At 41.9% G+C, this 72,089-nt stretch overlaps 2 protein-coding genes and 1 long non-coding RNA gene across 6 annotated transcripts in view; all 3 read left to right on the top strand.

Moving 5' to 3' along the window:
- The first annotated feature begins 6,770 nt into the window (after positions 1-6,770).
- LOC111976452 (voltage-gated potassium channel regulatory subunit KCNG1-like) lies at positions 6,771-24,264 on the top strand. Its single transcript, XM_024005286.2, has 3 exons — positions 6,771-6,901; positions 19,046-19,939; positions 21,317-24,264. The coding sequence occupies exons 2-3, from the start codon at positions 19,127-19,129 to the stop codon at positions 22,088-22,090; spliced, it is 1,587 nt and encodes a 528-aa protein (XP_023861054.1). The 5' UTR covers positions 6,771-6,901; positions 19,046-19,126; the 3' UTR covers positions 22,091-24,264.
- Positions 24,265-35,142: 10,878 nt separating this feature from the next.
- On the top strand, positions 35,143-46,883 carry LOC111977029 (uncharacterized). Of its 2 annotated transcripts, none has more exons than XR_002878976.2 (6): positions 35,143-35,224; positions 35,916-35,995; positions 36,989-37,110; positions 37,210-37,299; positions 44,823-44,954; positions 45,064-46,883. It is a non-coding gene; the product is annotated as an uncharacterized lncRNA (long non-coding RNA). The 2 variants fall into 2 exon arrangements; XR_011481321.1 differs by having other exon boundaries at positions 35,148-35,209.
- Positions 46,884-53,855: 6,972 nt separating this feature from the next.
- LOC111976781 (proto-oncogene tyrosine-protein kinase Src-like) overlaps positions 53,856-72,089 on the top strand; it is a 42,168-nt gene continuing 23,934 nt past the window's right edge. The window contains exon 1 of one of the 3 annotated variants that reach the window (XM_024005897.2): positions 53,856-54,273. The gene's annotated coding sequence lies outside the window, so the exon portion shown is untranslated. The remainder of the gene's footprint in view (positions 54,274-72,089) is intronic. The other 2 variants (XM_024005900.2, XM_024005901.2) reach the window with 2 other exon arrangements.

The raw sequence follows: 72,089 nt of genomic DNA on the forward strand, positions 1-72,089 counted from the left end.
TCAAGTCACTATCAACAGATATGAGAACAATGCATAACATTCAGTATCACGTCTAGTGACCATCAACCAGTACACAAATGAGTGTCTCAAATAGAACACTGGAAATCATGTGTATTGCATAAATTGAAAACATATACATATGCTAAGCATTGTGTTAATTACTCTTAACTGAATATTAACTTTATTTATCTTATGTACTGTAGTCCAAATACCAAATGACAATTTGCTGTCGAAGGAAAACAAATTGAAAGATCTAATCATGTCTCTTGTTGATAACTACTAGTAGCCAGATTATTCAGTAGCTTAAATAAACAGTCTGTAATACCTAATACGTGAGAGACATTTCTAGCCACTTCCTCTTTGTGTGCAGTATTCAGTCATGATATATAAAGATATATAAACAAGATGATAAACAAATATTCTTAATAAATAGGCATTAAATGTATTCACTGGGTAACCAACCCCAAAAGTCACGTAGTGTGAGTTGATCAGAAACACAAGACAGAGACTCTGGCTCTCCAAGTGAAGTATAAACATTACCACTTTCAACATGTGTCGGTTGCCTGAGGGAGATGCAACTGTGGATTTTGGCTCCAGAATACCAATAGTATTTATCTACCAAGAGACAGCCCACTGGGCACACCACCTCATTTCAACGTGGAAATTTGGGTAATATTTAGTTGAGAGTTTGATCAATGAGACTTCAACCTTTTTTCACCCACTCAAAAAGATAGGCAGAATTTGAACATTGAATTCCCAAAGTGTTACCACTAAGCTTTCAACGATCTAAGCACAGCCCAATTCCAATGGAGAAACAATGTCTGATTTTTGGTTTATTTGTTATTTAAATGTATTTTCACTGCACTTTCAACCATTTAAAAACACAACAAAGATCAAATGGGAATGCAATGTCAGATATTTTGTATTTTACAACAACTTAATGTGTTATCACTGTGCTTCATCTAATAACACAACCAAATGACCTGGATTGCAGTTGAGATTACATTAAAAAGTACAAAGTGGAAGTGATCAATGCTGTTCGAGATTCTCCACAGATTACTACAGCAATTGTGAAGATATCCACAGACCTGCGACCTTTGCATGCTATCTTGAACATGCACACTTTCTATGCTTACAAAAGAAGACATTGATAGTTACAGTAAGCTAACCTCAACGTGGCCATGGATGTTACTCCTTTTAATTAAGGTTGAATTAACACATTTACATTAGTTTATAAGATCGCCTCAACTTTAGGCTATTTACTGTATTACAAAAGTAATATTGAATTGTGTTTGGTTGACAACTCAACCAAATATCAACATTTAAGGATATCTAAAGCTTAGATAGTTKCATCTGAGCCACTGGCTTAATCCTCTTCTTTAACTTTTTTATTTTAGCTTTAGTCAGAGATGTGAATCCAATCCAAGTAGATTCCACGTCACAATACGTTGACAAGTTAAGTTCAAACAAAGTTGATTCAACCAGTTTGTGCCCAGTGGGAGGTATGTKTTGCATCAAAATGAGTTGATCAGCTTTTTATCAATGGAGTCAGAGTAGAATACCATAAGTGCCTATCTCATAAGTACTGTATCCCCTTCGTATCTCAGAATGTTCAGTTGATGAACAGTTCAGTTGATGTGATATTCACTTCACACAATACAGTGTACTGGTGGTGTTAATTTATTTATTATTATCCCTTTGTGGAAAATGTATTTCCAGCACTACTGGGTACAGATGTAGGATCTTAATTTGAGCCAGTTTGTACACAGAAGGAAAATAATCCAGCAGCAATAGGAAATGTGAATTATTATGTGGATTACAATTAATGGACATTTTTGTAGGGGTTGATAGATTTCCGTAAGGAGAAATCAACTCTGACATTTCAAAATGGAAATTACAAACTTCAGAAGCCTTTTTAAACCTCAATCAAATAAATAAAATGTCCTGCATTGCAGGAAAGTTCTCCTGCAACAGGGTGATCAAATGAAGATATTACATTTGTATAAAATGCTCAAAAGCTTACAACACACACGATCTCCCTTTTTCTAAGTTGCATGCAACATCCAGTGACCTGTATTCATGGATGCCAAGGGAAGCCAGGCTTCCCCAAAAACGTACCGAGGAAAAAGGAAAACTTTTCTCATTTTTATTTAGTTCGCAAGAGGCTGAATGTATGTCCCCAGAGAAAGCATCCAAGCGAGCAAAACAGTACCCCTCTGTCTCTGTATGTGTAGCCTACAGTATCTACCTGATGCCGTCTGGTCAAAAAGAGTATGGCATTGTTTCTGCCCGTGGCATTGAATGCAGGGGAAGCCAGTGAGCATTTAGCCTCGCTTGATAATAAAAGTATAAAATAATAGCAAATTACCGTTGAGCTAAACTGAGTGTGCTGAACTGTGAATGGYCCTTGCGCCCTAAGGAAACATGTCAAGGGAAGCTAGTTTGGATTTGGCTTCGCACCAATCACATCAAATCAAAAGCAAAACGTCATTGACAGAAAAAACTTGAATGCATCTCGTTGTGTCGTTGTCCTCCGGTGGCTAGCTAAAATTGTCCCTTTCATAAATTAGCCATAGATGGAGATAGGGATTTGGACTTTTTAATTGTCTGTACTGGCCAATGATTATAAGGGTGATTCTGATCCAACCATAAATTCATACATCGTGCCACTGGCCTGTGAGGATGGGAGGTTAATATGTAGCTAGATGTAGTAGGCTAATGTTAACTAGCTGGCTCATCATTACCCATGAAAGGATGTTAGCCAGGTAGCCTAGGACAACAAAAACTAAAAGAGTGTACAGTATGAGTCATAGACCGTTTCATCAACATGAAAGAGAGGAGGATGACATTGGCATTTCTATGAGTAGGGTGAGTCATTATGTTTTTTCTACTTACATGAATGCACACATACACCCACACACACACACACATACGCACAAATCAGAACCATGGACAGCCACATCATATTTATCTTACGTTGATTGGACTAAATAGTTGTTGGTATCTTTTAGTTGTCGCTGCAAGCATAGGGGATTTGATGATGTTGAAATGGTCCTGGAATAGTGGAGGTAGGTCCTGTTTTCTTTGCGACTTGCGGTAACTCTCTGTGCTTCTAAATCAATAGCTGTTGAGTAGTCCAAAAATGTTGCAAACTTTTAACTTGCTTGACCGTGCTGTAGGTCATGTAACTGCTTGTTACATGCAATATGCTTTGTGGACTTCACCGGACAGAGGTTGCTCTCCGGTTTTGTCTTGGCCTTYGGCCTACATATCACAGTCGCAAGGCATATGAACTAACATGTTATAGAGCAAACAACGCAATTATCACAACACATAGCTTATAATATGGCTTTTTTCCCCGGGCTTCCCCAGTGAMGTTACCCACGCACCGCTATTGGCAACATCGCCACTTTCTCAGTTCTGTTTGGAATTATTCAATTAACCAAACACCAAAGCTTCTGCCAAGCAGAGCAGAGAAAATAAATTGGAATAGGCCCAAAAAAGTATAAACATTTGGAACTATGAGTTTTTATCTGCATTTTTGTCCAAATTGTGTTATTGACACAGTCTTGTTCTGTTCAATGTTCTCTACCTACATTACCAGTGAAAAGTTTGGACACACCTACTCATTCCAAGGTTTTTATTTATTTTGACTATTTTCCACATTGTAGAATAATAGTGAAGACATCAAAACTATGAAATAACGCATGTGAAATCATGTAGTAACCAAAAAAGTGTTAAACAAATCTAAATATATTTTCTATTTGATATTCTTCAAAGTAGCCACCATTTTCCTTCATGACAGCTTTGCACACTCTTGACATTCTCTCAACCAGCTTCATGAGGTAYTCACCTGYAATGCAWTTCAATTAACAGGTGTGGAATTTCTTTCCTTCTTAAWGRGTTTGAGCCAATCAGTTGTGTTGTGACAAGGTAGGGHTGGTATACAGAAGATAGCCCTATTTGGTAAAAGACCAAGTCCATATTATGACAGTCCATCATTACTTTAAGACATGACGGTCAGTCAACCCGGAACATTTCAAGAATTTTCAAAGTTTCTTCAAGTCGCAAAAACCATCAAGCGCAATGATGAAACTGGCTCTCATGAGGACCGCCACAGGAAAGGAAGACCCAGAGTTACCTCTGCTGCAGAGGATAAGTTCATTAGAGTTACCAGCCTAAGAAATTGCAGCCCAAATAAATGCTTCACAGAGTTCAAGTAACAGACACATSTCAACATCAACTGTTCAGAGGAGACTGCGTGAATCAGGCCTTCATGGTAGAATTGCTGCAAAGAAACCACTACTTAAGGACACCAATAATAAGAAGAGACTTGCTTGGGCCAAGAAACTTGAGCAATGGTCATTAGACTGGTGGAAATCTGTCCTTTGGTCTGATGAGTCCAAATTGGAGATTTCTGGTTCCAACCAGTGTCTTTGTGAGACGCATAGCAGGTGAACGGATAATATARGCATGTGTGGTTCCCACCATGAAGCATGGAGCAGGAGGTGTGATGGTGTGGGGGTGCTTTGCTGGTGACACTGTCTGTGATTTATTTAGAATTCAAGGCACACTTAACCAGCATGGCTACCAGAGCCTTCTGCAGCAATATGCATCTAGTTTGCGCTTAGTGGGATCTTTTGTTGTTCAACAGGACAATGACCCAACACACCTCCAGATTGTGTAAGGGCTATTTGACCAAGAAGGAGAGTGATCGAGTGCTGCAGCAGTAGACCTGGCCTCCACAATAACCTGACCTCATCCCAGTTGAGATAGTTTGGGATGAGTTGGACCGCAGAGTGAAGGAAAAGCATCCAACAAGTGCTCAACATATGTGCGAACTCATTCAAGACTGTTGGAAAAGCATTCCAGGTGAAGCTGGTTGAGAGAATGCCAATTGTGTGCAAAGCTGTCATCAAGGCAAAGGTGGCTACTTTGAAGATTCTAAAGTATAAAATATATTTTGATTTGTTTAACACTTTTTTGGTTACTACATGATTCCATATGTGCTATTTCATAATTTTGAGGTCTTCATTATTATTTTACAATGTAGAAAATAGTAAAAAAAACTAAAAAACATTGAATGAGTAGGTGTGTACAAACTTTTGACTGGTACTCTATATAATACTCTAAGTTCCAAATTCATGTTAAGTTCTAAATGGCCATTATTGTTTGAGCCCTTAATGCTGATTGGCTGAAAGCCGTGGTATATCAGACCTTATGCCAGGGGTATGACTAAACATTTATTTTTACCGTTCTAATTACGTTGGCTAACCAGTTTATAATAGAAATCTGGCACTTCAGGTGATTGTGGTGTATGGCCAGTATACCACGGCTAAGGGCTGTTCTTAGACATGTAAATTAGATATGTCTTTATTTAATTCTCAATACATTTCAAAAAACATGTTTTCACTTTGTCATTATGGGTATATTGTGTGTAGATGTGGWAGAAAAAAWATATATTCAATCCATTTTGAATTCAGGCTGTAACACTACAAAATGTGGAAAAAGTTATCTTAATCTGATCTGTTGTCGCAGAGAATTTTCCAGCACACCAGCGGCTTACAGTTAGTGCATTCATCTTAAAATAGTTAGGTGGGACAACTACATCACAGGCATAGTAGGTACACTTTTCCTCAATAAAGGAGCTATCGGCAAAGTCAGAGCTAGAGGGGGGTCCAAGTGCAATTGTGTTGGGGGCGGTCGGTTGAGGTGAGGAGGGGTATTATTTAAGATACTCTTTGAAGAGGTAGGGTTTCAGGTGCTTTTTGAAGATGGGCAGGGACTCTGCTGTCCTAGCTTCAGGGGGAAYATGGTTCCACCATTGGCAAGGACAGAGAAGAGCTTGGACTGGGCTGAGCAGGAGCTGGGTGGGAGGGCCAAGAGACCAGAGGCGCCAGAACGGAGTGCTCAGGTTGGGGTGTATGGTTTGAGCAATTAGGGTTTGAGCAATTTGAACAATTATAATCCACATAATAATTCACATTTCCTGTTGCTGCAGGATTATTTTCCTGCTGAGAAACTGYTCAAATTAAGATAGTAGGCTATATCTGTAACATTTTGAGTGAATATATTTATACATTTTGAAATGGACATAAAGAATAGGATGGAGGAAGAGGGTATCTGACAGTGAAAAAATAAKACTTTTTTAACACTGTTGATAATGGTAGACTGTACCTACACCAACCACTAATTCTGGACACAGTGATGGCTGTCGGAGTACACAAGAGAGATGAGGAACCACACTATGTGAACCTCAGGAGGGTAACTTCAGGGGACAAATATATATATATATATATTTAAATCTTTATATAACTAGGCAAGTCAGTTAAGAACAAATTCTTATTTTCAATGACAGCCTAGGAACAGTGGGTTAACTGCCTTATTCAGGGGCAGAACAAAAGATTTCTATCTTGTCAGCTCAGGGATTCAATCTTGCAACCTTGCGGTTGCTAGTCCAACGCTCTCACCACTAGGCTACCTGCCACCCCAAGCTGTATTAATATAAACCGTCCACATGAGTCTACGGTCAAATAAGAGGGATTATTCCTGTTTCAAAGGTGGAACCCTCCGCTATGCTCACCAGCTAGATGCTGGTTGCTGTGGATTTCTGTGAAAAGCTCTCAGAATAATGGCAGAATGGCACATCCCACCTGTGATGTCAGAGCTGCGAGACTAGCTGTTGATGTAGAGAGGAAGGGGGAGCCTATAGCCTGTTGCTCATGATCATCAAATAGCCTGCTAGTACTCTATAAGCCTTGTGCCTGTGCGCAGAGAGAGCAGAGTTGGTGTTCGATGCAGAAGCGACAGCAACAGTTAGGACTTCAGGTTTTCTTGCATTTCTGATCACTTTGTATAAACTGAAACTCACAGCTGTGGGAAGAAATGATACGCAACCACAGTGAGTATTTCATCATATTTGTTCTTATTTACCTCATCTCAGGGGATGTTAATACACATACTGTACAGTATATCAATCCCTTTTGACAGCTCATGTAACAGTAAATGCATGGCGGTATCAACTAAGTGCTATCAGTATCCACCAAGACGTGGTAAGTGTGTATCTGTTGATGCTGACCACCCTATCAACATTTTAGGGACTGTAATTTGTTGTAATTTTCAGTGTAACACATGATAAACCATTGCGTGATGTAATATTAGAATTGTTAATGTACTAATCACCCCCACAGTTGCCATGATTATGATCATGTTTATCTAACGAGCATGTTGTTATGTTCACCAACAGTTAGTTGGAAAAATGAGTCAACCATGCATCACATTAAGATGACAGAATTGTTACGTTTTTATAAGGATACTCTTGCACACATTGATATTTTCACATGTACAGTAGCTACGTATGTACTGCAAGTTTACATTTCCCCTCAGGTTTTGAATTAAATATGAATTATATACTATTCTTCCAGGGCCATAAACATTTGAGCTACTGTGCACTCTGATTGTATCCAATGGTTCCATCTGTTCATTTATTCTAATGTTATCACTCCATCTCCATGTCTCTGACAGATGACTATGATTAGCATACCGTAGATCACTACATGGTAACAGAGTGGCCAATATATTACATATGGTATATGGTAAGTCACTTAAAAAATATATATATTTGCCAGATTTTGTTGAAATTCCGTAGCTGTAGCATCCGAGCAACATACAGAAAATGCTATTCAAAATGGCCAAAAAGACAGAATTTAAGCTGAATTTATGCTTCACAAGACACAATGGTTCCAGCATGATTGGTACCTAGTAATTTCACAGTCTGACAGACGTATTACACATTAGAGAGTGAATACTATTGACTGACAGATAGGTTACTCAACATAATATACGTTTCTGGAGTCAAAAACTGCATAACAATGTTTTATCATACTCCTTGCCCACAGTTCCCCATATTTGGTTGTAAGTGTAGAGACCCGCTACACTAATCTATTCAGGGCTTGGAGACACAAGTTAGACAGACATTGATAGCTATATCAGTCTGACTACATGAATGTCGAGTCTATGCATAAGGAGCTAAGAGACTTTTGGCTGCTTTTGGCATTTTCACACTCTACATACAGTACCTAACATGTTTCTGCTCTACACTGTAAACCCCTACACAGATATTCTATATTTAGTTGCAACTGGCAACATGAAGGAAGCAATGCTCAAAACCTTGATTACATCTCTGAAAGCCACTACTGGAAATTGATTAATGGCAAATTATGAGCAATACCAGACATAAGAAGGGAAGCAATATGAGCTGTGTTGATTTACTAGCGCTACTGTTGTTAGATCACATATGTAAGAGGGTCATTAATCAATTGTGATACTACCAATAATCTGACCATGATTTTCCTCAAATGTAATCGTGCACAGAATGCAAGTTCTTTCTTTAGACCCCTTTATGATGTATGTTGTGTAATCTATAGATCTATTTCACCCACTCTGCAAGGTCATTCTGATTTTAATGAAATTAACTAAAGACTTTCTTGTATTTACATCTATAGCAGTCATGCTCCCCCATTCCACCCAGACTGGGCCAGTGCCAGAGTAAATATAATCTGCTTATTCCCAGATGCCTTTAAAAGTGGAGGACCTGAGCGACATGTCCTTACATGTCATTAGATCAGACTGCAGAGTCGCCATTTTAACGGCATTAAAAAACTTACATTCTCAATGCACCTGAGGAAAATAGTCTACAGAGCCCTTTCTGCTCTCTGGTCAGGGCTAACTGTCGACACAAGTTAGGCTGGGATAGGTGGTGTGTGATTGGAGAGCAAAACACTTCACTCTTCCCCCATTTTCACATAACTTGAGTTGAGTGCCTTAAAACGTTGGCTAGTTCCAGCATTAAATATTCAATAGCAATTGATGTACAGTACAAATCTCCCGTCTAGAATGATTTATATATTTTGGGTCTGAGTAATTTGGGCAAACCAACACTGGCTGAACAGTAAGCAGACAGAAGCTTACAATAAAAATGATGTGCATTTAAACAGCATTAGACATTTACTATCTCCTTTTCTACAATAACATGTTACAGTACAAATCCTTGCTGACAGCAGATTATAATTTACAGAGGAACCTACTGTCCATCTTTTTGAGTCACTAACCATTCTATCAAATCTATCCCATTGGCTACCAGTACCACTGGTGAAAGTACCAGTCTTCACTCAACTCCACACAAAACAACTTTGTCCCCTGTTGTAATTTCCTAGAGCCCAGATCTGTTAATCCATCCCATCAACTAAAGTAGTTTCTCCTCTCTGTTCAGGCTGACACAAATCTAATAATGGTTTCCAGAAAGACTGGATGTTGTTTTTTCTAATTTTTWGTGCAAAACGATCCATCTCTCATCCCTCCATCTCTCTTTTATCTGTCGTTCAATGTCCTCCCTGCCAGACCATCCAAATGAGGCCTGTAGTGGGGTCTGGTTTGGTCTAGTAGCCACTCAGAGCAATCCCTTCTAACACTCTGTCCCTGCAGTGACAGGACAGACATGACAGGCAGCTCTCTTCATGAACATCAGACATCAGACCTTCTGCCTGTGCACATCCCTACTGGGACTCTTGTATCAGCGAAGAGCAGGATTAGGGTCAATTGAACCTTAATTAAACGTGCATACCTTGCACCGTCCGAGACAGGTATGGACTGTACTATAACAGGATACTAATGTGTGGTAATGTAATGCACACAGTCTCACAGCTGAGATTTTGCATAATCATTACGCAATCTAAAGTTGTGTTCTGTTCCATCTGTGAGTTTWCTTTCCAACTCAGAGAGTGTGATATCAAACAAAGAGACCACAGAAAATGTGGATGGACAAGAAAGAAACCATATGCATAAGAACCAAACCCATGAGAACAAGATAAGAATACTTACCTCATAAAGCTAGATAGAAACTACATTTTGCTTTACAAATGTCCTTTTACGGGCACAATTAATCTAAATTATGAAGATTGAGAGGTACTCTCTACAATTTACAAGAACATCTAAGTTCCTTGGGCAGAAAGATACAGTAGATTGTGCGCAGAATTCCCCAAGTGTTGTCCACTGGCCAATTATGTTTCCAGTTCTGTAGCCTAATGATCACTTAAATATGACAGGGAAAAACTACTCTCTATTCCAAACCAGTGCCGTAGAGAGTCAAGACACTTCAGAAAGAAGAATATGGAGGTTACGTTAAGGTGGAGGGTGGAAGGTGTAGGGTTGAGAGTGAGCGTTTGGGTGCTACCCTAATTATTGTCAGTCACGGTGTGGCGGCGTTGAGGGGATGAGGAGGAGTGYTAATATGTGTGCAAAGCTGAGGCATAATATGGAGCAGCCAGGCAGAAAAGGAGGAATTGGCAGTGTCTTCTCAGCTTCTGTCTGGGTAGTCCTGAGGGCACGAAGAAGGACAAGGACGGAACACTAAGATTAATGGAGAAAATGGTCAAAGTTCGATAATTCCCATTAGCGGCCTGACATTTGCTGAGTGTGGAAAGAATCTACCGAAGGAAAGACAACTGCAACTGCAAGATAGGACATCTCCATAGGTTGGCGTTGAAAGGTTCCCCACTACACACATAAATTAGAAAGATGGCATAAAGGATTTTCTTTTAAAGTAAGAGCAACAGGAAAGATTAAGAATGTTTTCATTATCATTTCATAATCCAAGTATGCAAATCTGAAGTACAGTATGTAAAATATACGATATACTGTATGAAACCAACTGTTGGTTATATGAAAGATATAAAGTAAAAGTATTAAAGTATGGTGTGGATTAAAGTAAATCACATTTGGATATTGTGGACCATGGTGAGGGCTAGCATGGCAATTACATCCCTTGAGATATTTCTTGTTCAAATGTAGTCAGTATTTATTAAATCCACCCACTTACATCAGAAAAGGGCCTTTTTTTCTATTCCGCAATTCCTGCCGGAGTTTCTGTTAGCATAGGTCTTACGATGTAAGGTTTGCTCCAGGCATTGAATCTTGCCTGCATAAAAAATAGATTTGAAAACAGAGAGGGAGAGAGCGAGCAAGAGAGACAGAGACAGAGACAGAGTATTGGCTCAGTATTTCTGTGGTCAAAAGTCAATTTCAACACTACGCACTTCGAGTTCATTAAGTTAGATGGGTTTCTAAAGGAAAACAATGTTGTTCAGATGGTCATTATGTGGTCTGAATGGTCATTAGAGGAGAATGTAAGACTCCAGTTCAGGCTGTATACTGTTGTCATCTTGAATAGCCTACTTGCACCACACATTTGAGATCGGGGTCAAAAACAAATGGTTTTAGGTCTACAGTACGTAGACACTGTTACGGGTTGATGAGAAGGATAGTCCTCCCAGGAGAGGAGAGCACACAAGCCATTAGAAAAATAGGGACCCAGTCCTCCAGACAGACTTGTTTTGATCAATTTTGGCAAAGTAAGACACGTCTGTAGTAGAAGGTGAAAAATATTTACCACTCTACTCACACCACATAGACAGGATTATTAAATAATGACAGAGAATACAAAACGAATAAAAAGTAACGAACCGTATTACTAAAGAAAGATACAGTACCACTCAAAAGTTTGAACACACCTACTCATTCAAGGGTTTTCTTTATTTTTACATTTTCTACATTGTATAATAATAGTGAAGACATCAAAACTATGAAATAACACATATGGAATCATGTAGTAACCAACATTAAACAAAGTGTTAAACAAATCAAAATATATTTTAGATTCTTCAAAGTAGTCCCCCTTTGCATTGATGACAGCTTTGCACACTCTCGGCATTCTCTCAACCAGCTTCACCTYGAATGTTTTCCCAAAAGTCTTGAAGGAGTTCCCACATATGCTGAGKACTTGTTGGATGCTTTTCCTTCACTCTGTGGTCCAACTCATCCCAAACCATCTCAATTGGGTTGAGTTCGGAGGTTTATGATTATGGAGGCCAGGTCATCTGATGCAGAACTCGATCACTCTCGTTCTTGGTCAAATAGCCCTTACACAGCCTGGAGGTGTGTTGGGTTATTGTCCTGTTGAACAAGAAATTATATTCCCACCAAATGCAAACCAGATGGGATGGCGTATTGCATCAGAATGCTGTGGTAGCCATGCTGGTTAAATGTGCCTTGAATTCTAAATAAATCACTGACAGTGTCACCAGCAAAGCACCCACACCATCACACCTCCTCCTCCATGCTTCACAGTGGGAACCACACATGCAGAGATCATCCGTTCACATACTCTTCATCTCATAAAGACACAGCGGTTGGAACCCAACATCTCCAATTTGGACTCATCCAATCAAAGGACAGATTTCCACCGGTCTAATATCCATTGCTCAAGTTTCTTGGCCCAAGCAAGTCTCTTCTTATTATTGGTGTCCTTTAGTAGTGGRTTCTTTGCAGCAATTCGACCACAAAGGCCTGATTCACACAGTCTCCTCTGCAATTTCTGAGGCTGGTAACTCTAGTTAACTTATCCTCTGCAGCAGAGGTAACTCTGGGTCTTCCTTTTCTGTAGCGGTCCTCATGAGAGCCCGTTTCATCGTAGCACTTGATGGTTTTTGCTACTGCACTTGAAGAAACGTTCAAAATTCTTGAAATTTTACGCATTGACTGACCTTCATGTCTTAAAGTAATGATGGACTGTCATTTCTCTTTGCTTATTTGAGCTGTTCTTGCCATAATATGGACTTGGTCTTTTGCCAAATAGGGCTATCTTCTGTATACCAACCCTACCTTGACAACACACAACTGATTGTCTCAAAAGCAATATGAAGGAAAGAAATTCCACAAATTAACATTTAACAGGGCACACCTGTTAATTGTAATGCATTTCAGGTGACTACTTCATGAAACTGGTTGAGAGAATGCCAAGAGTGTGCAAAGCTGTCATCAAGGCAAAGGCTGGCTACTTTGAAGAATCTCAAATAGAATCTCAAATTATTTGTTTAACACTTTTTTTGGTTACTACATGATTCCATATGTGTTATTTCATAGTTTTGATGTCTTCACTATTATTCTACAATGTAGAAAATAGTAAAAATAAAGAAAAACCCTTGAATGAGTAGGTGTGTCCAAACTTTTGACTGGTACTGTATATGATTTGCATATTCAAATTCAACCTGAGTTTTGAATTTCACAGACCTTGATTCTGTATTGAATTGTAAATATTTGATTTATGAGAGATTAGCAAAATGTGGACATTGGATCTAAACTTAACATATAAGTGTAMAGATCAAAAAGAACTCAATAAGATGAATTTAAGCATTGTATAATTACTATAATGTACTTGTTTTTACACAGACTTATCTGAAACCAAAACATATTTTACTCATGACCAAACCAATGACCTCTAAAAGCTAACATAAACTTTAATGTTGATTTAAAGTGTGCCAGAATTGAGAAAATATCACCAAATAAGGATCACCTCTGATCAACTTATAGCCTTTCTCAGACACTTGAAGTGAGTTGCTCACTACATTTCCAATGCAGTTTGAGTCAGATTCTCAAGGCGCTGTAGGAAATCTGCTGTATTTGTGTTACATTTCGAAGCCACGGACAACTCTAAAATTTCAGTAATAAAGCCTTTCCCAGACCCTTGAAGTGTCCTGTATAATCTGCTAGTGCTTTTTTGTGTCAGTTTCTCGAAGCACAGTTGGAGACGCGTGAGCTCTGCAGATAGAAAGAATCACAGCCCAGGCCAGTGACTCACAAGCAATCTGGAGAGAACATGCCCTTTGGCAAAGCTGCAATAGATAGCGCGGCATAGCACCGGCACGGAGAGGCCCATCGACAGAGGGCCAGACCTTAGGCGATCTGGTGGAGAGAGAAACATTTCTTTGGCTCCGTGTTGTTTCATCTCTTCCTCAGAGATTTCTGGGAGATACAGCTCTCCCTCYAGGAGGTGTTAAAAGGCACAGTAGAGTTCTAAAACACAACTACTTCACGGGCGCTCCTGTGACTGGAAACAGGCCAAAGGACCACCTGTTACTACTGGCCCCAGAGAGAAAACAAGCGGCGCCAGAGCGATTGAAGGGTTTTATCTATCCGGTCTTTGCCATCCATGTCTTTGGGCAAAGAAGAGGAGAGGAATTTAAGATKATTTATTTGAGAATTTTATCTTTGGAGCATGAAGAAGACATAATTGTTCTGCAATTTAGAGTGGAATGTTCTTTTTACTGTCTTTGGGCAAAGAAGTGGAGAGGATTTTAATAATGTTTCACAATAATGTTTCTTACAGATTGGTATCTATCAGTATAATATCCTTGGAGCATCAATAAATTAGCCAATTTAATGGCCATTTCATTTTACTGGATATTTAGGATTTTATAAGCAGATAGGACACCGTTTGTTGAAACTAAAATGGTCTATTTATCACACTACTGGTGATATGTTTTGAGTACTCCATCAAGATACAGAATGCTGTTGAGAATAACTGCAGTGTCATTGGCCATCACAAAAGTAGCCTGTATAGTTTGTTCAAGTGGTTGAGCAGATTCAAGCTGCTGTTCGTTGTGACAAATGTTTCGCCTCACCCCATCTCGTACATATCCACATATCTACTTTCCATTTCCATTTGAGTCATCTATCAGACCCTCTTATCCAGAGCGATTAATCAACAACCCCATCCTTGCTGAACTCCACTGGCTTCCGGTCAACTACACGATTGACTTTAAAATAATCKTCCTAGTGCCTTAAAGCCTTGAATGGATTGAGACCCACCTACATCAGTGACCTCATTTCTATCAATGAGCCACCTCGCACTCTCAGCAACTCCCTACTGCTTCAATTGCCCAAGACACGTCTCCGTACTATGGGGGACCGAGCCTTCTGAGAGATGCTCCATCAATCAGAACTTTTAAAACAGCCTTAAAACACATTTCTACAGTCCTCATCTGGAAAGTCCTTTTAGGACATATTATTGCCACTTCCTGCCTTGATTCAAAATGGAGAATGTTTATTGTCAGGAAGAGTGGGGTGTGCCCAACTACACAAGTGGCAATTAGTAAACACACAACAAAAGAGTTCAAGTTTCAGACGCTTTTACTTTAGCTTTAAGTTTTACAGATTTTACTTGCTAAGCTTTTAAGTGTCTCTGGCGTTTTAGTCCACAAAATTGGAGAGTAGGCACGCTCTGGCTGTCTTCCTAACTGCTTCACTTGAGTGAGGTCCAGCCTGCACTCTTGTGCCAGTCAGTTGATTAGGGAATGCCTTGCAGGMGTGCTGATTAGTAATCCTGCACAGGTGTGTTGGGTGAGCAAAGCTGTGGCACTGTCTTCGGCTGGCCTGGGGCCGAAYGCAGTGCAGCTTTCCACAGTGCTGCTGTCCATTATGCTGCAGCCACTGCCGCTGCCCACGGTGCTGAAGTGAGCACACCTGTCTCCTGTGCTGAGGTGGCTGGCTCTGTATATGGTGCTGAACTGGGCATCCTTCAGCCACATCTATGCCCATGTCTCTCACGGTGACACATGTACTGTATATTGTATTTTATTATCATTATTTATAGTTTTGCCTATGTAGAGCTTTGAGATAACACTGTAATGAAAAGCACTATACATATTAAATGGATTATCATTAGTATTATTAAGATACTTTTRCCCTTCTATTTAAGATGGGGCCCTCTGTTCTTTAGAAACAACCAGTGGCAAACCAAACACAGATTGCTCCCATGGGAAACCAAGCAGGCTAAATGAGAGGAATAGGTGAATGTCAATGTACTACATCATCTTTGGCTTCGCTTGGGGTGGTTCACTCTAATGTGACAGGTGGGAAACAGAGAAGTAATCATTGGCCTGAGGCACTGACAGTGCAAACGCCTAATAACCACCCACTGACCGTGACGCACTGCGATACATACATTTTTATACGTTTTGTCATATGTTTTTTTTATTTACAACTAAAACGTGTGTTGTATTGTGGGATTGGTAGTCATTTCACACACAGCAAGATGGAAATTGTAGTGTTACAAAAGGCTATTCTTTATAGTTGCAGAGAGTGAGGCTGTATAACTAAGAGGTGATTGTATTGTAAAAAGTGTTAAGTATCACATGCAATCAATCCATCCCTAAGTGCTATAGCTACCATATAGTCTGACAAAATCAAAGCAGCACTGGAAAAACTACACTGCAACTGTTACGCAATGGATAGCAGATGTTTTCTGACAGGAAATGGTTGGCTATGTTTATATCAATTCATCTAGATGAGTAAACGTGTTCAAATATGTGTGCACAGTATCTTTATGTAACAGGGACCAACGGTGTGGGTTTAGTGTTGCATCATTAGACGATAATGATCAGTTTGTTGTGACTGAACCGGGTACTGGGGTTGGGGTTGCCTCTGCTTAGCTGCCTTAAAGGTATAGGGGTCAGCCATATGATGTACAAGCAGGGGGACATCAAGAACAACCACATTTGCCCAATGTTGTTGAACCAATGTGGCAGAAATGTTCATATTGGGAAGAGCCAATATTGGCAGTCTTGGCAGATTAGAAATCCATTTTTGTAAGCAGGAAGTCACCCTGCTTTTTATGATGATATCATATTGCTGAGTCTAGGTCTATGTGTCTGTATCTGTGTGTGTGTACTGTGTATGCAGTGTCATTATGCAGTGGTCCTGAAATAGAAGTTTGCTATAAGATCTTGATTCCCATGTACTGTAAATGTAACTATATCACCTTGGGCTATGAATTAGTCTTGCCAAGTTCTCACCAGTGTTTTCGTTCCAAGTACATTTATCATCTCACCCCAGTGTTTATCATAGTTACATGACTCCTCTACGTGATACACGGTTGCCCTACGGCTGCAAAGAACCAACAGCATGTGTGACATCCACTACAATTACATCCACAAGACGACCAGACCCCAGATCATTTCAGGTGTTGTCCATCGAGCATCAACATCACAGTGAAATCATATGTTGCCTATCCATTAGACAGAGCTTTTAAGTGCATTACAGAGGAAATCAATCACAATCAGCAACCGTTTCAAGCATCTAAAATCAACCAATACATGTAACAGGGTTTATTTTGTTGAGGCTTTTGCCTATTAGTGACACACAGTGAGAAAAGACAGGGAATCAATGATTTATTAATGTTTTTATTTTTTCATATGACCTCGCACATGTTGATTCCACATCTGTTATGTGTTAACTGTACATTATGGTCACATCAAATCAAATCAAAGTTTATTTGTCACGTGCGCCGAATACAACAGGTGTAGAACTTACAGTGAAATGCTTACTTACAGGCTCTAACCAATAGTGCAAAAAAGGTATTAGGTGATCAATAGGTAAGTAAAGAAATAAAACAACAGTAGAAAGACAGGCTACAAAAGTAGCGAGGCTACATACAGACACCGGTTAGTCAGGCTGATTGAGGTAGTATGTACATGTAGATATGGTTAAAGTGACTATGCATATATGATGAACAGAGAGTAGCAGAAGCGTAAAAGAGGGGTTGGCGGGTGGTGGGTGGCGGGACACAATGCAGATAGCCCGGTTAGCCAATGTGCGGGAGCACTGGTTGGCCGGCCCAATTGAGGTAGTATGTACATGAATGTAAAGTTAAAGTGCTTATGCATATATGATAAACAGAGAGTAGCAGCAGCGTAAAAGAGGGGTTGGGGGGGGGTCACACAACGCAAATGGTCCGGGTAGCCATTTGATTACCTGTTCAGGAGTCTTATGGCTTGGGTTAAAAACTGTTGAGAAGCCTTTTTGTCCTAGACTTGGCACTCCGGTACCGCTTGCCATGCGGTAGTAGAGAGAACAGTCTATGACTGGGGTGGCTGGGGTCTTTGACAATTTTTAGGGCCTTCCTCTGACACCGCCTGGTGTAGAGGTCCTGGATGACAGGCAGCTTAGCCCCAGTGATGTACTGGGCCGTATGCACTCTGTAGTGCCTTGCGGTCAGAGGCCGAGCAATTGCCGTACCAGGCAGTGATGCAACCAGTCAGGATGCTCTCGATGTTGCAGCTGTAGAACCTTTTGAGGATCTCAGGACCCATGCCAAATATGTTTAGTTTCCTGAGGGGGAATAGGCTTTGTCGTGCCCTCTTCACGACTGTCCTGATTACATAGTAAAATATGTTATCCTATTTAAAAGTCAAAGGATTTAGGCCAACTACATCTGTGACATGAACAGACCACTTATTTGAATGAACTTATAAGTTAAATTGCAGGATACATAAAGTCAATAAAAAATCCTAACTAGCAACAAAGATGCTTTGCCTCTTCCTCTAGTACATTCCCCCATATGAACAGTACATAGAAAACTAGCTAGCTAGCTACCATTATTACATTAACCAACATTATCTTCGATCTTAATCAAGATATTGTGAATGACTGACTGACATCAACAATAATTGTGGGTAGTCATTAAACAAATATGCCAAGAATACCAATGCTACTAAAAACAAGTTAGCACAGTTAATAAAGTTACTAAAGAGAAATGTCCACCGAGTTGTGTGGACATAGGACGAGCAACTAGCTATCTTCCCAGCTAATTCTTATTTGCTACCAGCCAGAAAAGTCAAAGCAGAGATGGTATTTTGTAGCTAACTACCAAGCTACCCTACCAAAGTTATGTCGGTAATTCAGTTAAATGAAAAGATGTAACGTTTGGAAAAACTCTGGAGTCACCGGTGTCTGACTTCAACTCGAGTGCTTTTACCAATATTTTTGCTGGGGTTGGGGTGGAGGAGGACTTGGAGTTTGATGTGTATGACATCCTACATTTTAAAACATAATTTCTAGGAAAAGTATTTTTAAATACTTAATGTCTAATATGTTCAGTTGGTGGCTTTAATGCTTAATAAAAAGGCCAGGAATCTTTTGACGTTCCAAAGAACCATATTGTCAACAACAAGAACTTTCCTCAAAGAACACAAATATCTTAATCAGGAAAGAGTTCAACCTGGTCCTGGAACCCGCAAGCCAACAAAGAACAATCTACGAACGTTCCTTTGTAGTATATMTAGGCCTACCCAGTACCTGTATCCTTTGCATATGAGATTATAAAATAATGATACATAGAATTTTGTGTTTGTCCTTTCCTCTCCTTCTAAAGGTAAGCATGTGCCAGTGAGAGGTCGACCACGGGGATGTGACCAGCGATGGAGGTAGAGGGGTTGTTCCTGTATAGGTAAAGATGACGCTGCTGGCAGGTGATGGCTCGGACTACGACTACAGCGCTCTGAGCTGTGCCTCTGATGCCTCCCTCCTCCTCCTCCCTCAACCCCCGCCCCTGTCAGAGCAGGAGGCCCTCAAGGGGGCCTACTACAAACGGGCCCAATTACTTCCCYAGGACTCAGACCACCTCCTCACCAATGCTACCTCGCTCTTCACTACCCATAAACTCCACGTCATCATCAACGTGGGTGGGCTGCGTTATCAACTACCCTGGACCACCTTGGAGGACTTCCCCCTGTCCCGACTGGGCCAGCTGCGCCTCTGCAGCAGCTTCGACGAGATCATGTGCGTCTGCGATGATTACGACATCGCTCGAAATGAGTTCTTCTTCGACCGCTCGCCCTGTGCCTTCCGCACCATCCTGACCTTCCTGCGGGCTGGGAAGCTGCGGTCCCTCAGGGAGATGTGTGCCCTCTCCTTCAGGGAGGAGCTGCACTACTGGGGGGTCCCTGAAGAGAACCTGGAGTGGTGCTGCCGTCGCCGCCTCATCCAGAGGGTGGATGAGTGTGACGAGTTGGAGCGGGCTGCCCAGGAGGACGAGGAGGAGGAGCTGATGATGGACACGGACAGCGGGCACCGTAGGGGTTCCACCGCCCTGGCTACGGAGACCCGGATGGGACATTGTATGAACAAGCTGAGGGACATGGTGGAGAGGCCCCACTCGGGCTTGCCAGGAAAGATCTTTGCCTGTCTGTCGGTCTTGTTTGTCACCATCACGGCTGTCAACCTGTCCATCAGTACCATGCCGGCCATGAGAGAGGAGGAGGAGCAAGTAGGTGGAKATTTTGAGGACCAGGAGGCCTCAGTACAGGGCAACAGGTTATACACTCTGTACACTTCCCAGACACTTGATAACAAAACCTGCATTTTGAAATTGTAAAAAAAAACATTTTGAATATCAGAGCTGTAATGTAAAGCACAAAGAGCATTTGTCAAGTTAAAGTAATAATGGATTACGTGCGTGGGCTATAATTTGCAAAGAAAACACATCTGAAACATTTGGAAAAGTCTTGTTCGAATTTAATATACATTCTCATTAACATGGCGGACATGGCGGATCACTGCAGTAATTCCTCTTTTTTTGGCCTCGGTAGCCAGATAAAAAGAAAATTGGAGTGACACACACACACACACACACACACACACACACACACACACACACACACACACCACTGCACTTCTCTGGTTTCACTGTGAGTTCTAGGAGAGTACTTCCAGTTGGAGCAAAAGCAATTCATTCATTTTTAGCCTCAGTTATCTGGTTGTAACCATAATGGAACATATTTTTTAACCCAGAAGGTAATTCATTACCCCAGAGGTGATGGACATTAGATGGTGCTCCAAAGGCTGATACCTGAGCACTGCATTCCAAAATTCCATCCCTGATAGATTATATTGTTAGACGGTTAGAATCAATTGAAGAGGAGAATTTTTCCGATCTAAACGCTGTTCTGTCTGAGAACAAGCTTATTGTACACTCTGTGTGGAAATGATACACTGGTATAAGTCGTTTCCTACTCTGTGGGAGTGTTTCGTGATAATACTGCATGCGTTCTTCTGAAATAGAATCAACTCTAAGGCCACTTTATATCATACCGTATGTGCTTTGAATCGGTTAACAATTGAATATCTACAATTGAATATCTACAATTGAATATCTACAAAACAACCTTCCTAATAATACATAACCTTCGGCCTTGGAGAGCATTATTTCATGTTAACTAAATTCAGAAATTAGTTTTGGTTTTTGTTTCAGTACATAGGTTTTGTAGTTGAGTAAAGCAACACGTACTTTCACAGCACCTCACTCTGTGCAGAACCGTCTGAGCAGAGAACAGAGAACATAYAAAARATTGGTAACAAGCTGTGAACAGAAAATATTTGGGCTGTAATGAATGGAGTCTGTGTTCAACGCCCTGCAGTCTACGATTTGACATTTGAGGAATAGAATTTGGCATACCTCAATAACGTACCTTAGATTTTAGGCAGCACCATAGCTCCCTCTGGTGTCAACCTACTCTTCAACAACAAAAAGTCAAGAATGAGTTCAGAACAAAAGCCTATACACCTTGTGGCTTGGTGTATAGAACACTGCTGTATATGCTAGATGTTTATATACAGGTGATAACCAATATCTCGTGTCTCTTAGGGCAAGTGCTCCCAGATGTGCTACAACATCTTCATTGTGGAGACGGTGTGTGTGGGCTGGTTCTCCCTAGAGTTCACCCTGCGCTTCATCCAGGACCGAGACAAACTAGCCTTCCTGAGACGCCCTCTGAACCTCATAGACGTGGTGGCAATCCTGCCCTACTACATCACCCTGGTAGTGGACAGCTACCAGGGGGAGAAGAAGGTGGGCTCGGGAAGTAGTTACCTGGACAAGGTGGGTCTTGTGCTCCGGATCCTCCGCGCACTGAGGATCCTATATGTGATGCGGCTGGCCCGCCACTCCTTGGGCCTGCAGACTCTGGGGCTGACGGCGCGGCGCTGCACACGGGAGTTTGGGTTGCTCCTCCTCTTCCTCTGTGTGGCCATTGCTCTCTTCTCCCCGCTGCTCTACCTCATCGAGAACGAGATGGCCGCCACCCACGAGTTCAGCAGTATCCCCGCCACCTACTGGTGGGCTGTCATTACCATGACAACAGTGGGCTACGGGGACATGGTTCCGAGGAGCATTCCGGGTCAGGTGGTGGCGCTAAGCAGTATCCTGAGCGGGATTCTTCTCATGGCATTCCCAGTCACCTCCATCTTCCATACGTTCTCCCGGTCCTACGTGGAACTGAAGCAGGAGCAGCAGAGGCTACTGCAAAGACGGACACACTTCCTGTTACGCAGGAGGATGGGTGGGCTGGGAAGTAACATGTCGCTGGAGAGTGACTACCCCAGCTGTGGCTCCTCTGAGACCAGGGGCCGGGATGACTGAAGAGGAGGAGAAGGAGGAGCAGCAGGAGGAGCAGTAGGTGGAGGAGGGAGAATTAAAGAACACGAAGCACAGAGAGAATAAAACAAAAGAGGCGTTATGACTTGTCAACTTCATCTGTGAACAGCGACCCAGATGACTGTGGATGATGAGAAAAAAAAATCAAGGACACAAAGCACAGAGACTACGGKGAGAAATCTGAGAGAGAAACAAATAAGGGTTAAGAGGACCTTAACCCTGCTCTGCTAAAAATGTTTTAGTTTATTATTCTTCTCTGGACGATGTCATCTCTGTCTGCCATTATGAGGTAATAGAGGCCAGAAARGTTCCCAGAAACCAGAAGATCTGCACAATAACAGAAAGAAGATTGGAATGAATCGTATTAGATCATTGACATTTTGCTGTATAACAGTACATTATATTCCATAAATGCATAAATCAAAAATAACCTACAGTATAAGCTATATGTAATACGTGATCGATTTCTTATTCATTTTTGTGTCTCAATTGTGAAGAGTGAGTCCAGTCCATAACCATATTTCTTAAGAGTTAGATGTAATGGAGGTGTATTGGTGCTCAGCAATGTTAGGGGTTGCATATGCAATTTTATGTATGAAACATTGAAGAAACATGTATATGTCCGTATTGTTGTGTGCTCCGTGTCTTAAAAATGTATTTCTAAATAATGCTGTTGGTTGCTYAATATTTACAACTGAACTGAAGCTGATCTGCCTCGTGATGGCTTGGACTCATTTGTAATTTCACTAACTAAATAACTGCTATTTCCCAAACAATTATACGTCTATTGGGTCCTACTAATCACCCCAAACAACCCAAAACAACCCAAAAGTACCAACAAGTACCCAAAAGTACCCAAAAGAACCCAATAGTACGCAGAAGAATCCCAAAAAAAACTAATCAGGTACCCAAAAGAACCCCAAACAGCAGTGGAGGCTGGTGTCAGGAGCTATAGGAGGACAGGCTCATTGTAATAGCTGTCATGGAATAAATGGAACGGAGTCAAACATGTGGTTTCTATATATTTGATGTGTTTGATACCGTTCCATTATTCCATTCCAGCCATTACAATGAACCTGTCCTCCTATAGATCCTCCCACCTGCCTCCTCTGCCAACCCAGTACCAAAAGAACCCATAAACAAACCAAAACAGGTACTCAAATGATCAATTCAGGTTCACGTTTCTGATGTTTCAGGTGTTACGCCACGTTCACATAACTAGTAAACTCTGAAATATCTGACTTGCTGATTGTCTATAACTACAATCAGTTAGCAAGTCGGAAATGTCTGTTTCCTAGTTCTGACTAGCATGTGAACATGGCGTAACACCTGAAACATCAGAAACGTGAACATGAACTGATCATTTGAGTACCTGTTTGGGGTTGTTTGGGGATCTTTTGGGTTCTTTTGGTACCGGTTTGGCAGAGGAGGCAGGTGGGAGGATCTATAGGAAGACGGGCGCGTTCACTTTTGTCAAGACAGTGACCAACGTTGGTCACCAACTTTCAAAGTGTGTTGCATTATGGGTATAAAAATTGTCCGACTACATCGGCTACATGACCTTTACAACAATCATATGATCAAAGGTCATGAACTTCGACTGCAGTCAACTGAACATTTCTTCAGTTGCTCCTCAGCAACTGAAACCTGAATTCGGATCCAAAGAGATGAGCCTCTTCAATTATTTTGATGTTGCCACCTATCATTGGTTATTATCAATGCATGTTTACTGTTTTGGGTGGATGACTATTTAGAGCTTAAATACACCTTTATCTTTACATCCGAACAATCTAATTACATAGGCCTACATGTGATCCAAATTTCTAACATAAATAAATGAAATATCCTACTTGTGATGCTAGATGATACTGTAATGTTGTGTKCCATGTTATATCCTACAATTTATTTGTTTAGTCTGTAATATTGTTGTCACCAAACAAATGCAAATGTGTTGATTGTCTATTAAGTGTGAATAAAATTGAATACATATTATAAGCTGCACATTATTTTAGGGGATTTCTACACTGGCAACTTTAGAGGCTTAATCTGTGTCCAGGAAAACCAGCCCTTAATGAGCAAGTATCCCAGACGCCAGTCGTGGGGTCAATACCAACTGCGTTTGACTGCTTGGCATATTGTTTGGCAAGTGAATTTATGTGAACTGATGTCATGTATAAGTCTAAATCCTGTTCATATTGTTTTTACCCAGTACGTGGAAACTGATGTGCATGTATAGTCCCTAATCCTGTTACATATTGGGTTTTACCCATATAATTTTATAATATTATTTTGTATTGTACGTGAACTGATGTACATGTATAGTCCTAATCCTGTTCATATTGTTTACGCCAGTACGTGGAACTGATGTCATGTATAGTCTAATCCTGTTCATATTGTTACCCAGTACGTGAACTGATGTACATGTATAGTCTAATCCCTGTTCATATTGTTTACCCAGTACGTGAACTGATGTCATGTATAGTCTAATCCTGTCATATTGTTTACCCAGTACGTGAACTGATGTGCATGTATAGTCTAATCCTGTTCATATTGTTTACCCAGTACGTGAACTGATGTGCATTGTATAGTCTAATCCTGTTCATATTGTTTACCCAGTACGTGAACTGATGTCACATGTATAGTCTAATCCTTTCATTGTTTTACCCAGTACGTGAATTGATGTCATGTTATAGTCTAATCCTGTTCATATGTTTACCCAGTACGTGAACTGATGTGCATGTATAGTCTAATCCTGTTCATATTGTTTACCCAGTACGTGAACTGAGTGCATGTATAGTCTAATCCTGTTTCATATTTCTTACCCAGTACGTGAACGGATGTACATGTATGCTAATCGCTTTTCTTGTACAGTGATGTTTTGTCCTCATAGCGCTGGAATCAAATTCTGTTATTTTCATGCTGACTGACAAAAGCAACATAAAGGTTGAGAATTAAAGAAATACACTCCAGGCTGTAGCGATGCTGCCATTCAATCAATTACCATACAGTAATAATATTTGTGGACTTGGTTCAATCACATCTGTTACAACTCCATGTTGCACAAGCACAAATAATGAGGAAGGTGCAAGGCCATGAAGAAATTGCAAACAACACATCATATCTCATATGCTGCAAAAACACCTATATGTTCTCATTCTAGTAGCCTAWGCACTCASTATCTGGTTGTATTTTGAGAAACCCATCACAAAAATACAAAACAATTTCTGTGAATGTCAGAAAGAGCTTGGGCTGGTATCTAATTTCGTCATCAGCATATTAATTCCTTGGACCATGTGGYTCATGTTCAGCTTCGGGTAGGAGAAGTCGAATTTCGATAGCATCCACTTCATCGGCAATAACAAAGGCGAATGCCATACCTGCAATTAGCTATGTTTCCATTAAGGTGTCCAGTGATTTTCTTGTCGACATTTAGAAAGTGCTCGCATAGAAAATAGATGRGACAATTGCCTGCTAGGGTGAGTTTCCATTTAGGCTAACTATCTTGTGTCGATAAAAGCAGCTGGACATAATGACGTCACACCTAAGAAAATGTTTTTCTTTGCAAAACCTATGGTCAGTGTCGAATAAAAATGTGGTGGTTGAAGTGTTTCCATTAGCCATTTTGGCAAATTGCACATTAATAAATTGGCCACAGCCTTCCAGCCTGTGTCATGTGTCAAGTAGCCCAAGAAAGCCTGCATGTATAGAATGCAATAATTTACTAATATTTGCCAGTCTAATAATTCTCCTGTGCCAACCTATCGCCACAGTCCATGCCAGGGTGGAACTTGCACTCATGTAGATCTGAAATAATTGGATGGTGAAACTAGAAAAACAAGGCGAAGCAATTCGGGTGTTCTTGAAAGTCAGGACAATCCTTGTCCTGCAAAGAAACATACATTTTATAGTTGAAAAAAAAGGATTTTGCAAGCAGTAGGCATTTAGAAGTAAATGTGGGTGGAGTGGAGCTTTATAGTTATGTGGGTGACATCAAGTGCCTTCAAAATGATTCTTCAATTTTTTTTAAACACTGTTTCCATCATAATTTGTCGCAATAAAGAAAGTTCGACAAAAGACAAATCCACCTGTGAAGCATATAAAAATGTTGTTGATCTTTAGAAAATGTTTMCTGTTGGCCTATCTGCGTTTCCATTATGGAATAAGCCTGGGTCAATGGAAAACTTCCTATAGAGCCCCACTGTGGAGGTGTAATAATACCCATAAAACCTAGCGGTCAAACAGGGAAATGGTTCCAATAATTTTTCCACCATTKATTTTTCCCAATGGGAATTTTAGAAACACTTAAAATAAGGGCTGTGTTTTTTGTAGGCTTACCCTGGCGTGACATTTTGATAACCATGCAAATCTCTCTCTGACAAGGTGACTTTTATCAATATATTAGACTCTATTTACTCTCAGATTTGAAAATGCTAATTAGCATCAAAGTAAACATCATGCAAGACTACAAATCCCTGCAAGCTCCTGCACGTCATCTCTAGCTGACACCTATGCTAACAGGTATTGTGTCCATTTAAAACATGCACGAGACAGTTCACAGAATTGTTCATTTCAAGAAATGTAGCCAATTTATTCATTGCTAAATTTAGCTAACATTCTCAATCAAATCATATTGAATTGGTCACATACACTTGTTTAGCAGATGTCATTGTGGGTGTAGCGWAATGCTTGTGTTTCTAGCTCCGACAGTGCAGTAATATCTAACAAGTAATATCTAACATTTTTACAACATATACCCAATACACACAAATCTAAGTAAAGGAATGGAATTGAGAATATATAAATATATGGTCAAGCAATGTCAGAGCGGCATAGACTAAGATAGAGTAGAATAGAACAGAATACAGTATATAAACTACCGGTCAAAAGTTTTAGAACACGTACTCATTCAAGGGTTTTTCTTTATGTTTACTGTTTTCTGCATTGTAGAATAATAGCTTAGACATCAAACTATGAAATAACACATATGGAATCATGTAGTAACCAAAAAAGTGTTAAACAAATGAAAATACACTGCTCAAAAAAATAAAGGGAACACTTAAACAACACAATGTAACTCCAAGTCAATCACACTTCTGTGAAATCAAACTGTCCACTTAGGAAGCAACACTGATTAACAATAAATGTCACATGCTGTTGTGCAAATGGAATAGACAAAAGGTGGAAATTATAGGCAATTAGCAAGACACCCCCAATAAAGGAGGGGTTCTGCAGGTGGTGACCACAGACCACTTCTCAGTTCCTATGCTTCCTGGCTGATGTTTTGGTCACTTTTGAATGCTGGCGGTGCTTTCACTCTAGTGGTAGCATGAGACGGAGTCTACAACCCACACAAGTGGCTCAGGTAGTGCAGCTCATCCAGGATGGCACATCAATGCGAGCTGTGGCAAGAAGGTTTGCTGTGTCTGTCAGCGTAGTGTCCAGAGCATGGAGGCGCTACCAGGAGACAGGCCAGTACATCAGGAGACGTGGAGGAGGCCGTAGGAGGGCAACAACCCAGCAGCAGGACCGCTACCTCCGCCTTTGCACATTTTATATTTGAGATTCTTCAAGTAGCCACCCTTTGTCTTGATGACAGCTTTGCATACTCTTGGTATTCTCTCAACCAGCTTCACCTGCAATGCTTTTCCAACCGTCTTGAAGGAGTTCCCACATATGCTGAGCACTTGTTGGCTGCTTTTCCTTCACTCTGCGGTCTGACTCATCCAAAACCCTCTCAATTGGGTTGAGGTCGGGGGATTGTGGAGGCCAGGTCATTTGATGCAGCACTCCATCACTCTCCTTCTTAGTAAAATAGCCCTTACACATCCTGGAGGTGTGTTTTGGGTCATTGTCCTGTTGGGGAAAAAAAGATAATCCCACTAAGCCCAAACCAGATGGGATGACGTATCGCTGCAGAGTGCTGTGGGAGCCGTGCTGGTTAAGTAGTGGTTTCTTTGCAGCAATTCAACCATGAAGGCCTGATCCACACAGTCTCCTCTGAACTGTTGATGTTGAGAAGTGTTTGTTACTTGAACTCTGTGAAGCATTTATTTGGGCTGGAATTTCTGAGGCTGGTAACTCTAATGGACTTATCCTATGCAGCAGAGGTAACTCTGGGTCTTCCTTTCCTGTGGCGGTCCTCATGAGAGCCAGTTTCATCATAGTGCTTGATGGTTTTTGTGACTGCCCTTGAAGAAACTTTGAAAGTTCTTGAATTGTTCAGTATTGACTGACCTTCATGTCTTAATGGACCGTTGTTTCTCTTTGCTTATTTGAGCTGTTCTTGCTATAATATGGACTTGGTCTTTTACCAAATTGTGCTATCTTCTGTATACCCCCTTACCTTGTCACAACACAACTGATTAGCTTAAACGCATTAAGAAGGAAAGAAATTCCACAAATTAACTTTCAAAAAGGCACACCTGTTAATTGAAATGCATTCCAGGTGACTACCTCATGAAGCTGGTTGAGAGAATGCCAAGAGTGTGCAAAGCTGTCATCAAGGAAAAAGGTGGCAATTTGAAGAATCTCAAATCTAAAATATATATTTTTAACACCTTTTTGGTTACTACATGACTCCATATGTGTTATTTCATAGTTTTGATGTCTTCCCTATTGTCACGTCTTCTCCTTCCCCTCTCTGGCGCTCATTGACGACAGTTTACTCATTATTACGCACACCTGCCACCATCATTACACGCACCTGCTCCTCATGAAACTCACCTGGACTCCATTACCTTCCTGATTACCTCCCCTATATCTGTCACTCCCTTTGGTTCTTACCCTAGGTGTTATTGATTCTGGTTCTGTGTTATATATCTGCATGCTACTTGTGTTTCTTGTTTTGTTCCATGGTTCATTTATTCATTAAATTCGCTCCTTGTACTTGCTTCCCAATTATTAGCGTATACGTTACAGAATAATGCCTCGCAACAGGGATGTTTTATTTTTACTGGTGATGTCGGGTCAAAGGGTGGCTGCTGAAGCAACTGGGGATGCCTCAGTTGGCTCATCAGGCTTCCATGCCTCAGCTGGCTCGACATGTTCACAAGCCCCGGTTGGCTTGTCAGGTTTCCATTGCCGAAGCTACCGGGGATGTCTCAGCTACCTCGTCACGCTTCCATGCCTCAGCTGGCTTGATAGGTTCTCAAGCCTCGGTTGGCTTGTCAGGCTCCCATGCCTCAGCCGGCTCGTTAGGCTCCCATGCCTCATCCGGCTCATCAGGATCCTATGCCTCAGTTGGCTTGTCAGGTTCCCGCGCCTCAGCCAGCTCTACAGGTTCCCGCGCCTGAGCCGGCTCTACAGGTTCCCGCGTCTGAGCCGGCTCTACAGGTACCCGCGCCTGAGCCTGCTCTACAGGTTCCCGTGCCTCACTTGGCTCTACAGGTTCCCGTGCCTCATTTGGCTCTACAGGTTCCCGTGCCTCATTTGGCTCTACAGGTTCCCGTGCCTCATTTGGCTCTACAGGGTTCGGCGCCGTCATTATTGGCTCTACTGGTTCCCGCTGCCTCAGCTGGCTCTACAGGTTCCCGCGCCTCAGCTGGCTCTACAGGTTCCCGTGCCTCATTTGGCTCTACCAGGTTCCCGCGCCTCATTTGCTCTACAGGTTCCCGCCCCTCATTGGCTCTACAGGTTCCCGCCCCCATTGGGCTCTTTCAGGTTCCACGCCTCAGCTGGCTCTACTGGTTCCCGCGCCTCAGCTGGCTCTACAGGTTCCCGCGCCTCAGCTGGCTCTACAGGTTCCCGCGCCTCAGCAGAAGCGACCGGCCCGCTCCTGGTCCTTGTGACCGTCCCTCTGGTTGGCGTCCTGCGGTCTACTCCCGCTCCCCCACTCTGGCGCTCGGTGTCGCCAGTTTACTCATTATTATGCACACCTGCCACCATTGTTATGCGCACCTGCGCCTCATGAGACTCACCTGGACTCCATCACCTTCCTGATTACCTCCCCTATATCTGTCACTCCCTTTGGTTCTTTCCCCAGGCGTTATTGATTCTGTTCCTGTGTTATGTCTGCACACTACTCGTGTTTATTGTTTTGTTCCATGGTTCGTTTATTTATTGAATTCACTCCCTGTACTTGATTCCCGATTATTTGCGTACACGTTACAACTCTTATTCTACAATGTAGAAAATAGTAAAAAATAAATAAAAACCCTTGAATGAGTAGGTGTTCTAAAACTTTTGACCAGTAGTGTACGTATGAGATGAGTAATGCAAAATATGTAAACATTTATCAAAGTGACTAGTGGTCCATTTATTTAAGTCTATGTATACAGGCAGCAGCCTCTAATGTGCTAGTGATGGCTATTTAACAGTCTGATGGCCTTGAGATAGAAGCTGTCTTTCGGTCCCAGCGTTGATGCACCAGTAGTGACCTCGCCTTCTGGATGATAACGGCGMGAACAGGCAATGGCTTGGGTGGTTGTTGTCCTTGATGATCTTTTTGGCCTTCCTGTGACATCGGGTGCTGTAGGTGTCCTGGATGGTAGGTAGTTTGCCCCCAGTGATGTGTTGGGCAAACCGCACCACCCTCTGGAGAGCCCTGCAGTTGAAGGCGGTGCAGTTGCCGTACCAGGCGGAGATACAGCCKAACAGGATGCTCTCAATTGTGCATCTGTAAAAGTTTGGGAGGGTTTTAGGTGCCAAGCCAAATTTCTTCAGCCTCCTGAGGTTGAAGAGGCGCTGTTGCGCCTTCTTCTCAACACTGTCTGTGTGGGTGGACCATTTCAGTTTGTCAGTGATGTGTACGCTGAGGAACTTGAACATTTCCACCGTCTCCACTGCTGTCCCGTCGATGTGGATAGGTGGGTGCTCCCTCTGCTGTTTCCTGAAGTCCATGATCATCTCCTTTGTTTTGTTGATGTGGAGTGAGAAGTTATTTTCCTGGCACCACACTCCCAGAGCCCTCACCTCCTCCCTGTAGGCTGTCTCGTCATTGTTGGTAATCAAGCCTACTACTGTTGTGTCGTCTGCAAACTTGATGATTGAGTTGGAGGCGTGCTTGGCCACAAAGTCATGGGTGAACAGGGAATACAGGAGGGGGCCGAACACACACCTTTGTGGGACCCCAGTGTTGAGGATCAGTGAAGTGGAGGTGTTGTTTCCTACCTTCACCACCTGGGGGCGGCCTGTCAGGAAGTCCAGGACCCAGTTGCACAGGGTGGGGTTCAGACCCAGGACCTCAAGCTTAATGATGAGCTTGGAGGGTACTTTGCTTTCTTGGGTACAGGAACAATGGTGGCCATCTTGAAGCATGTGGGGACAGCAGACTGGGATAGGGAGAGATTGAATATGTCCGTAAACACACCAGCCAGCTGGTCTGCACATGCTCTGAGGACGCAGCTAGGGATGCCGTCTGTGCCGGCAGCCTTGCGAGGATTAACACGCTTAAATGTCTTACTCGCGTTGGCCACAGAGAAGGAGAGCCCACAGTCCTTGGTAGCGGGCCGCGTCGGTGGCACTGTATTATCCTCAAAGTCGACAAAGAACGTGTTTAGCTTGTCCAGAAGCAAGGCTTGTTTTCCTTCTGTAGTCCGTGATTGTCTGTAGACCCTGCCACATACGTCTCGTGTCTGAGCCGTTGAATTGTGACTCCACTTTGTCTCTGACGTTTTGCCTGTTTGATTGCCTTAGATGGTTAATCCAGAGATTCTTACCTTTGCCTCGGTTTGGCAGTCTCGTCCAGATCATCATGGCATTTGTAGTTATGATAGCCACATTAGCAGCTAATTATAATTTCATTTTGGGTGGGTAAATACAAGCGAATATATTGATAAAAGTCACCTTGTCCTAGAGAGATTTACACAGTTATCAAAACGTCACGCCAGGGTAAGCCTACACGAAACACAGCCCTTAGTTTAAATGTTTCTAAAATCCCCTATGGGGAAAATGAATGGCGGAAAAACATTTGGAACCATTTCCTTGTTTGACCGCTAGGTTTTATGGGTATTATGACTCATTCTGTGGTACTCTATTGTCGCGTTTCCTAGAAACATCAGAAGTTTTATGATTTGCTGTCGGTGCATATGTACCTGCCCCGACTTGACTCTTCGACTTCCGTCTACAGTTGGCTACTTTCTGCTTACCACTCGCGTGCCCAGTATTACTCAATGATAGACAAACAATGGCCCTTGTAGACTTCAATAAATGACTGCTGTACTGTTTTGTAGTTTACCGCTTATAAACTATGCTTTTTAAAATAAATAAGTCATGCATTTCCTGAAGCCTGTGCATGATCTTTTATTGACATGTTGTTAAATAATGCACTTGAAGTGAACAAGCTGTATTGATCAAGATTTGAGCCACAGGGAATCTGTCAAAGTCTATCCATACTGTAAATAATATACAAATATGCATTTAAGATTATATGCTGTCAACTATGTGATTACCACCTATATTCTCACTACTTAGCTACAGTGTCCTGGGCCAGATCTTTAAAATAAACCCTTCAACAGGCAATCACTCCCAGATTTGACCCTTCCAGACGTAAAATAAGAATAAAAACAGGCATATTTGGCTTTCAGCTATAGGATTTATCAGAATGTTATACCGCTAAAGGCCATTAAAGGGCAAGAGAGAACATGATATCTGATAGTGTCGATAATAGACTTACATAGAATGCACACAATTTAACATTCGACCCACTCTTTTTAGTCATACCACTTTCACGCTATTACAGGTGATTCAATTTTTTCTTATTTTTTTATTTTATAGAGTTGGGTAGGATTTTAATGACCATCTGAAAAAAGTTGTGATTATGATGGGCCAGAGGGCAGTTACCATTATGTGCTGCACCAGCTTTGCGATTTCAGATGGTCACACTCATATTGAGACAAGACCACACCTTGCAACACCTACCAAACGGGAACAAAACTACCTCATACCTCTTTAGGAATGTAGTGAACTAAAATTAGAAGTTGTTTCAACTATAAATAGTAAAGTAAAGTACAGACACCCCCAAAAACGACTTAAGTAGTACTTTTAAGTATTTTTACTTACGTACTTTACACCACTATAAATGTCACATATAGGCTGTGACGTACTTAGAATTAAATACAAATTATACTAAAAATGACTTATTAGTGCCTATGAATTTATTTTTAGAAGCACAAGTTTGGCCAGTCTGTGGCTTCAGGCTCATGCAATGTTGCCTGGAGACCAGGCCAGGAGCGGAGAATATCCTCTCCACACTTGCAGAGCCACTGGGGYTGCTTAACATCCTTTTGGCCATTCTTGACAGGTTGGGCAGAGATGCAGAGTTGCTTTTATTTTTATAGGGAGGCCTAAAGGTTTTTAGACAAAATAACCCAATCAAAACGGAAAGCTTTTTGAACATGGAAATATGCCAGGTCTATTGGGCCAAAATAACTGATGGCCTATTGTATAGATAACAGCACAAAAATGAATGAAATGTTTAAGAGATCTGATTTTTACTTTCTAAATGATTTGCTACAATGACACACTTAGTTATCTAACCACCTCATTCCTTTCATTTACAATGTGGATGTAATAAGAAAACTATCATGCTTTTGAGATACTTGTCTTTTCAGATTCCATGATAATTTTTGGGTTGTAGACACTACAACACCACACTCCCTCTCTTGCTCTTGGTCATCATCTTTGTAAGTCACCTTGATTTTGCACCTGTGTGTTTTATCAGTTTCTTTGTGAGAATATATAGCGAACTCCATTACAGTAGCTAAAGCAAGGGGCTATAGCAGCACACAAGTAGACTACAAATGCATGCTGGGCCAGGGCATGCCCTGAGCTCGTGAAGTAAGCGCTACTGGAGCTAAATTGGAGTGGGCGAGAAGGCCAAGGCTCCAGCCTTTGGGAATCTCGCTCCACGCTCCAGTCAAAATTGGGATCGCTGTGCTCCAGTTCCAGCTCCACTCACATACACTATATATACAAAAGTTTGTGGACACCCCTTCAAATAAGTGGATTTGGCTATTTCAGCCACACCCATTGCTGACAGATGCAGGGGCAAAACTTTCACTGGGGACGTGGGGGACATGTCCCCTCCACATTCTGAAATTGCATTTTTGTCCTCCCAGGTTTTATAATTGAAATGTGATACAAAACGAGGCACCGGTGTGCTTTAGGACCATGCGGACGCCTCCGAGTGGTTGGGTAGGCTGTTTGGAGTGTTTATCCGAATAGATAAAAATAAATAAATGAATGATGTCCCCCCTACTTCTAAAACCAAAGTTGCGCCCCTGGACAGACGTATAAACTCGAGCACACCGCCATGCAATCTCCATAGACAAACATTGTCAGTAGAATGTCTTTACTGAAGAGCTTAGTGACTTTCAACATGGCACCATCATTGAATGCTACCTTTCTAACAAGTCAGTTTGTCAAATTTCTGCTCTGCTAGAGCTGCCCCGGTCTACTATGAGTCTTAATCTTGGAACGCCATCTAAATCTCCCATAAATCGAATCATATTTTATTAAATTGGAACGCCGACTGTGGACCAGGCCGAACCGCCCAATATCATTGTCCGACCACACTAAAGCTCTTGTGGCTGAATGGAAACAGGTCCCCACAGCAATGTTCCAACATCTAGTGGAACACCTTCCCAGAAGAGTGGAGGCTGTTATAGCAGCAAAGGGGGGACCAACTCTGTATTAATGCCCATGATTTTGTAATGAGATGTTCGACAAGCAGATGTCCACACACTTTTGGTCATGTAGTGCTATGATGGAGGTCAATAAGAGTGTCGAATCTGGTTAACAAAAAAGGTAATGGTTTATTTGCTAGGTGTGGCTTATTGATCGAATAGAAGTTTCGTAATGATTAGGTTGTTAGAAGTGTACTGATATAAATAGGAAACGTGACATCCCAGTAACTAAAAAAAAATAACGTTATATCAGAGGCCAGTTGTCTCAGTGACTGCTGCTGGGCTAAGAAATATGCACATCGTCCTGTTTTCAGTGTTCCCTATGGGAAATCAGACTAGTGCCACAAAACCAACCAGTGGCCAGAATTACAGTACACCCGGGTTGTTTTAGAAACCCCATTGACAATGCATGAGAAATGGTTTAGGGCTGTTTAGCCAAAGAATCCGCGCGCTGGGACAACTAGCAAGCTAAAGTTAGCTAGTGAGTCACAGAAATGTACATTCAGCCTGTTAATTACTTCCGACCAATTGGATTTACCTTACTAAATCAGCATGGCTTAACATATTTTATTTTGTTTTTGACTTTGACATTCTTGCTGGATAGATAGTTTGATAGCTAACACGCTAGCACTGCTAGCTAACTAATGCTAACAACGCTAGGTATGTGGATGCCTCTAGTTCTGAAGAGCAGCAGACCAATAAGTKAACTTTGCTTTCAAACCTTTGTAATCATCTCTAAAGTGGTTTTACATGTAACCATTGCTAACTAGATAGACATTTGACTGTTGATGTCATTGGTTGCCTCTTTGGAGCTAAGTTAACTAGTTAAGCTAATAGCTTAAATTAGATAATATTATAGAGAGATCACACATTCATGCAGATGTGGTGGTGTCACATTGTCTTTATCCATACCATAGCTGCTGCTATGGATATGCCTTTTACTTGAGAGCTCTGCCCTCTTTGCTAGGTCTTCCTTGAATTTTTATTTTTTATTTTTGACCTGGTGAAATAAGTTAACGGTGGTGTTTACTCTCACTAGATAGAATTGTGTGGTTCAGTGGTAGTTTTTCAAAAGAAAATGGACATGTACAGTATATCACCAGCAATTCTCAATCAGATGAGATAAACACCTTGAATTTCATTCATAAATGTGTCCACTAATTATTGTTGATATTACAATTCTTTAGGTCTTTCCAAAACCTGAAGCCCCCTGTCCCCAGCAGGAAAGACAAGGAAAAGTGTTGGCTTAACTTGCTATTGAGGAAATGTAAGATAACTCAATGTCATATTTAGAGTTACTGACATGAATAGAAGCATATACAAGCACTCAAAGTTATTTTACATCAGCAGTTGTCACAAAGTGCTTATACAGYTACCCAGCCTAAAACCCCAAAGAGCAAGCAATGCAGATGTAGAAGCACAGTGGCTAGGAAAAACTCCCTAGAAAGGCAGGAACATATGAAGAAACCTGGAGAGGTGCCAGGTGCCGAGAGGTGGCCAGTCTTCTTCTGGCTGTGCTGGTGGATATTATAAAAGAGTACAGCTATTTAGGCCAGATCGTTCTTTAAGACATTTAAACATTCATAGATGACCAGCAGGGTCAAAAAATAATCACAATGGTTATAGAGGGTGCAATAGTTCAGCAACTCAGGATTAAATGCCAGTTGGTTCTTCATAGCTGAGCATTTAGAGATTGAGACAGTAGGTCCGGTAGAGAGAGACAGGATCAAACAGCAGGTCTGGGACAAGGTAGTACTTCCAGTGAGCCCTGGGAAGTTCAGGGTTCCATAGCCGCAGACAGAAACATCAGAAACTGGATCAGTGGCACGACCAGGTGGACTGGGGACAGGGACAGGAGTCATCAGGCCAGGAAGTCCTGAGGCATGGTCCTAGAGCTCAGGTCCTAAATCCTTTATTTAATTTAAGTGTAGACRGAGAGGTTTGTAACTTCACATGATTTAGCCAACTTGTCAATCCAAATCTGAATATTTGATATCCTTTTTACTGTACAATGTTGATAGTAATTRTTTCCAAAGCTAATCACTGAATGTCCTACTACAAGGATGTGGTCAGGTTGACACACTTCTGAGTCACAATAACACAGAACACACACACCACAGTTTGCGAGTGCAAGTACAATGAGCAGTTGGGAAAATTAAGTCTGCTGCGTGGTTGCCCTATACACACACAAACACACTTAATTTAGGTTAGTGTGTAGTCAAGGCTTTGTCATTAACATAATATTGTGCCTATCTTTCAGATCTGCCAACTAGGCTCAGTGGGTGACAGGTAACTGTGTTTCCACCAAGCTGTTCCAGGCCTGGAGTGGCACCCTGGAACTTCTAGAGGCTTGTAGACTTGAAGCTGTGTGATGTGGTCCAGGTAATTATCACACACACGTAGAAACACTCACTCACTTAATCACTCTCTGTTTGTTGTATAATTATTTTCACTTAAGAAAATTGTGCCGCTCTCTTTTAGATCTGACACCCCTATTAGCTCAACCACAGCCCTCATAGCTGCAGTCTTCTGCTCCTGCACCTGCTACACTGGCCGCGACAGGTGATACAGGTAAATATCACATACAGTACCAGTCAAAAGTTTGGACACACCTACTCATTCAAGGGTTTTTCTTTATTTTTACTATTTTCTACATTTTAGAATAATAGTGAAGACATCAAAATTATGAAATAACACATATGGAATCATGTAGTAACCAAAAAAGTGTTAAACAAATCAAATTATATTTTTATTTTAGATTCTTCAAAGTAGCCACTGTTTMCCTTGATTACAGCTTTGCACACTCTTGGTATTCTCTCAACCAGCTTCACGAGGTAGTCACCTGGAATGCATTCAAATTAACAGGTGTGCCTTGTTAAAAGTTAATTTGTAGAATTTCGATTCTTCTTAAGTTTGAGCCAATCAGTTGTGTTGTGACAAGGTAGGGGTGGTATACAGAAGATAGCCCTATTTGGTAAAAGACCAAGTCCATATTATGGCAAGAACAGCTCAAATAAGCAAAGAGAAACGACGGTCCATCATTACTTTAAGACATGAAGGTCAGTCAATACGCAGCCACGAAAACCATCAAGCGCTATGATGAAACTGGCTCTCATGAGGAACAACACAGGAAAGGAAGACCAAGAGTTACCTCTGCTGCAGAGGATACGTTTTTTAGAGTTACCAGCCTCAGAAATTGCAGCCCAAATAAATGCTTCAGAGTTCAAGTAACAGACACATCTCAACATCAACTGTTCAGAGGAGACTGCATGAATCAGACCTTGATTGTCAGAATGCTGCAAAGAAACCACTACTAAAGGACACCAATAAGAAGAAGAGACTATCTTGGGCCAAGAAACACAAGCAATGGACATTAGACCGGTGGAAATCTGTCCTTTGGAGATTTCTGTCCTTTGGAGAGTCCAAATTGGAGATTTCTGGTAACAACCGCCGTGTCTTTGTGAGATGCAGAGTAGGTGAACGGATGAGTGTGTGTGGTTCCCAACGTGAAGCAGGTGTGATGGTGTGGGGGGGCTTTTCTGGTGACACTGTTGGCGATTTATTTAGAATTCAAGGCACACTTAACCAGCATGGCTACCACAGCATTCTGCAGGGATACGCCATCCCATCTGATTTGCGCTTAGTGGGACTATAATTTGTTTTATAACAGGACAATGACCAAACACTCCTCRAGGCTGTGTAAGGGCTATTTGTATAATGACACAGATGAAGAGACAGGAGGCAGATGGCTCGAGTCTCTGATATTTATTAAAATACAAGAGGCAGGTTGAGGACAGGCAGAATTTCATTAACCAGGTCAGAGTCCGAAAGGTTCAGGGTGACAGACAGGCTCGAGGTCAGGGTAGGCAGGAGGTCTCAGTGTCAGGGCAGGCAGAAAAGGTCGGAACCGGAAGGGCTAGAAAACAGAGACTAGGAAAACCAGGAGCATGGAAAAAACACGCTGGTAGGCTTGACGAGACAAGACGAACTGGCAATAGACAAACAGAGGATACAGGTATAAATGCACTGGTGATAATGGGGAAGATGGACGACACCTGGAGGGGGGTGGAGACAAGCACAAAGACAGGTAAAACAGATCAAGGTGTGACAAATTGACCAAGAAGGAGTGATGGATTGCTGCATCAGATGACCTGGCCTCCACAATCACCTGACCTCAACCCATTTGAGATGGTTTTGGATGAGTTAGACCACAGAGTGAAGGAAAAGCAGCCAACAAGTGCTCAGCATATGTGGGAACTCCTTCAAGACTGTTGGAAAATCATTCCTCATGAAGCTGGTTGAGAGAATGCCAAGAGTGTGGAAAGCTGTTATTTTATTTATTTATTTCACCTTTATTTAACCAGTTAGGCAAGTTGAGAACAAGTTCTTATTTACAATTGCGACCTGGCCAAGATAAAGCAAAGCAGTTCGACACACTCAACAACACACAGTTACACATGGAGTAAAACAAACATACAGTCAATAATACAGTAGAAAAATAAGTCTATATACAATGTGAGCAAATGAGTTGAGATAAGGGATGTAAAGGCAAAAAAAGGCCATGGTGGCGAAGTAAATATAATATAAATACAATATAGCAAGTAAAACACTGGAATGGTAGATTTGCAGTGGAAGAATGTGCAAAGTAGAAATAGAAATAATGGGGTGCAAAGGAGCAAAATAAATACATAAATAAATACAGTAGGGGAAGAGGTAGTTGTTTGGGCTAAATTATAGATGGGCTATGTACAGGTGCAGTAATCTGTGAGCTGCTCTGACAGCTGGTGCTTAAAGCTAGTGAGGGAGATAAGTGTTTACAGTTTCAGAGATGTTTGTAGTTCATTCCAGTCATTGGCAGCAGAGAACTGGAAGGAGGAGTTGGCTTTGGGGGTGACCAGAGAGATATACCTGCTGGAGCGCGTGCTACAGGTGCTGCTATGGTGACCAGCGAGCTGAGATAAGGGGGGACTTTACCTAGCAGGGTCTTGTAGATGACCTGGAGCCAGTGGGTCTTTGATGGTCTTCCTAAGCCAGGATTCAGACACGGCTAGGACATCCGGGTTGGCAGAGTGTGCTAAAGCAGTGAATAAAACAAACTTAGGGAGGAGGCTTCTAATGTTAACATGCATGAAACCAAGGCTATTACGGTTACAGAAGTCATCAAAAGAGAGCGCCTGGGGAATAGGAGTGGAGCTAGGCACTGCAGGGCCTGGATTCACCTCTACATCACCAGAGGAACAGAGAAGGAGTAGGAGTAGGATAAGGGTACGGCTAAAAGCTATGAGAATTGGTCGTCTAGGACGTCCGGAACAGAGAGTAAAAGGGGCAGGTTTCTGGGGGTGATAAAATAGCTTCAAGGTATAATGTACAGACAAAGGTATGGTAGGATGTGAATACAGTGTAGGTAAACCTAGGCATTGAGTGATGATGAGAGATATTGTCTCTAGAAACATAATTGAAACCAGGTGATGTCATTGCATGTGTGGGTGGTGGAACTGAACAGTTGGATAAGGTATAATGAGCAGGGCTAGAGGCTCTACAGTGAAATAAGCCAATAAACACTAACCAGAACAGCAATGGACAAAGCATATTGACATTAAGGAGAGGCATGCTTAGCAGAGTGATCATAAGGGTCCAGTGAGTAGTGAGGTTGGTTGGGGTCACGGCGATTCAGACAGCTAGCCGGGCATCAGTAGTCAGTCGTGAAGGCCCGGTGGGGCTCCGCATCGGCAGTAAAACGGGTCCGGATAGGTGATTGTAGCCCAGGAGTGGCTGATGGAACTCTTCAGCTAGCTAGCTCCGGAATAATTGATGTTTGCTCCAGTACCAACGTTAGCCAATAGTCACTCGGATAGCAGCAAGCTAGCTGCAAGATCCAGGMGTAAATGTCCAGAGCTTGCGGTAGAAATCCGGGGATATGGAGAGAAAATAGGTCCGGTATGCTCTGGTCTGATTCGTGTTGTACAAAACTGGCGATAGCTTTTCGAGCTAAAGGATAGCTGATGACCGCCAACCGTGGTTAGCTGAATACTAACGTTAGCCAGTGAACTGGCTAAATTCTGGCTAGCTTCTGTTGTGGATTTCAGATTAGAGGTGAATAATACTTTTTTTTTTAATGGTGAGGCGGGTTGCAGGAAAGTGTTTTGAAGTTGAGTTTTTAGAAAAAATAAATAAAAAGATATGCGAAGAAAAGACGGAAATATATATTATATACACAGGACACAACAAGACGAGGACAAAGGGCGTCAAGGCATAGGGTGGCTACTTTGAAGAATCTAAAATATAAAATATATTTTGATTTGTTTAAGTMTTTTGGTTACTTCCATATGTGTTATTTCATAGTTTTGATGTCTTCACTATTATTCTACAATGTAGAAAATAGTAAAAATAAGAAAAACCCTTGAATGAGTAGGTGTTTCCAAGATTTTGACTAGTACTGTACATGTATACACACTAGAGGTTGACCGATTATGATTTTTCAAAGCCGATACCGATTATTGGAGGACCCAAAAAAGCCGATATCGATTAATCGGCCGATTGTTTTATTTTATTTGTAATAATGACAATTAAAACAATACTGAATGAACACTTATTTTAACTTAATATAATACATCAATAAAATCAATTTAGCTTTAAATAAATAATGAAACATGATGAAACTTGCTCAGAACATGAGAACATATGAAAGCTGGTGGTTCCTTTTAACATGAGTCTTCAACATTACCAGGTAAGAAGTTTTAGGTTGTAGTTATTATAGGAATTATAGGACTATTTCTCTCTATACCATTTGAATTTCATTAACCTTTGACTATTGGATGTTCTTATAGGCACTTTAGTATTGCCAGTGTAACAGTKTCGCTTCCATCCCTCTCCTCGCTCCTACCTGGGCTCYAACCAGGAACACAACGACAACAGCCAACCTCGAATCAGCATTACCCATGCAGAGCAAGGGGAATAACTACTCCAAGTCTCAGAGCGAGTGACATTTGAAACGCTATTAGCGCGCACCCCGCTAACTAGCTAGCCATTTCACATCGGTTACACCAGCCTAATCTCGGGAGTTGATAGGCTTGAAGCACAGGGAAGAGCTTCTGGCAAAACGCAGGAAAGTGCTGTTTGAATGAATGCTTACGAGCCTGCTGCTGCCTACCACCGCTCAGTCAGACTGCTCTATCAAATCATAGACTTAGTTATAACATAATAACACACAGAAATACAAGCCTTAGGTCATTAATATGGTCGAATCCGGAAACTATCATCTCGAAAACAAGACATTTATTCTTTCAGTGAAATACGGAACCGTTCCGTATTTTATCTAACGGGTGGGATCCATAAGTCTAAATATTCCTGTTACATTACACAACCTTCAATGTTATGTCATAGTTACGTAAAATTCTGGCAAATTAGGCGGCCCAAACTGTTGCATATACACTGACTCTGCGTGCGATGAATGCAAGATAAGTGACACAATTTCACCTGGTTAATATTGCCTGCTAACCTGGATTTCTTTCAGCTAAATATGCAGGTTTAAAAATATATACTTCTGTGTATTGATTTTAAGAAAGGCATTGATGTTTATGGTTAGGTACCCATTGGAGCAACGATACGCACCGCATCGATATGCAACGCAGGACACTCTAGATAAACTAGTAATATCATCAACCATCTGTAGTTATAACAAGTGATTATGATTGATTGATTGATTGTTTTTTCTAAGATAAGTTTAATGCTAGCTAGAAACTTACCTTGGCTTCTACTGCATTTGCGTAACAGGCAGGCTCCTTGTGGAGTGCAATGTAATCAGGTGGTTAGAGCGTTGGACTAGTTAACTGTAAGGTTGCAAGATTGAATCCCCCGAGCTGACAAGGTAAAAATCTGTCGTTCTGCTCCTGAACGAGGCAGTTAACCCACCGTTCCTAGGCCGTCATTGAAAATAAGAATGTGGTCTTAACTGACTTGCCTTGTTAAATAAAGATTAAATAAAGGTGTAAAAAAAATATAAAATAAAAAAAACGGCCAAATCGGTGTCCAAAAATACCGATTTCCGATTGTTATGACAATTTGAAATCGGCCCTAATTAAATCGGCCATTCCGATTAATCGGTCGACCTCTAATACACACATCCCTACTCTCCCTCACTTGGGGCTCTATTCAATCACATACGCTTTAGCCGACATCCGCATAGCGTTTGTTTTGGTGGTGTCATTGGCAGTGTCATCATTATTTGTAAAACGTCCTCTCACTGTCAATTGCATTTATTTTCAGCAAACTTAACATGTGTAAATATTTGTATGAACATAACAAGATTCAACAACTGAGACATAAGCTGAACAAGTTCACCAGACATGTGACTAACATAAATGGAATAATGTGTCCCTGAACAAAAYGGGGGTTCAAAAGTAACAGTCAGTATCTGGTGTGGCCACCAGCTGCATTAAGAATTGCAGTGCATCTCCTCCTCATGGACTGCACCAGATTTGCCAGTTCTTGCTGTGAGATGTTACCCCACTCTTCCACCAAGGCACCTGCAAGTTCCGGACATTTCTGGGGGGAATGGCACTAGCCCTCACCCTCTGATCCATCAGGTCCCAGATGTGCTCAATGGGATTGAGATCCGGGCTCTTCGCTGGCCATGGCAGAACACTGACATTCCTGTCTTGCAGGAAATCACACAGTACGAGCAGAATGGCTGGTGGCATTGTCATGCTGGAGGGTCATGTCAGGATGAGCCTGCAGGAACGGTACCACATGAGGGAGGAGGATGTCTTCCCTGTAACGCACAGCYTTGAGATTGCCTGCAATGACAACAAGCTCAGTCTGATGATGCTGTGACACACCGCCCCAGACCATGACAGATCCTCCACCTCCAAATCAATCCCGCTCCAGAGTACAGGCATCGGTGTAACGCTCATTCCTTCGACGATAAACGCGAATCCGACCATCACCCCATGTAAGTCAAAACCGTGACTTGTCAGTGAAGAGCACTTTTTGCCAGTCCTATCTGGTCCAGCGACGGTGGATTTGTGCCCATAGGCGACGTTGTTGCCGTTGATGTCTGATGGGGACCTGCCTTACAACAGGCCTACAAGCCCTCAGTCCAGCCTCTCTCAGCCTATTGCGGACAGTCTGATGGAGGGATTGTGCGTTCCTGGTGTAACTCYGGCAGTTGTTATTGCCATCCTGTACCTGTCCCGCAAGTGTGATGTTCGGATGTACCGAGCCTGTGCAGGTGTTGTTACATGTGGTCTGCCACTGCGAGGACAATCAGCTGTCCGTCCTGTCTCTCTGTAGCGCTGTCTTAGGCGTCTCACAGTACGGACATTGCAATTTATTGCCCTGGCCACATCTGCAGTCCTCATGCCTCCTTGCAACATGCCTAAGGCACGTTCACCTACATGAGCAGGGACGCTGGGCATCTTTCTTTTGGTGTTTTTCAGAGTCAGTAGAAAGGCCTCTTTAGTGTCCTAACTTTTCATAACTGTGACCGTAATTGCCTACCGTCTGTAAGCTGTTAGTGTCTTTGTGACCGTTCCACAGTTGCATGTTCATTAATTGTTTATGGTTCATTGAACAAGTATGGGAAACAGTGTTTAAACCCTTTACAATGAAGATCTGTGAAGTTATTCAGATTTTTACGAATTATCTTTGAAAGACAGGATCCTGAAAAAGGGACATTTCTTTTTTTGSTGAGTTTATATAGCCTACACTTTCTCGTTCGGAACTTGTATCACGAGTAGGATGAGTGTGGCTTTGTGACAATGATCAAGAGCAGCTGGTTACCGATTTTACAACTCCACCGCAGTTAAACCTCAGACACCACCAAAACAACAGCTATGTGGGAGTCGGCTATCTGCAGCAGGTAGTCTAGTGGTTAGAGTGTTGGGCCAGTAACCAAAAGGTTGCCAGATCGAATCCCTGAGCTGACAAGGTAAAAATCTGTCATTCAGCCACTGAACAAGGAAGTTAGCCCACTGTTCCTAGGCTGTCATTGTAAATAAGAATGTGTTCTTAACTGACTTGCCTTATTAAATAAAGGTTAAAAAAAAGTATTCGGTATCTGATTGAATCTAAAACATTGTGCCTCTCTCTTTCAGATCTGCCACCCTTAGCAGTTCAGCTGCATTCACAGCAGTCCCCTGCTGTGGTATTTATTTTACTGGCTGCACCAGGTCCTACTACACTGGCCGTGAAGGGAGAAACTTTTAAGGATTCTCAGATGGAATCAGGTAATTCAGCTTACATTATCATACACATTCACTCACACCAACAGATGTACACACACAAACATGTTGTTGAGCTATATACTTACTGCCACTTTGTGCATCTCTCTTTCAGATCTACCATGCACTCCACCACTGCCCGACAGCCTCTCCCAGACGTGCATACACTGGGCCTATCAAGACTGACAAAGCAGAGATGGGTGAGTGACAAGGAAAAATAAAACACAACATGCACACACACTCTCTCGCTGTCACACACACACACACACACACACACACACACACACACATTATCCCCAATGTAAATCATTTGTAATTACTTGTTTATTTTATGTATTCTCCATTTTATTTTAGGATCGGAGATATCTACTCCTACATATCCATTATCAACATCTACATAATTAATCTAAATAGCTATCAAATCAAAGTGTGATTGATAATATTGTAAAAGAGTATTGCTTAATGTGTACAGTTTGAGGAAATTCTGTGTGCTTTTTCTGAGTTGAAAAACATTACTCGCTCTCACACTCTCTCTCTCTCCCTCACATACAGTATATACAAGGTTCCCAGGAGTGGCAGGCAGATAGTACATTAAAAACACATTTGCAGGACAATAAACTAAGGCCCCTGGCTACCCATCACATTGCTCTGGCCAAACTGATGTTTGTTCTCCACAATGAATGTATGTAGCGATTTAAATTTAGGGTGAGTCATCAGGCAACCAAGGCCAAGGAATGGAGAGAGAGATGACCTGGAGGGAGTTCCAGACCTCAGCTTTTTCTGAAGCAGAAAAGCAGAGATGGGTGGCTGACAAGGAAGAAAAAAACCACAACCTGCACACACTCTCTCTCTCTCCTCTCTCTCACACACACACGCAGTCTGTAAATATATAAATACATTGTAAGATATCTAGGCCTCTAACTCTCAAGTGCACTAAAAAAGGTTTATCATAAAAAGTATCATTAATAATGGACACAATTATATAATTAATACATATTAGAATAATAATACAGAAGAGTGACCAATAGTTACTGTATTGTGATTGTTTAAGTGTTTTAATTAGTCAACAAGTAGTGCCCCAAGGAGGGATCGAACCATGTCCCAAAAGCAGCAGAAAAGGTCAAATAAGGTCACAAAACTGTTTGTTATGGCTATACAAGTCTGGCAATAACGTGGTGCCTGGTCGTCACTAGTTACCACAAACACAAAGTCATATAATCCCACCTATTTATACAATCTATCTTCTTAAAATGTGATTTTAAACCTAACTCTAACCTTAACCACACTACTAACCTTATGCCTAACCCTAACCTTAAATTAAGACCAAAAAGCACTTTTTTCCCCCATACATTTTTAGGATACAGTTTTGACTTTGTGGCTATGGTAACTAGTGGAAACCGTTGCACCTGTTGTTCACATGCATATCCGTTCTCTCATTGGATAGAATTTTCCCACCTGATCTTACCTTCTCCAACTGCCTTCCATTTTTGAAGACATGGGACACGTTCGAGCGTATCGTTGGTCACCGTCTTTCAAAACGTGTTGCGTTATGTGCATAGAAATTGTCTGACTTGCTCCTACATGTCGACTGGATGAACTTTACAGAAATCATGTGATCAAAGGTAATGAAGTTGACTGCAAGTTTCTGCAGCTGCTCTTCACCAACTTCCTCCTGCAGCCTTGCCTGCATTGTGGGAGGCACTATTGTAAACCAATCAATTGGGTGTTTATTTGTTCCACGTGAATGGGACCAAAGACATGACTGAAACAGGAACCAACTTCCTGTATACAGTGGATAACCTATATACAAATGAATGTGATATTTGAGGCTCTGTACAATGAACACACATGATTTCCGTTTGTGAGCGTGTGATATGGGTATTGGAGCCATGTTATTTCGACATTATAAATAAAACCTTTGATAAACAATGACAACACTGGGATGTTGATCTGAGCATTGCTGTTGGAAAATCAGTGTCCAACTTGTGGCCATCGAAGATGCACCTCCCCCCCACTTCAATCCTCGACTTTTGTCTACAGTCGGTAGCTTTCACAACTCAAACGCACCCATTGGTAGTGTTTGAGAGCATCAAAACGACTGCAGGTGACTGACTGATCTACAAACCTCCTTGCATCATAAATAACAACTAATTATTGGTAAATCAGTCAGTCACAATTTAACCGTTATACATTGCGGTTTTGATCCTCTCGAACACAGACCATTTATTTTAATTGATGTTAGAGCAGCCACTACAGTATCTGGTCAATATAGTGGATAGTCTGTATAAAATAACACAAGAAATCTGTTTTTTTTAACATTTTTGTAGAGAAGATCTTAGTCACGCAATTTTACGTCTAACTAAGATGGTTTTGAGGTAGAGTATCTCATGATAAGCTGTAGACCACGCTATCTACCTAGAGAGTTTTCATCTATATTCTTCGTAGCTGTCTATTTACCGCCATAAACCGATTCTGGCACTAAGTCTACACTCAATGAGCTGTATACGGCCATAAGTAAAGAGGAAAACGCTCATCCAGAGGCGGCGCTCCTAGTGGCTGGGGACTTTAATGCAGGGAAACTTAAATCTGTTTTTACCTAATTTCTACCAGCATGTTAAATGAGCAACCAGAGAGGGAAAAAAACTCTAGACCACCTTTACTACACACACAGAGACGCGTACAAAGCTCTCCCTTGCCCTCCATTTCGCAAATCTGACCATAATTCTATCCTCCTGATTCCTGCTTACAAGCTAAAATTAACGCAGGAGCACCAGTGATTCGTCAATAAAAAAGTGGTCAGATGAAGCAGATGTTAAGCTACAGGACTGTTTTGCTAGCACAGACTGGAATATTTTCCTAATTCTTCCGATGGCATTGAGGAGTACACCACATCAGTCACTGGCTTCATTAATAAGTGCATCGATGACGTCGTACCCACAGTGACTGTACGTACATACCCCAACCAGAAACCATGGATTACAGGCAACATCCGCACTGAGCTAAAAGGTAGAGCTGCCGCTTTCAAGGAGCACGATTCTAACCCGGAAGCTTATAAGAAATCCCGCTATGCCCTCCGACAAACCACCAAACAGGCAAAGCCTCAATACAGGACTAAGATCAAATCGTACTACACGGCTCCGATGCTCGTTAGATGTGGCAGGGCTTGCAAACTATTACAGACTACAAAGGGAAGCACAACCCGAGAGCTGCCCAGTGACACGAGCCTACCAGATGAGCTAAATTACTTCTATGCTCGCTTCGAGGCAAGTAACACTGAAACATGCATGAGAGCATCAGCTGTTCCGTACTACTGTGTGATCACGCTCTCCGCAACCGATGTGAGTAAGACCTTTAAAGAGGTCAACATTCACAAGGCCGCATGGCAAGACGAATTACCAAGACGTGTACTCAGAGCATGCGCTGACCAACTGGAAAGTGTCTTCACTGACATTTTCAACTTCTCCCTGTCTGAGTCTGTAATACCAACATGTTTCAAGCTGACCACCATAGTCCCTGTGGCCAAGAACATGGAGGTAACCTGCCTAAATGACTACCGACCCATAGCACTCTGTAGCCATGAAGTGATTGAAAGGCTGGTCATGACCCACTCCAATTCGCATACTGCCCCAACAGATCCACAGATGACACAATCTCAATCACACTCCACACTGCCCTTTCCCACCTGGACAAAAGGAACACCTATGTGAGAATGCTGTTCATTGACTACAGTTCAGCGTTCAACACCATAGTGCCCACAAAGCTCATCACTAAACTAAGGACCCTGGGACTAAACACCTCCCTCTGCAACTGGATCCTGGACTTCCTGACGGGCCGCCCCCAGGTGGTAAGGGTAGGCAGTGGTAGACCTGATCACTGACAACAATGAGACAGCCTATAGGGAGGAGGTCAGAGACCTGGCAATGTGGTGCCAGAACAACAACCTCTCCCTCAATGTGAGCAAGACAAAAGGAGCTGATCGTGGACTACAGGAAAAGGCTGGCCGAACAGGCCTCCATTAACATTGAAGGGGCTGTAGTGAAGCGGGTCGAGAGTTTCAAGTTCCTTTGGTGTCCACATCACAACGAACTATCATGGTCCAAACACACCAGACAGTCATGAAGAGGGCATGACAACACCTTTTCCCCCTCAGGAAACTGAAAAGATTGCCATGGGTCCCCAAATCCTCAAACAGTTATACAGCTGCACCATCAAGAGCATCCTGACCGGTTGTATCCCCGGCTGGTATGGCAACTGCTAAGCGTCTGACCATAAGGCGCTACAGAGGGTGGTGTGTACAGCCTAGGACATCACTGGAGCCAAGCTTACTGCTATTAATGACCTTTATACTAGGCGGTGTCAGAGGAAAGCCCCAAAAATTGTCAAAGACCCCAGTCACCCAAGTCATAGACTGTTTTCTCTGRTATCGCATGGCAAGCGGTACCGGGGCGCCAAGTCTAGAACCAAAAGACTCCTTAACAACTTCTACCCCCAAGCCATTGGACTGCTGAACAATTAATCAAATGGCCACCGGACTATTTACATTGACCCCCCCGCCCCCCCAATTTGGTTTTTACACTGCTGCTGCACTGTTTATTATCTATGCATAGTCACTTCACTCCTACCTACATGTACAAATTACCTCGACTAACCTGTACCCCCGCACATTGACCCCCTGTATATGGCCTCTTTATTGTTATTTTATTGTGTTACTTTAAAAAAAAATACTTTAGTTTATTTGGTAAATATTTTCTTAACTCTTTCTTGAACTGCACTGTTGGTTAAGGGCTTGTAAGTAAGCATTTCACTGTAAGGTCTATACATGTTGTATTCGGATGTGTATTCGGATGCATGTGACAAATAAAGTTTGATTTTGATTTGAGTAACCGGGTGGTAGCCGGCTAGTGACAGTGACTAAGTTCAGGGGAGGGTATTGGGTGGAGGCCGGCTAGTGATAGATATTTAAACAGTCTGAAGGCCTTGAGATAGAAGCTGTTTTTCAGTCTCTTTTGGCCTTCCTGTGACATTGGGTTCTGTAGGTGTCTTGGAGGGCAGGCAGTGTGCCCCCAGTGATGTGTTGGGCAGACCACACCACAATCTGGAGAGCCCTGCGGTTGCGGGCGGTGCAGTTTCCGTACCAGGTGGTGATACAGCTCGACAGGATGCTCTTAATGGTGCATCTGTAAAAGTTTGTGAGAGTCTTAGGGGCCAAGACACATTTCTTCAGCCTCCTGAGGTAGAAGAGGCTGTGTTTGTGGACCATTTCAGATTGTCAGTGATGTGTATGCCGAGGAACTTGAAGCTTCTCACCTTCTCCACTGTGGTCCCGTCGATTTGTATGTTGAGCATTTATAACCTGGCAGAGACTAGGAAACAGGAAGCACTTGTAATTTAATWCACTTTGTCAAACTAAGCCAATAAACACTTAGCAAGGTAAACAACTCCACAATGACAGTTTAGATACTATAACCTGTACGAGACAGAAATATATAGAATAGTTTTAAAGAGCTGGACTAGTGAAGAAACTATTTTCCCCCAATTAGTAATGGCGTGTCCCTTCTTAATGAGCAGACCATGGTCACCTGCATGCTTGGTGGCCACACCCCTCCACATGCTACAAGACAGATCTCATACACAAACATTTGTAAGACAGATGGCCCAGTGGGAGTGAGATTTTTGGAGGTAAATCTGGGAGACTCCTAGATGTGAGAAATGTGTGGGAGGACATGAGACAAAGGAATGTGTAGTATCGGTGGAAAACGTTGTGTGTYTAAACTGTAGGGCTACCCATGGTGCTGGAGATCAGAGGTGTCCAGTGAGAGAAAGGCAGGTTCGGCTTACCAGGATCAGAGTAGTGCAGAAGGTGTCGTATGCTGAGGCAGTGAAGTAAGTAGTAGAGGAAGATGGGTCCAGGTTCATTGATTCTAAGAGGATCCCTGTGAGTAGGCCGAGGACAAAAGTGATAGGAATAACATGTGCTTTAGTAAAAAAAAAATTGGGGGGGGCATTCATGTCCATGGTTGTCAGTTGTACCGCAGGAATTGTACTGCAGGAATGGAATGTAAATCACAGAGGATAGATGCTGTGATGGCAGCTGCAGAGAAGTACTTGGGTGTTTTAGATTTTACAGCAGATGAGTTACAAGATGTTTTGAACTATAGTATCCTGTCCTCCCAGCCTGCTGGCCTGGAGTAGCATCAGATCGGGTCAAGGTAGTGGAATAGTGGTGAGGTTTTAATGGGTGCAGGGTTAGTTGGTAGGGCAATTTCTTTTCATAAATTGTAATGAATTCATACTGGAGAATAGTAGGCTGATACACAGCCAATACAGTAGGTGGCGGCATGCACCTGTAAAATTTGTTTGCGTACTGCCATAATACCGAAGAAGAACAGTTGTAATAATTGCTTTAGACTGGCAAATAGTACTGCTTTAGACTAGCAAAGTAACTATACTAAACTCAAATATAAATGCGACATGCAATTTCAAAGATTGAGTTACAGTTCATATAAGGAAATCAGTCAATTAAAATAAATATATTAGGCCCTAATCTAAAGATGTCACTTGATTTGGAATACAGATACCTGAAAAAGGTAGGGGCATTGATCAGAAAACCAGTCAGTACCTGGTGTGACCACCATTTGCCTCACTCGCATAGAGTTGATCAGACCGTTGATTGTGGCCTTTGGAATGTTGTCCCACTCCTCAATGGCTGTGCAAAATTGGTGGACATGCGCAATGGGTCACATGTCTGAGTATGCAAGCCATGGCAGAACTGGGTCATTTTCAGCTTCCAGGAATTGTGTACAGATCCTTGAGACATGGGAATGTGCAATATCATGCTGAAACATGAGGTGATGGCAGCGGTTGAATGGCACGATAATGGGCATCAGGATCTCATCACGATATCTCTGTGCATTCAAATTGCCATTGATAAAATACAATTGTGTTCATTGTCCGTACCAATACAGATGGGATTCCCTGGGACTGTTTCTGACAGTTTGTGCAGAAATTCTTCCGTTGTGCAAACCCACAGTTTCATCAGCTGTCCGGGTGGCTGGTCTCAGTCGATCCTGCAGGTGAAGAAGCCGGATGTGGAGGTCCTTGGCTGGCATGGTTACACATGGTCTGTGGTTGTGAGGCCAGTTGGACAATACTGCCAAATTCTCTAAAACGAAGTTGGAGGCGGCTTATGCTACAGAAATGTACATTAAATTCTCCGACAACAGCTCTGGTGGACGTTCCTGCATGCAATTGCACACTTTCAAACTTGAGACATCTGTGGCATTGTGTTGTGTGACAAAACTTCACATTTTAGGGTGGCCTTTTATTGTCCCCAGCACAAGGTGCACCTGTGTAATGATCATGCTGTTTAATCAGCTTCTTCATATGCCACCTGTCGGGTGGATGGATTGTCTTGTTAAAGGAGAAAAGCTCACTAACGGGGATGTAAACAAATTTGTGCACAATATTTTTGAGAAATACGTTTTTTGTGCATATGGAACATTTCTGGGATCTTTTTATTTCAGCTCATTAACATGGGTCCAACACTTTACATGTTGCATTTACATTTAGGAAGAGGTCATCATTTCATGGATTCTGTGAAGGAAGAAACCACATTGAACAAGTGGTAAGCAAGTTAGGTCCCCAAATTTGTTTTGCACCAAGTCAAATGAAATTATTGTGAAAGAGGTTTTATTATTGTATCTAAATCAAAGAAGATTATTTTAAGATTGTTCTATACATCAGTTTGGGTCTCTTTACGCATCAACGTGAGGTACTAAATCTAGTATGAAAGTGCATCCTTGTAGTTGTGTGGGCTAATATAGTCAATTTTGCCTTTGTAAGTTGAGCCAATGGTTCTGCCAATAGCAAGTTGAAATTGAAGCGTTTTCTTCCCAGGTGTAATGCAATGCATTATCGCTGGGATTTGAGGTAAGAACATGTCCTATGTTAAGTGTTTTTAAAAAGTACTAAGTGTTTGTTAGGTGTGACGCCTGTGTTAAAAGATGTTTAGTGATTACATTACAAAAAGGTAATGTGATATAAAGATAGACATTGATTTAAAAAGGTAGTGGCAATATTCTGTACAGAAATTTGCAGTCGTCTTAGAGGCCTCTTAAAGCTGCATTATGTACCTTTTTGGGCGACCCGACCAAATTCTGACATTTTTGTTATAGATATTTCATTGTCATTGGTAACAAGTCTAAGAAGCGATAGATCTGTTCTATGCTTCCCGTGCTTAAGTTTAGTTTTTGCGTCTTTTACTTTCGGTTTTGTACACCAGCATCAAACAGCTGAAAATATATTTCACAGCGGTTTAGATGGTACAATGATTCTCTACTACACTACACTATACTTGCTTGTTTTGATTTGATTTGATTATTTCCACGGATACACAACATCCTGAAATATATGTACATATGTTTGTAATAAAGAATAATATATTTCCCTTGACCGCGTGATGCTGAATGTTAAAAATGGCTCAATTTACGCCACTCTCCCATATATTGTTTTTCTATATTTAGCCTATTGCCCTAAAATGATAGCATATTTTCATTAACCTAAACATTTAGACTCAAGGACTGTGCCCAAAGTAGGTCCTTTGATTTTTAATGACCTGCAGTGAGAAATAGACAAATTACCTGTCAAATTATAATGCATGATTATGTATAATAAATGCATATCTAATTGTGAACATGACCCGCCTTATCCCAATCACAGCCAATGGCAAAATTGTGGATACTTCCAAAATAGAGCATGTGTGTGGACTCCCCCCTTTTTGCGGGCGGTGCTCAAATGCGGAACAATTCAAATGAGCCTTAAGCTAATTATGCAAAAACGGTCTATTAGGTCTCCATAGTCAGCTGTCCTATACTCCAAATCCCTCCCCTTACCCCCTCCTATCCCACCCTCTATGTTTTGGTCCTGAATTCTCTCTGCTTGTGTGTGTGATTTACTACGCGCAGCACTGAACGCATCGCAAAATCTAGTAATTTCTTAGGCAATTGTCAACCTGCTTGAAAGCCTACTCCCTTTCATAATTATTGGGATTACAATTATTGCTGCAATCAGACTAGTTCTGACTGCCTACGTACAGTAATTCTCGGGCATTCCCCGTCATGACCTAGCCCGCCCCTCTGGTTGAATGGATGGGAAACCTCATTAGTTCAACCATAGATTCTCTGCCGTGAACGTCGTCTGTAATCTGTTATCATTTTTGGGTTTACTTCGATGACGGATCTGTGTATTCTGTCGTTACATTTGATGAACTATTGTCCATCTGGTAAATAAACGAGCAACGGCAATACACTGGTTGGTACGCGTTAGGGTAAGTGACTTGTTATTTTGGTATACGATGAAACCATTGATTGAACAGAAACAATGTATCACAAATGTATCCGGTCCGGCAATATGTATTGAAATGCATTCTGATCTCAACAATTCTTCTGATAGGCTACAGTTGATATGAAATAGCTCGCTGGATCAGGGTGCTGAGGGGCTTTCAATCCAATAAATTATTTGAATGCAAGTATGTTAATTGTGTGCTTACCAATTTACATAGATATTCAGTAGCTAGTACTAGGATTGGGACACAAACTCCATTGACCATCACATCGTATTTTTCGAGTAGCTACATTTGTATGCCAATATGTAAGTCAATCAACAATACACTAGTGTGTGAGGGGGATGATATGTTATAAGGTGTTGATATACACTGACTATACCAACCATTAGGAACACCTTCCTCGGAACAGCCTCAATTGGTTGGGGCATGGACTCTACAATGTGTCAAGCGTTCCACAGGGATGCTGGCACATGTTGACTCCAATGCTTCCCACAGTTGTAAAGTTGGCTGGATGTCCTTTGGGTGCTGGACCATTCTTCATACACATGGGAAACTCTTGAGTGTGAAAAACTCAGCAGCGTTGCAGTTCTTAACACAAACCGGTGCGCCTGGAACCTACTACCATACCCTGTTCAAAGGCACTTAAATCTTTTGTCTTGCCCATTCACCCTCTGAATGGCACACATAAGCAATTCATGTCTCAAATGGCTTAACAATCCTTCTTTAACCATCTCCTCCCCTTCATCTACACTGATTTGAAGTGGATTTAAAAAGTGACATCAATAAGGGATCATAGCTTTCACCTGGATTCACTTAGTCAGTCTATGTCATGTATACTCGGTGTATAGACCGGTCTCTGCCGGTGCCTATGTCCTATTTACTAAACATGGGCTGTGTACATGTGTATGCTCAGGATTAGTGTTATCCCACTCAAGATGGCTGGCCCTCGCTTCATATTTGTCGCCAAACCCACTGGCTCCAGGTCATCTATAAGTCTTTGCTAGGTAAAGCCCCACCTTATCTCAGCTCACTGGTCACCATAGCAGCACCCACCCGTAGCACGCTCTCCAGCGGGTATATTTCACTGGTCATCACTGGTCATCCCCAAAGCCAACTCCTCCTTTGTCCGCCTTTCCTTCCAGGACTGGAACGAATTGCAAAAATCGCTGAAGCTGAAGTCTTATCTCCCTCACTAACTTTAAGCATCAGCTGTCAGAGCAGCTTACAGATCATTGCACCTATACATAGCCCATCTGTAAATAGCCTACCCAACTACCTCATTCCCATGTTATTTATTTTTTGCGCCTTTGCACCCCAGTATCTCTACTTGCACATTCATCTTCTGCACATCCATCACTCCAGTGTTTAATTGCTATATTGTACTTATTTCGCCACTATGGCCTATTTATTGCCTTACCTCCCTAAGCTTACTTCATTTGCACACACTGTATATAGACTTTTCTATTGTGTTATTGACTGTACGTTTGTTTATCCCATGTGTAACTCTGTGTTGTTTGTCGCACTGCTTTGCTTTATCTTGGCCAGGTCGCAGTTGAAATTTAGAACTTGTTCTCAACTGGCCTACCTAGTTAAATAAAGGTGAAATAATAAAAAATAAAAAAGATGACTTAGACAAATATTGACTCTTAATGAAGCGGTATTCTAGCATGTCTAATTCCTGTTTTTGAACATACGGAATGAATTATGTTTTCCCCAGTTGAGTATGGCTATAAAGAATAATGACATTAAACTCTAGGTTTCAGTGTTGAGATGTAGGGAGTGGTCTACACTTGATGAAGTAATGGGTTTGCCTGTGCCTCATTGCAATTGAATGTACCCAACACAGAGTTGTCATAGTCCTTAAGCATGCACACATACATTACGCAGTATACATTCACTTTATTTACACCCTGCTGAGTGTGTTGTCTTGTACCTTTTTGATCTGCCTGAAGGCAAGATATTGTGTGAACAAAGGCAAAAATCTAATCTGAAATCCAGAAATTCACCCAGAATTTAGAATCACAAATTTGCCAAGGAATTTCATTCTATTGAATTCGCCAGAAAATGGTCAACTGTTCATCGATTATTAGATTAATTGAAAACACATCCTAAATTGAATATGAACTATGAACCATTCAGTTGTGTGTTCTGTGAGGATGAGAATGAATGTAGAGAGCATGAACAGTAAGCCTATATCTCTTTCTCTATTATTGAGGAATTATGTTGTTTGGCAGAGCATTCTGAAGCTGTTAACATCTCTGTATAGGCTATATCCCTTCCAAAAATCAGTTAATCTGTCTCCCAAAATCTGACACGCAGATTTACGCTCCATGGATATTTAGTTCTACCGTTGTAATGTCCCAAAGCATACAATATGACGAGAAGAGCACTGCAATCTTTTTAGTCACCCTTTATTTTCCTCCAGAAGATTTCATTTAAATGTGCTTCTTTTGTAATAAAACAATGGGATATCTCAATATGATTTTGCTGCTTCCTTGGGAGCCATCCTCACTCTCTACATGTCTTTTCAGCTGGCCAGTCAGGCATGGTGGTGAAACACTCGTGACTAACTGAATCTTCCCTGGCTGATTTGGGGGCCATTGTCGAAGGAAAGGCCTCACAGACAGAACTTAATGCCCCTTGGAATCCTATGAAAGAATGTCATCCAGTGAAAGCTTTGGAGCTTTATGTTGGTTCCGATGAGATCACTGCAAAGTGGCTCTTGAAGCAGAAATTCCTGTCAATTGGTGGATTGGCCCCTTTGTTCCCCCTATATACTGAATCACTCTGTCTGAGAGGGCAGTACACTACACTGGGTCTGGCGGTAGTCAATGACTTGCTTGTTTCCGAAGCCAGGCGTCCAAGCCTTGAGAATGATCTGCCTCTGAAACAAGTTGTGACTTCCTTTCATAAAATGTCTTTGTGCTCATAATGAAAAAGTAAAATGGAAAGGGCATTTCGACAGGCCTTGTAGAACTACTTGAGGAGTGACTCCATTACCATGAATCTCACTTGAGGCCGTCTAGTATGTACAGTTTTGACCCTATATTATTGTCTTGAATTGGCGTGTTATTAACCTAATTGGGCTGTAGGAAGCAAACTGGGCAAATAGAATGAAAACAGAACAGTCTAGTTAGTTTTCTAGTGAAGATCATTTCAGGTGAGTTGCTCCAGGTCACTTCAGGTCAGAGGAGGATTAATTTGAGGAAACTTCTAACTACTTAATTAGCGATAATATTATGAGTAGGGGTCTGGTTTTTGGGCCCGAGGAAATGGATAGAAATGATGAACAAATGGTGGGATGATGAAAAGAATAACCCATACAGAAGTATAGACACGTGCTGTTTTGTTGGTCCAAGTAGAACAGCACAACGTTCCCTGATATCTGATGCCAACAATCCCCCTAAGTTTTGGCCTTCGGATGTATGATTCACAGTCACACTGCTCAGTGCAGTTGTATTGGTACTTTGGCTAGCTGGCGCGAGCACTGTGACTGTGACAGCCTCTGAACTCATTGAATTTTTCATGTGGCAGACGCACACTCAGACAGACACCAAACTTCTGTTGCTCTATCTGGCCCAGTTTTGGTGCTAATTAGTGCCCAGCGATGTTCAAGGGCAGCCATTTTAAGAGGGGAATGGAAATACCACCTGTTCTCTGTTTAAGCAGACTTTGTTTGGGGTAGTATTTCCATAAATGGTGGAAGAGGACAACTTATTTTTCCTTTTATGTAGGCCTATCCTTATTTAAACAGGGCAGACACATTGAGATTGACATCTGTTTTTCAGGTGATCCCTGGCCAAGTGAGCCCTGGCCATCTTCACAGAGCTGGGTGGGGGTGTCTAAGCCTTATTGCAATGTACTGACAAAGCTTCATGTAAAAGTGTGTTTGTGAACGTGTATGTAAAGGGAACCAAACTTGTGACCTGGAGTGTATTACCAAGTTACAGGTTACAGTCAACTGAGCAGTGAACACCCTGCACGATGTCACCTGAGTTACATAAGTAGATTTACGTAAGGGTGCACAATATGCAAAAGTCAAACCATTTGTTAAATCAATGTTGTTAAAGTGTTTGGCTAGCAACCACTGTATATGATAATAAGAATGGAAAGGGGTTGCACAGATAGCAGTCACTCACCCAGCCCTCTCTGCATGCAGCTATCTGAGACCCTGTGGCTGTTCCTGTGGCTGGAGACATTTGAATTGAATATCTGATTATGGTTCATTGAGCGGAATAGAACAGAGGAGGGACTGTGTCCTCTCAGCCCTCCCAGGGTTTCAGGCTACTGAGGCTAGTCACTTCCTGTTCTGGCCTAGCCTGCTCTGTGAACAGGGTGACAGGGGCCGTACTTCTCATCTCAATCCCTCCACTGTTGCAAGGGAGTGCGGACGGGAGGGTTATCAGTCAAAATGTCTTGTGTGTATTTTCTTCTCACTCCCCCCACTTGTCTTGACAGGAAATGGCTCCTTTGCATTCAGAGGTGTCTCTCTGTCTCCGTGTCTTAAAGCAGCCACAGCGGGGCCACTAAGTCAAGTTGTATGACTGCTTGCGGCTTCCTCTTTTCCAGGGCTCCCTTGAAAATGGGACTCACCTGGTTGATAAATACAATTTTGAGATGCTGGACCAGCCTTGGTCTTTGTTCCTCTGCCCTGCCTGAAAATCACTATATTGGAATGGATTTTATGTAAATGTTGTGTTGACAAAATTTGCCTCTCAAGTTGGACTTGCTGTCCTTTACCCTTGTAAAGTGACTGAAAAGACAACACGGAACCTTTTTTTTTTTGTCTGTACATTTCAATATGAGCACAAGAGGATGTAGGTAGATAACAACACAATCTCAGATCCTCTCATTTACAGGGGAATGGAAACACACAATTCTCCTTTCTGGATTCACTGTGTCACTTTAGTGTCTATTGTAACAAAAGACAGACCACACCTGCATCACTGTGATTCCTGTGGGGGCTATTTGTTGACAACAACCACTACTAAGCCAGAGCAGGTCAAGGAGAAACAGATAGGGGAATTATCTGTGAGTGGGAATGGAATCAGTCATGCTTGAAAAGCAGCCTTTATCTATAACTGAAAACCTGTTCCACTCCTCAGTCCTCACATGGACAGACGAGCAGTTTTCCTGAGTGGTGGCCTTAGTTGCCCCTGAGTGCCCTGATGCTTATCTGTGTGAGTGCGAGAGCTGCTCCCTGGGGTCCTCTTCCTCCTCATCAGTCGTCTGAGCTGAGCAGCAGCAGCCACGCCCTGGGGACTGGAAGCTATACAGCTGGTGGATTTATTAGTGCACACTGTAGCAAAACATTATGCAATGAAAAGCTAAGCGTTTCTTATTGGATAAGTCCAGGTAGTCCCTCCATGTTGCAGTCTGTTTTCTTCTATTTAGTGCCTAATGAACATGGCCCTGCTGTCCCCTACCCGAAGGAAGTTGCCCCTGGTCCTCATCCCTGAATGGCAGTGTTAATTTGAATATTGAAATCAGGCTCTGTGGTGAACAAAGGCTGATATAAAAGCAATGGAGGATATCGCTCCATTGATGGGGCCCTCAACCTAAAATCAGTCATGGAAATGTTATGTTTTGATGATCATGCGCAATTCCACGGTAACGGAATTTTCACTTAAACAGATTTTTTTAAAGTTTAAGAAACCATACAACTCGCACAAGGACTACTTTTAACAATTTACACAATTGTTTGAATATATACATTTATTGGAATGACTGTGCAGATGCAAAGTTCGGTAACAGTTTGTGTCCACGTTTTCCAAAAACTCTGTTAAATATATGCGCCGAATTAATAAGATTCAACGATGTCTGCAGAAAGAATGGACATCGTTGAAAACATCTAATTTCATTTGTCACATGCTTTGTAAACAACAGGCATAGACTATCGGTGAAATGCTTACTTACGGGCCCTTCCCAACAATGCAGAGAGAGGAAAAAAATAATAACATAAGGAATAAATATGTAATGAGTAACYAAAAGTTGGCTATATATACACAGCATACCAGTAACACGTCTGTGCAGTGGTACGAGATAATTGAGGTAGATATTGGTAGGGGTAAAGTGACTAGGCAACAGGATAGATAATAAAACAGTAGCAGCAGTGTATGTGATGAGTTAGTGCATAAAGGGTCAATGCAGATAGTCCAGATAGCTATTTAGTTACCTATTTAGCAGTCTTATGGCTTGGGGGTAGAAGATGTTCAGGGTCCTGTTGGTTCCAGACTTGGTGCATCGGTATCGCTTACCTTGCGATACCGATGTCTATGACTTGGGTGGCTGGATACTTTGAACATTTTTAGGGCCTTCCTCAGTGCCTGGTGTAGAGGTCCTGGATGGCAGGGGAGCTCGGCCCCAGTGATAAACTGCGCCGTTTGCACTACCCTCTGTAGCGCTTTGCTGTACGATGCCAAGCAGTTGCCATACCAAGCGGTGATGCAGCCAGTCAAGGTGCTCTCACTGGTGCAGCTGTATAACCTTTTGAGGATCTGAGGGCCCATGCCATATATTGTCAGCCTCCTGAGGGGGAAGATGCGTTGTCCTGCTTTCTTTACGACTGTGTTAGTGTATGTGGATCATGTTAATTCCTTAGTGATGTGGACACCGAGGAACTTAAAGCTCTCGACCCGCTCCACTACAGCCCCGTCGGTGTGTGCTCGGCCCTCTGTTTCCTGTAGTCCACGATCAGCTCCTTTTTGTTTTGCTGATGTTGAGGGGGAGGTTGTTGTCCTAGCACCACACTGGCAGGTTACAGACCTCCCTATAGGCTGTCTCATCATCGTCGGTGATCAGGCCTACCACCATGACGTTGTCAACAAACTTACCGATGGTGTTGGAGTCGTGCGCTGTCGTGGGTTAACAGGAAGTACAGAAGGGGACTAAGCACACACCCCTGAGGGGCCCCCGTGTTGAGGGTCAGCGTGGCGGATTTGTTGTTGCCTACCCTCACCACCTGATGGCGGCCCGTCAGGAAGTCCAGGATCCAGTTGCAGAGGGAGGTGTTTAGTCCCAGGGTCCTAAGCTTTGTGATGAGCTTGGAGGGCATTATGGCAATGAACACTGAACTGTAGTCGATGAACAGCAATCTCACATAGGTGTTCCTTTTGTCCAGTTGGGAGAGGGCAGTGTGGAATGCAATAGAGATTGCGTGATCTGTGGATTTGTTGGGGTGGCATGCAAATTGGAGTGAGCCCAGGGTGTATGGGATGATGGTGTTGTTGTGAGCCATTACCAACCTTTTACAGCATTTCATGGCTACAGATGTGATGCTACGGGCAATAGTAATTTAGACAGGTTACCTTGGCATTGTTGGGCACAGTGACTATGGTGGTCTACTTGAAACATGTAGTTATTACAGACTGGGTCAGGGAGAGGTTGAAAATGTCAGTGAAAACACTTGCCAGCTGGTCAGCGCGTGCTCTTAGTACGCGTTCTGGTAATCCGTCTGGCTCTCAGCCTTACTCACTTAGCCGGAGAGTGAGGTCACATAGTCATCTGGAACAGCTGGTGCTCTCATGCATGGTTCAGTGTTGCTTGCCTCGAAGTGAGCGTAAATGCATTTAGCTTGTCTGGTTGGCTCGCGTCACTGGGCAGGTCGCGGCTGGGTTTCTCATTCTAATCTGTGATAGTTTGCAAGCCCTGTGACATCCAACAAGCGCCAGAGTAGGATTCAATCTTAGTCCTGTATTGATGCTTTGCCTGTTTGATGGCTCAACGGAGGTCATAGTGGGATTTCTTATAAGCGTCCAGATTAGTGTCCCGCTCCTTGAAAGCGGCAGCTCTATCCTATAGCTCAGTGCGGCTGTTGCCTGTAATCCATGACTTCTGGTTGGGATATGTACGTACGGTCACTGTGATGATGTCGTTAATGCACTTATTAATGAAGCCAGTGACTGATGTGGTAAACTCCTCAATGTTATCGGATGAATCCTGGAACATATTCCAGTCTGTGCTAGCAAAGCAGTCCTGTAGCTTAGCATCTACTTCATCGGACCGCTTCCCTATTGAGCTCTTTACTGGTACTTCCTTTTTGAGTTTTTGCTTGTAAGCAGGAATCAGGAGGATAGCGTTTTATGGTCAGATTTGCCAAAGGGAGGGCGAGGGAGAGCCTTGTATGCTTTTCTGTGTGGAGTAAAGGTGATCTAGAATTTTGACGCCTCTAGTTGAACAAGTTTGGCATGCTGGTAAAATGAGGTATAACTGATTTCAGTTTCCCTGCATTAAAATCACCGGCCACGAGAAGCGCAGCTTCTGGTTGTGCATTTTCTTGTTTGCTTATGGCCCTATACAGCTCGTCGAGTGTGGTCTTAGTGTCAGTATCAATTTGTGGTGGTAAATAGACAGCTACGAAAACTGGTAAATAGTATGGTCTGCAGCTTATCAAGAGGTATTCTAACTCAGGACAGCAAAAACTCTGGACTTCCTTAAAGGGTAGGTAGCATAAATATAGCCACTTGTAACATATGGATTTGCATTAGAATGCGCATCAAACGTCCCAATGCAAAGTTACACTTCACTTTTCTATTCAAATTATTACATAAAATTGATCAGAATGCCGAAGTCATGCCGGGAAYAAAAACATATGCGGGGTGTGACGTAATATGAAGGACGCGGCAAGCAGCCTATTCCCTATATTGTCAACTCCAACAGAAATACCTTAAAATGTATAACTTCAAATTGTTTTCTCTCATGACTACTGGTTTCAATTGAATTTTCTGCCAACTTACAAGCAAATAATTTATGAATTTATGGTTACAAATCAGTTTGCAAGATTGCTAGCCAACTAGCCTGCTAATTTTTGCCCTACCAGCCTGCTAACGCTACATTAGCACTGRGTGAGTCAGACAGTTGCTATCAACACCTAGCTTACAGCTACATTAAAGTAAACCAAAGTTTTGGAAATATATCACCAGTTATCAAATAATGTTACTGGTATATGCTGTTATCTTGGCCAGCAAGCCAGCCAGCTAAAGTCAGTTATTTTAGCCTAGCCAGATAACTAGCCTAGCTCGCCAACCACCACGGTTGACATAGTTAAGTAATAAACCAGACAACAACTAATTTTGACTTTGACGGCATTTTATGTTTTTGAATAATAAAAGTTCTAAATAAGCTTAGTTTATGACCAATGTTCCCTCTAATTTATTTTCGGCACTGAGCAAATTTCAGGTCTGCTGAGCGCAAACGTGAACGTTGTGAAAATTCTGTGCAACTTCCAGCCTACGTTTACTGTAAACACTGAGGCTGAACCCGCTTTAAGTTACAGTTTCAGACGAGGTCAAGAAGGCTACTGTGGCTATTTGTTCATAATGTCAGCCTACCGGAGTGGTCTACCATAAAAAAATTACAAAATGTATCCCATAACATTTTATTATGGAAGTAGCTGTTCTATCCTTCAGCCTACAGTAGCAGCCAATGTGTGGTGTTCAATGTAGGCCTACATTCCATGAGACTTTTGAAAAGAACATGCAGGGCTTGACATTAACCTGTTTATCCACTTGTCCTTCAGACAAGGAGGTGACTGAAAATGTTTGATGCAAGAAACCACTTTAAAAAATAAAATGCATTATTATTCCATACCATTATTACAGAGAATCAAATAAATTATGCTACCGTCTGCCTATTGGCTACTTAGCCTATTCAAGCCCATTTAAAATACAACTCTGCCCCTTTAAGACCAAAAAAAAAGCTCATTACCCGACTCGCTTTTCAAAGATGTCTAGAAATGTACACGTTTTGTGCTCTTGTAGGAAGCAACCACTCCCCCATTGCTGACTACAAGTTATCTATAACTGGGCTAATAATTAACTAACTATCAACGGATATGAGCACACGTGGCTACATGCAGCTCTCGCTTTGATCTCAAAACAAGCGCATCTACTCACGACCGCTCATGCTGTAAACACAGTCAAGTTCAAAGTGAATGGCACAGATCCATATATGGCAATGGTATAGGCCTATTGCAGCTCTGATTGGTTATGCCTCACCGGTCTGTGTAGCATTATGCCTACAACAAAATCTACTGCATAGTTAGTTTTGCCCACTAAGTCTTGCATAGTTTGTTTTGTTTCTGGTATGTTGCGTTGAAAGTGGCTAATATTGCGTTGATTCAATCACAATTCCAACAGTAAAGGGAAAAGCTATAGTGAATGTTTCTACTTTTGTAGAAAGATCATTTATGTTTTTTGACTGTTCTGTTCTGCAGGATAGTTATTGTCTCATTGAGGAAGTGCTCTTGTCTGAAGCCTCAAGAGGAAAATATAATCAAAGCTTTAATTATTTCCATGCTAATTACGAACCAAACACCGATTCAGACGGTTCTATAATATATGCCATTTAGCAGACTCTTTTATCCAACAAGACTTAGTCATATGTGCATACATTTTACGTATGGGTGGTCCCGTGAATCGAACCCACTACCCTGGTGTTACAAACACCATGCTTTACCAACTGAGCTACAAAGGACCACAGTTCTAAATCCAAACATCCACTAGTCTGAAGAAGTCTGTGTTGTTGACGAGAACAACGATCAGTCTTCTATTAATTCTGCTTATTGTTTTTAAGAATGGAAACACTCCCGTAACCTTTTTCCTACTCTAAGTTATTGTAAAACGTTTCTATGGCCTGTGGCATCATGAACATCTATCCACATCCTGGGTGTACGGTGTCTCTACCTGTTCCCAGAGCATTCCTCATGTGGGGTGTGTTAGTGGGAGAGGAGATAGGACCTGCATTATCCTCCAATCTACATTCCACAACCATGACTGGGGCTGCCTCACTCTCTCTCACTGTTGTAACAAACCTGAATGCACAGACTGTACGTAGACACACAGCCCGCCCAACAAACCGACCCACTACACACACACAAACCTGGTTTCTCATTCCTCATTCCTGTTGATGGCTCATACCTGTAATGGAGACTCTAATATTTGGACCTATGTGTATGCACACGTGTTTAGAGTTGCTGTGAACTGCCATTTTACATTTGATTCACTTTTCCTGATGGATTTCTCCAATCTATTATAGACCAAATATACAAAGGTATGTGGACACCACTTCAAATTAGTGGATTCTGCTATTTCAGCCATACCAGTTGCTGACAGGTGTATAAAATCAAGCACACAGCCATGCTATCTCTATAGACAAACATTGGCAGTAGAATGGCCTTGGAGCTCAGTGACTTTCAACGTGGCACCATCATAGGATGCCACCTTTCCAACAAGTCAGTTTGCCAAATTTCTGCCCTGCTAGAGCTGCACCGGTCAACTGTAAGTGTTGTTATTGTTAAGTGTAAATGTCTTTCCTCTGTTGCAACACTCACTACTGACTTCCAAACTGCCTCTGGAAGCAACGTCAGCACAAGAACTGTTCATTGGGAGCTTCGTGAAATGTGTTTCCATGACCGAGCAGCCGCCCACAAGCCTAAGTTCACCATGCGCAAAGCCAAGTGTCAGCTGGAGTGGTGTAAAGCTCACCACTATTGGACTCCGGATAAGTGGAGACGCGTTCTCTGGAGTGATGAATCATYCTTCACCATCTGGCAGGCTGACGGACAAATCTGGGTTTGGCGGATGCCAGGAGAACGCTACCTGCTCGAATGCATAGTGCCAACTGGAAAGTTTGGTGGAGGAGGAATAATGGTCTGGGGCTGTTTTTCATGGTTCGGGCTAGGCCCCTTAGTTCCAGTGAATGGAAATCTTAACGCTACAGCATACAATGACATTCTAGACAATTCTATGCTTCCAACTTTGTGGCAACAGTTTGGTAAGGCCCTTTCCTGTTTCAGCATGACAATGCCCCTGTGCACAAAGTGAGGTCCATACTGAAATGGTTTGTCGATCTTTGTGGAAGAACTAGACTGGCCTGCACAGAGCCCTGACCTCAACCCCATCGAACACCTTTGGGAGGAATTGGAACMCTGACTGCGAGCCAGGCCTAATAGCCCAACAGTGCCCGATCTCACTTGTGCTCTTGTGGCTGAGTGGAAGCAAGTCCCCGCAGCAATGTTATGGCATCTAGTGGAAAGCCTTCCCAGAAGAGTGGAGGCTGTTATAGCAGCAAAATGGCGACCAACTCCATATTAATGCCCATAAACCTTTTTGATGAGATGTTCGACGAGCAGATGTCCACATACTTTTGGTCTTGTAGTGTATATGTTTCCCTGATGGGGCTTCAGATTTCAGAACTACATGGATTTTTCTTAATGGTAACAGTACTAGGCACTGCTGCCTAGTTCAGAAGTTAAATGGTCAAAGCCCTGAGTTACTGAATGATGCAGCGCTCTCGGGTCTCTGTGGATGCTAGCTGGTCAGATGTTAGCGCAGCTGCTCTGATGTTCCCTCCTTTTGAAATAAGATTGAAAAGTGCTAGAAACATCATTGAAGGYTTATACTTCATAGAATCTCAGTGCGTTCTGTAGGCTTTGTAACATGTTTGCTAGTTCTCTCCTTTATTATCCTATATTTCTGCCCTTGTCATTTATGTTGCATAGTTTTGGTAATCTGTTCTGACAGTGTTTATAATGTGAACAAGCAAAACCGTAGGGAAGAAAATACATTGGCTATATTTTCTAATACATTTCTATACGGATCGGTGTGTTTTTCAACTACTTGTAGTTGACTAGTTCAGTAATATTAGTGAAGCAGGCAAAGAGGACGTTTTTCCTTGTCATGTGCCGTAATAGGCTGTGGATGAAATTTGTTTATTTTATCAATTTTCCTTTGAGAAAAAATAAGAAACCTGCACACTACTCTTAATAGTAACACTGCTCTTTAATTAGCTGTACGTATCGGCCTCACGGCCTTCGTCATAGCTTTTGAGAGTTTTTTGTTTTCCTAGAGATCTTAATGATGAAATGCCTATGCATGTTATGTTGTGAATATGAATTATGTCCCCATTTCAGATTAATCTGACGTTTTTCTTGCGCTGTACCCAATGATTTATGAAAACTTGCTTGGTAGGTCGATGTCCTCATTGTGGTTTTACAGATGTGTTTAATATGTTTTATGTACACACTTTATGTGAATATTTATGAAATGCACGTTGTTGTATTTGGTAGCACTTATTTGTTTTTCCCTCGACTCCAACCCCATTCGATGCATGAACAGATGTGGGTGGGGCTATGTCTACATAAGGGTGCTAATTTTTTTWAACTCACAAAYGCTCTGACGGAAGGCGGTGAGGCTGGTACGTAAAGCTTATTAAAGAGCAGTGTGCAGGTTTCTTTCCCATTTTATTCAACTGTTTCCATGCACCTGCAAAAAAAATAGCTCAGATGTGCGAGTGCCTTTTGAATMATACATTTTCCTTTGGAAATCTCTTGAAAGGATAGGAGAAAGAGACAGCAAAGGAGTGAGTAAGAATTGGGAAAAGCTAAACCCTTAGAATTATGTTTTTCTTCTGCCTCACTCTCACTCACTCTTCTTGTCCCTCAAACACATGACCACAGATCATCAGTCTCTGTGCACATAATAACCATATTCAGATGAAGGGAAAGAGATGGGGAGGATATGTGATTGTTTGGGGGCAATGGCAGAACAATATAGGGAACCCAAACATTATACATACTTCTGGTAAGGCTTCCAGGATTCCAAAGTGAAGCTATGGCTGAGCAGATTTGAAACAATTCAACACTAAATCAGCCATTCTATTCTTAGTGTAAATATACCATATACCATAGAAACAAAATGGATCTGCTTATGGTCTATAGAATGCACACACAGGTCACTGCAGTGCAGTCACATTTTATTTTCATRGCTGAACCCCAGATGCTTAAAAGCCCTGTGCAGTCAAAAACATAAAGTTTCCTGTGTGTGTGTTTATACAGTGTTTCCACGCTATGAGGTTGAAATAATACTGTGACATTTATGAAAATGCCCTTTTAGTGTAAGAGCTGGTTGAAAAGACTGATTTTGGGCATGAAAACTGGTCCAACTCCTCTTTCTCAATTCTCAAACAGAAATGGGATGTGCCTTTGATGAACTACTAATGTGTTATTCTGGTCATGCGCGCCGCAACCGACATAGCTCGTTCGTTAGCTAAGCTAGCCACTTGTAACTCCTCCAGTATGTGATGATTTCATTTCACAGGATTTGTTTTTGATCGGAAGCTGTAGAGATGGGTAAGAAATTGCARTTCTGTAGCCAAATATCATATTCATCCATTTTGTTTGGTATTTAAGTATTACATTGCCTGATGTGGTGGTGCATTTCTCAGTTATACAGTTTAAAGCTGTTACTTTTTTACCCAAAGTCAACCTTTAATAGACCAATAAGAATGAGTTCCAAACCTCTCTGCCAATAGCAGCTAGTTTTCAGTTTTCCCTTTCCTACTTAGACCACTCACAAGATGCCAAACACCCAGGGGCAGCAGCACATCAACGGTACCACTGATGCAACTCATCACTATGAAGTTGTGCAGCTGTTACTGTATGCCAGTGATCATAGAGAGGCGTGATCACTTCTCCTTCGACACCTTGCATCGTATTTATTTACTTTCTGAAAATAGACACGCCTTATCGCACCATGCGGTTAAGTTTGAACCAGGAAGCTTCAGCTGCTATTACGTTTCTGCTCGTTCTTTTAAAAGCTTTTTACTGATGCATCAAGGGTGCATCATCGCTTCAATCGAGCATGTAAATATTTTCCCATAGCCTCTCCCCCTCCATCAACGCCTCTGACATCGCATTGCCTTAGTGGATGACGAGAGTAGCCAGCGTAACATCATTGTTTCCTTTCATTTTTATCATAAGTAAACTGATTCAATAAGACAGATGAGCTCGTTTTACAACGGAAAAAKCCCTAGTGAGTTAGGGTTGGAAGAGGAACTGCCAAGATGAATTTGAGTTGGAGTTTGACTACCTGTTTGAATACGAACCACATGCCATATTCGTGCCCAGTAGCACATGTCCTAGCAAAATTATTGCTTGAGAAATTGATCTTTRCTAAAAAGCAATTATTTTTATTTTTAAATACCATTTTTTAATTCTAAAACGAGCARGGTAAGGTACATATTTGTTACGCACAAAAAAATTGAATCTTTAATTGGAAATTCTGCTGAATTACATAACGATGAACCATCTCTTTAAGATCCTTAACTCTCAATGCAGGAGAAAGTGACTAAGGCTTTGGGTTGCTTGCTTCAGTCTCTTCTATATTTATCTGAAGATATTTGGCCAAGATAGCAGCCATGAATGCTGAGCCCTGAAATCAAACACACTTTTGTATAAAGACTGTTTCACAAGATTACTGTAACTGAATAAACTGCTTTTATAACGGCTTAATCTGTATGGCTTCTAGGGCTGACCCCAATTTAGTTGACTGGTCGATTGTTTGTTTGGTTATATATATATATGTATGTATGTGTGTATATGTGTGTATATATATATATATATACACACATATATAGTACCAGTCAAAAGTTTGAACACACTTAATCATTCAAGGGTTTTTATTTTTACTATTTTCTACATTGTAGAATAATAGTGACGACATCAAAACTATGAAATAACACAGATGGAATCATGTAGTAACCAAAAAAGTGTTAAACAAATCAAAATATATTTTAGATTCTTCAAAGTAGCCACCCTTTGCCTTGACAGCGTTACACACTCTTGGCATTCTCTCAACCTGCTTCATGAGGTAGTCACCTGGAATGCATTTCAATTAACAGGTGTGCCTTGTTAAGTTAATTGGTGGAATTTCTTTCCTTAATGTGTTTGTGGAATTTATTTCCTAAATYCGTTTGAGCCAATCACTTGTATACCAGTCAAATGTTTGGACACCTACTCATTCAAGGGTTTTTCTTCATTTTTACTATTTTCTACATTGTAGAAAGACTTGTTTATTTATTTGTGCCCATCTCAGTGAACTAATCCATTGCGGAGGCCTAGACTAAAAGCCAATTTATGCTTGATCAGAAAATGTGGTCATAGGCTCCATATCGAGGGTGTGACACAATTGCGGAGCTTCCAGAGGCATGCAGAGGCCAAATCGAACTCTGTACCGCATTGCCATGTGCCTCCCCAATTTTGAAAACAATGCCAAGGGCTCTGTATAGCTCCGCATTGGCATGATTGGTTGACGCTAGCTGGGGGCGTTACATCCTGTAATAAACTCACTTCTCTGACTTCAGCTCTGCACTGCTCCGTGAAGCGCAAGAAGTATGAATGCCTTGACTTCTGCTGAGGCCATTTCACCGTAAATGCTGCATGGCCAATGCAGACATAGGATTGACCATGTGCCCAGATGCCCAATGCACTTCTTTCTCCAGAATGCGCTCTCTCCCGCAAATGTGTGCACATTCATTGTTTCATAACTTCATTGTGTGAATTGTTTGCGTTTGATTGTTAGTGTATATGTATTCCCCATCCAATGTAGTACATTTACCGTTAATTCCTCTAATTTCAAATCTACATTGTTTGTTACTTTGGTTATGGTCATTTCTTTTAATGCATTCAATATTATTATTATTCCATTCTTCCTGTTCTCATTGTCGGAGTGGACACATTGTTTGCAGAGTGCACAACCTATGCTACACTTATGAGAAACAAGTTTTCTTTTATTTAATTCCACTTATGAGTTATGTCAATTTAGTCATTGTCTTTTGTTTGCAGCGCTCTTGTCAATAGAAGTAGGACTATAGGCTACCTGGCCTGCATGCAAATGTAGGCATATAAATGTGCCCATTTAGGGATCTGATAGTATTTCTTATTGGCTTAACGCACCACCGCTAATGACCCGTGGAGCTTCTCAAAGTAATGTTTTCTTCACTTCAAACAGCAAGCAAATTTAGTCTGTTTTTACATCCATTGAGAATTACAATAGTTCCTCAATGTATTAGATTTTATTAGAGCTCTCTCCCTTTCGATAAGCATTCAGCGTGAAAGGGAAAAATGTCATGCTCTGATCCAGTGGAAACGTCATAAAATAGGCTTCTTATCAGTGCTTGACTTGGACTGAAATCGGTTCTGGTAATCATTTTTGGTGCTGGTACTGTTTATATTTAGGTGCAGGAGCTCCACAATACTTTTGAGCTAATATTCTATAAGAGGAACAGGAGCTCAACAGGAGCTCCTGCCCAAGTCAAGCACTCCTTCTTATCCCTTGTGCAAATAGTCTACAGCTGTGTCTGTCCCAAGCTCACTGGCTCAGGAAACTCTGAGGGCCCAGAATATTCYCTAGTGCAAGCTTCTGCCAGACCCAAGTTAATGGTTGATACAATGTTTCAAGTTCGTTGCAGATAGGCCATGTGTAGCCAATGCGATTTATAGGATATTTATTTTCATCATATTTTCTCCCTGCAGCTGCAATGTAGACAATTTTTTAAATAGTTGGCAATGGCAGTAGAAATTCATTTTTAGGTTTATCATTTTCATTTAGATCTGGATAGAAGTTTGATTAATCACATGACAATGACTTTGAGATATGAAGACGTTATTATAAATTAATTGAAACGGTTTCACGGAAATTTCCATATGAAAACAATAACTGGAACCACAGATCAGTAGAAATGGTAAGATAAATTGGCATTCCACATTAGAAAGGTTGTCGACTCCTTGTGTAGCCTATTACCGGCAACTTCAGGAGAGTAATGGCAGAATCTGCAAAAGCCAGCAGGAGCAGGAAGAGAATAGTTGGGTCAGGTGAAGTTTTATTTTTTTATCTAGATATCTGGAACCCTCTTGAGGCATCAAACCATACGCTTAAAGCATCAGACAAGCTCTATATATAGATATACTGTATATAGTTGATTTTATTAAAASACATAGGGTGTGTCTATATKTGGGAAAA

The sequence above is a fragment of the Salvelinus sp. IW2-2015 genome, linkage group LG17 (assembly GCF_002910315.2).
Source record: "Salvelinus sp. IW2-2015 linkage group LG17, ASM291031v2, whole genome shotgun sequence".
Classification (NCBI taxonomy): Eukaryota; Metazoa; Chordata; class Actinopteri; order Salmoniformes; family Salmonidae; genus Salvelinus; species Salvelinus sp. IW2-2015.